The sequence below is a fragment of the Neodiprion virginianus genome, chromosome 2, assembly GCF_021901495.1.
Source record: "Neodiprion virginianus isolate iyNeoVirg1 chromosome 2, iyNeoVirg1.1, whole genome shotgun sequence".
In the NCBI taxonomy this organism is placed as follows: Eukaryota; Metazoa; Arthropoda; class Insecta; order Hymenoptera; family Diprionidae; genus Neodiprion; species Neodiprion virginianus.
The window spans coordinates 18,937,586-19,009,674 of NC_060878.1; the positions used below are offsets into that span (position 1 = coordinate 18,937,586).

A 72,089-nucleotide genomic window follows, 5' to 3' on the forward strand; every position below is an offset into this window, starting at 1 on the left:
TGTATCGTAGCGTGTACAAGCCTCGGCAAATCAAACGAAGTGATCGAGCGCGGAAATTCAGTGTAGGCGATCGAGTTCGAATCAGCAAGTACAAGAATGTATTCGAAAAAGGCTATACATCCAATTGGACGACAGAAATATTCATCGTGAGTGAGGTGAAAAATACCAATCCACCCACCTACAAACTTACCGATTATCAAGATCATCCCATCGAGGGGGGCTTCTACGAGGAAGAGCTCACCAAAGTGAAATATCCCGACGGCTACCTTGTGGAGAAAGTGTTACGCAAATGGGGGAATCTGTTCTATGTGAAGTGGTCGGGTTTTGATAATTCGCACAATAGTCGGATAAATAAAACAGACATGTAACATAATTTGTATGTATTTTCCGAATTACAATAAAAGATTTTGAATATACAAATATTTCCACATTTTATCTCCTTTGTGCGCGCATGTACTACGAAAATAATAATAATAATAATAATGATAATAATAGTGATAATAATAATGATAATATGCAATTTTGCCATACGATTATTACACATTTTATTTTTTGAAAATTTTTTTTTCATTTTCTGAAAACTTTTTTTCGTTTTCTGAAAAGTTTTTTCGTTTCCTGAAATTTTTTTTCATTTTCTGAAAACTTTTCTCGTGGTAAACGAATAAATATGAATAATTGCTTGATATATCAATAATAAATAAATAAACAATTGTTGAGTATATGAATTCGCATTTTGAAACTTCAAATCCATTAAATATCGTATTGATCATGAAACGTTTCCGCCCGATGGTGGATCGTTCGAGGCGTCAAACATCAAATATTTACATCAATTCTATGTTTAAAGTTTATCCTATAGCTATTGGGGGGCTGGGACAAACCCCCAAGGTACGGTGTCGGTCTGTCCAGGTATCAATTGCCGCTTGTCATCCTGCCAACTCAGAGCCAATTTTTTTTGTACGATCGTGCTTACTTCGTGTTTTTTGCTGCGTATTAAACACTGTGGAAGAGTCAACTCTCGGTAAGCCGTCAGACAGCGCTTATAATCATCAAACGTGATGCTATTTATCGATGAATTTCTTACACCCTTGGCACGCTTACTCACTTTTACGCCACTGTCATATTTTTCCCCATCCTCGCCCATCGTAGTAAATGTGTACAGCTTTGCTCGCAGTCCCACAAACTCTGTCATAATTTTACCATTATTTTCATCCTTCATTAGCCCTAGTTGTTTTTTGTTTTTAAGGGGAATACCATACACATTGTCGGGCGGATAGTCAGAGGTGTCAAACATTGTATCTACATCACGTTTGATGATATCGTAGATATTAGGCACATTGAATTGATAAATAAGGCTGTCTGTGTCGGTATACATCAATTTAGCCTGTTTATTCGAAAAGTTGGTTTTAATATAATTATAGTGGAAATCGTAGAGAAAGATTTTTGACAGATCTAGAATTGATGCGCCGACGTAAATAGGTTTGGTGAAGTGAACTTTGACACGATTCATTTCAATGATAACCATATCACTGTCAAATACGGTGCAGCTGTGAAAGTTTGCTCGGGCAATAAGCGTTCTCGCACCACCTTTTCCCTCCCATTTTGTAACCAATTTAACATCTTTATGATTTCGCACATTCTCCATAGTCTTGCCGAACACAGCGTTATTCATGAGTTTGTAAAAGTTTTTCTCAAATTCATTCCTAGATTGCTTACGCATATCTGTATTGAGCGTGATGTAGGGCTCGAGCCATGGAGATTGCGCAAACTTCAAAATTCTATGCACTTTCGTTAATTTCAATCCTAAACTCAAACACTGTTTCAAATTTCTATAGTGCAATATATACTTTGTTTTGGGGTGAAGGGTGGTCGCGAGTTTGGCATTTTTACTACCTGGAGGAGTAAAATGTTCGGGGCAAAGAGGTAAGTCTTTGTGATCCTCGTGGAGTTCTACAGGGTAGTCCAAATCTACCTCCAGAAAGTAGCCGATCGGTGAATCGTCCGGATGGTTCGTTATATCGATGTGCTGATACTCCCACTCGAACGAACCGATTGGTAAATGCACGCTCATAGCTGCGCCGTACAGGTTATTCACGTCAAAATACATGAGATACGATTCCGCTTCGTTTGGATCAAAATCTATTCCCATGAATCTATTATTGGCCCGAGCGTGTCGATTAGAACATTGCGCTACGCCGCCTCGAATGGCTCTTTCAATAAATAATACCATTTCAGGGTTGTCTAAAAGTTGCAAATTTACATTAGTATGCTTGAGCATCGCGTCAAAAGCAAGCCCCGGTGCAGTGTAGTAGTGCAACGGATCTAAATTGTATGTTTTGAAGCAGCTAGCGCGGAAATTTTCGAAAATATCGGCAAGCAAAAGAACATCGGTCTTTAAATATAAATCTGAGTAGCCCCCCAATGACTCTAAATGGAATTCCCTCCAAACAGTTTTCGCGTGCTCGTAATCGGTGTCTGAAATATTTGCATCGCAGAGGTGCGAGTAGAAATGCTTCTTTGCAGGTAATCGCGGTTCATCGAGTTTCCCCCAACAATCGACGTATTCATAGGGAAAAACGCCTTTGCGGGTCATCAAACTGAACTGAGTCGGGTTATTATAAAATTTACGTGTTATGCGTTTATCGGTATCGGTCAAATATTTGGAAAGTTTATCGATACTGCTAGCCATAAATCGAAACGAATCGATGAATCTCAAGTGCATCATTGTTCCATCGACGCGTTTCGTGAAGGATATATATTTTTCCTTATTTATGGGTAGCAGTGTAATTTTACCGGGAAAAGTTGACGCGAGGGATTTTATTAAAAAATGAGAATCGTAACCGGACAAATTGTGGAAAACTATTGGAATTGTGTGCGACTCTCTGAAATTCAAATTACACCGATTATGAGCAGGACCACGATATTTACCCGTGAAGTGACAGTGATCGTAACACTTTTTCTCCTCAGGGGTAAACGGTTTTTCACAAATATAACAATTCTTTGCGCGCATGTGACGATCGCGTTGCACTTGGGTAAGAGACTTCATCGGAATTATGTTTTTGATGCGTGACTCTACTTGAATTGATAAATCTTTAAGCTGTTTCATAAACCAATCTATGCAATCGACACCGCGTTTACCGTGGAACTCTGATAAAGTCTCATCGTACGCGCAATGTACATAGTACGCTACACTGTGCGGGATATGCTTTTGAATTTCACAAGTCTTACGAGTTTCAAATTCATCTACAGGTTCAGGGACTAATATACATTCGAGATCGGCGTATACGACAAACGGAACGGTGCCTTTGTTTTGAAAATTGGAAAATACTAAATCTTTACACTTGGGAAATTCCATGCGTACTTTATTTAGCATAATACAATCTTGTCGATGATTGTCGTAGGCGTGTTTCACGCTAAAGTGGCACAAACAATTGTCACATAAAAACAGTCGACCATCATGATAAGACAATTGTTTGCTCACCAATCGGGAAAGATCTTTAATCCAAGCAAAATGGAATCTCGGTGCAAACTCACCAGTCATATCGCCTTCCGGATTACTCTCAACCATTAGAAGATGAATCGTGCCAATGTTTACGCTATGCAAATTTTTACTCAAATAAATTGGCACGATGACGCTTTTATTTGATTTTGCATGATGCGAAAAAGTTTGAGATTCTATACCATATACATTGATGCGCAAATTATTCAATCTCTCAAGCTTTTTCACATCATGTAGAGTAGCAGGGAAATTGATACCTGTACAGTCCAACTCGGAAATATATCGACGATAGTTGCGAGTCCTATCGGTGTGGGTGTTGACCGGGTGGAGGGCTGCTGTGACGGACCAGAGAAGGCATCTTTCGTCCTCGTTCCTCACGTTAATCACAGCCTTTTTATGTCGAATGTCTTGGGGCAGGTCGACGAATGTTGAAGCTCCCGCGGCGAGAGGCTGGTAGCGATTGATATTTACAGTGAGGTTAAGGATCTCAATCATACTCCAGCCGGAATCGCGTTGCTCGAAATCTTCCACCTTTGACTGCAGATCATCCCGTGCACGTATAAACCAACCATTTATATCGCTTGATGGGAGGAGAATCGCCACGTTGGAGGTGTTGAAACTCTTAACTTCAGTGGAGATCTCTTCGTGCTTGGCATTTTCGAATTTGCACGATAATATGAGGTTAACCTTCACATTTCCCTCCTCGCGCAGTATCAGCTCCAACTTCTCGGTGACGACGCGCTGCACATCGTCCAGAAAGGCGTCCAAATTTTTATGACGGAGATTTGTGACAACCCCCGTTCTGATTCGGCTGGCAAAAGCGCTATCCACGTCGTCCCATTGTACACCCGCAGGAGTACCGATATTTCCACCCGTCACCACTGTGCGCTGCTGCAACTGCTTGATCTTCGTCACCCAAGATTGCAGGAGTGCGATCGTATGTTGGATCCGTATTTTCGCACCAACGGTTGTTCCTCGTTGCATGGAAATATCGCGCAGAACTTGGATATTCGCAATTCCGATATCAGCCCAATGATTGATGACGGCGTCATTCTCTTCTCCGGGTGGTTGCTCTCTCAGCAAATTGTACGTCCTCTCCATCTGCTCCGCAAGTCCCATATACACTTCGACCGCCATGACTTTGACGTTGATATAAGCTGAACTTTGTATAACTCTTTTGACTTGCACGTATCGTGTAAGACTGACGAGTCTGCATAGGATGCGTTGAGCTTATATGTATATAGGCCGATAGATCGCAAGAATTTGGGAACTGTGCGCACTGCGTTCTGCGCATATCGGAGGGTAAAATGACGTCAGAGATGCGGTGCGCACTGCGTTCTGCGCATCTCGGAGGGAAAAATGACGTCAGAGACGACTGGGCCCGCCCTTTATCCGACCCGCCATTCCTAAATTTTTGGGTTTTATGAGTCGTTAAGCAGCGTGGGCCATGTGTTGGGAAAAATCGGTCAACGAAAAGCGAGTGGCGAACAGTGTTTGGTATCAGAAAAATCTTATCTTGCCCGCTCTTCATCACCCTCCCGACTCTGCAGAGAAGATGAAATTCATGTAAAAAATGACGTCAGAGGCGATGGGGTCCGCAGTCCCCCTCCCACCATCCCTAAATTTTTGCGGTTTATCTGCCAGTTTGAAGTCACCCAGTTCCGCAGCTGCATCTTGCCTTAAAGCGTGTTGGAACAGGTTTTCACCCCCTCCCCCTCCCCCTCTCCACGAACCCACCGTCGCCTAATGTAGTTTTTGAGTTTTATGAGTCTTTAAGCAGCGTGGGCCATGTGGTGTGAAAAATCGGTCAACGAAAAGCAGGTAGCGAACAGTGTTTGGTGTAAGAAAAATCTTATCTTGCCTGCTCTTCACCGGATGGTATGTGTACACACAGTTTTGGGGTTTTACGACTCTTGATAGCGAACAAGTCCGAGCCTGCACATCCCCCGCCATTCTCTATGATATGTATGTTCGGTTTCAAATGAGCTACTATAACAAAGAAGCTGAGCCTTTGCTATCGAGGCGTGAATTTATAAACCAAGCTCCCCTTATCGTCATCGATTGCTCCAAGCAGAACGAAACATTGAAAACTGGACCTGTGGACATTCGATTGGAATTTGACTGTAGCACTACGTTCCCACCACTCACTTCTGCCTACTGCATGATCTTGCATGATCGCATTGTTGAATATAATCCGATCAGTGGTACTGTTAAAAAATTGGTATAAGTCAATTTTGGAATAATAATATGTTTAATTAATATGGATATTGAAAATAATATGTATAATTTTACTCATTAAAATTTAGAATAAGATAATTGAGAATAGAATAAGAAAACTAAATGTAATTGATGTTAAATAAAAAAATTGTTAAAAGCATTCAAAACGCCATTTTAAACCTTGCTACAGGGGTCATTTCCTGGAATTTTTTCAATAGATCTAGCGGGTATTTACCCTATCCGATTTATGTGTGGCTTTCCGGCGCCAAACAAGTCTCGACAGGAATTATTTTTTGTGTGTAAGTGTGTGTGTGTGTGTCAAATCCTATGGAAATAGCCACCAAAAATGACCGGGGTGGGGGGGCGTGAGACAGGGTGCGCCGCGGGTCGGGGGGGGGGGGGGGGGGTGTGAGAGAGGGTGCGCCGCGGGTCGGGGGGGGGGAGCTGGGGGGGAGCTGGGGGGGAGCTGGGGGGAACTAGGGGGGAGCTAGGGGGGGTTTTGGTCCAGAACTGTCATATATATACTACTATTCTATAGTAAAATTTGGATCAAAAATCATGAAAAGAGGAGAACTCGTCAGGTGAGAAACAATTTTTGTTCGAATTTCCTCAAATTCAGGTTTCCAATCAATCCTACCCTTTCCATTAGTAAGTTTATACAAAGGACAAACAAGTTTAGAAAACCCTTTTATAAATTGCCGAAAATACGAGGCAAGTCCAATAAATTGTCTAAGTTGAGTAACAGTTTGAGGAGGCGGGAGTGCAGTCAACGCGATAACCTTGCGAGGATTTGGTCGAATTTCTCCTGCCGAAACTTGATAACCAAGAAATTCTATTTTCGTTTTCAAAAATGAACATTTCTTCAGATTGACTGAAAATCCAGCTTTAGTCAAAGCCCCTAAAACAACTTCTAATTTTCGAATACCCTCAATAATTGTTTCTGATGGGATGAGAATATCATCCATATAACAAATAATAGACGTATTCACTAGATCTCCCAAAGCTTTGTTAATTGCTCGCTGAAAAACAGAAGGTGCATTTTTCAAACCCAAATGCATTGCTAAATATTCGTACTGCCCGTCAGGAGTAACAAAAGCAGTCCGTTCAATAGAATCTGGGTGAATAGGAATTTGGTGAAAACCGCTAGCCATATCAAGAGATGTAAAATAATGAGCACCCTATCTATCTGATCAGCAATAAGCGGAAACGGATATTTATCAGCCACCGTATTTTTGTTAAGCTCCCGATAGTCAACACACATTCGATCAGAACCATCTTTTTTTTTAATTAAAATAATGGGACTAGCAAAAGGAGAACAACTGGGTCTGATGACATTCTCCTCTTGTAATTCCTTGATTTTATCTCGCACTATTTGACGTTCAACAGTCGAAAGACGATAAGGTCGTCTTTGCACGGTTCGGTTAGGATCTAGCAAACGAATTTCAAGTTGTCCGGTCGTTACTCTAGATTTAGGTGTTCCTATGACGAAAGTTGAACGAAATTTGTTTAAAACATCAACCAAGAGACGTTTGTCAAGTTCAGAAACGTCTGTTTTTATTTCGTCAAAATTGAATGAATGATAGTCTACTTCACAAACATTAACCCTCGGAATTCTTTTTAGAACTAAACTGTCAACTGTCATTTCTATTGAGTAACCAAGAGATAATATTTCTCTTCCAACAAGAATTTCAGTACTAAGAAAATCATCATGAATCACATGAAATAAAATTTCCAGGCAATGATCATTTATAGTCACTTGTGCCAAGATTTGAATGACACTTTGAATACTGGAAGGACCGATACCGGAAAGAATGACTACAAAGTTCTGACGTTTTCCTGAAAATTTTTTAGCAATGCTTTCTTTAATCAGAGAGCATTCAGCACCGGAATCAAAACAAAATGAAAACTTCTCACCGGAATGTAGTAACTCGCCAAAAGTCGGTTGAATAGAACACGAATTAACACGACGCTCCATTTGACCTTGAGCAAGGGTATTTTGTCCAGATCCAGAAGACTTGTTGCAGCTTGTAGAAACATGTCCAACTTCTCCACATTTGAAGCACGTAACAGAAGATTTCACAGCGGTGGAGGGTATTTTCTTTGAAAGATTTCCAAAGTTGTCCGGGATAGTGCTCAATGAACGACTTCGACACTCCGATATTTTGTGTCCAAATTTTCCACAGTGAAAGCATTTTAATGAAGATACATAAGTTCTCAGTCGTTTGGAATCGAACGATGAGCCCTCTCTGGCTTGAGAAATAGGAAAAGCTCTTTTTCGGTAATCAACTGCCATAAGTTCTTGTTGTAACTTCGTTCGAGAACTTATTTCCGTAGTAAGAGCCAAACGTTTTAAACGTGGATCCAACTGAGCCACATGAGAAAGAACAATCGAAACAGCAATTTCTTCGGAATTCATCAGTTGTAGTCGTGGAATAAGAACACTTAAAACTCGACTTGAATATGCAGCGATATTTTCATCTCCATTTGGCTGTCCAGAATATAACGAAAGTAACGTCGCCGCGGGAGTTTCAATAATTTGATATCGCGCGAGAAAAATGTTTTTAAATTGTTCCCAAGTCATTCCGTTAAAGCTGATTTGAGGAAACCAAGATGCAGCTGATCCTTTCATAGCTTTACTCAACGCATTTACTAACTTGCTCCCTTGAAGTTCCTGTTCTTGCATACACAAGCTAGCTGTCGAGCACCAAGCTTGTGCATTGATATTTTGCTCATCCGGATTGAATAGCGGAAAAGTAACTTCATGATGAGAATCAGCAGTTGGACTTTGCATTTTTCGAATTAACTCCATATTTTTATTTTGATTCTCAAACAAAATTTGCCAACGATCTTCCGAAGTATAAGAATTGCGTTGAGGAGTCTCGGACGGTAATTCTGAAATGAATGGTTCCGCGTCCCTTCGGTATCCCACTTCTGATGTCGGAGAATGGCCAGATAACACTCGCGAACTTTGTGTTTTGCGTGTGGAACGCATGATGAACCACCTTTTTATTCTTTTACAAGATTAAAACGGAACTTAACTTATTGAACAAAGCTTTTTAAAATTCAACGTTTATAACAAGATCCAAAATGCTCAATGTTTATTTTGTTATTGATCTTTGCCGTAGTTTCTCTCGAGACCGAATAGAAGAAAGCGGTGATAATCCTCCTCATTATTCATTTCATTATCCTTGACATATATATATATATTTTGTAACCAATTTTTGGGTGTTGAGGGTAAAACGAAGAAATGAGATAATTGGTTACCCTACGGCGCAGTCACTAACCTGAATCATTAGATATAGAAAGATAAGAAAAGAGAAAGATGTGATTGTTGGGCGCCAGACGCACGTGCATCAAAGAGAATAGGTAATTAGAGAAAAAGATAAAGGTAAAGGTAAAGATAATAGGTAAAGGTAAAGTCAGGTTCTACGACGGTTTTGCACAGCTTGCTCAGCATAGACAAGATAATGGCAGAGGGGCGGGGTCGAATCCAATAGATAAAACAAGAAACAGGCGAAGCAGAAATAGTATCGAATATATTGATTAAGAAGCGATAAATTTCAATAACAAGCAAATAGCTGAAGAGATTGAGATACAATCAAGGTAGATGCGGTCATTAACAATATTTACAGCCAGAGAAAAATTAAGCGAGAGATTTGACAAATAACAGAGCGTTTTCAGAACAAGCGGGAAATATGCGTAGGCTCGCGATACTATGATTCGAGGTAATGATTAGCACGGTTTTATGATAACCAGGTAGAACAGGAAAAGATATACGGTACTTAAATTAAGCATTGATCAAATATATCATAAAATATGAAAAGCGATAATAAGAAACATGCGAGATACAGAAATTGTAATAGTTATCACATTACCAGAATTATCAGCGATATAACAGAGGCAGGGAATTAATCATTAAGAGGTAAATTCAAGGAAACAGGCCGAGTAGAGAATTACTATAAGATATAGAGAATAACAGATAATACGTAGTCTCTAGTTTGCGGTAAGTGCGAGAGAAAGAGAGATAATATTCGGTACGATAAAAGAAAATTTAAGATAAGGCAAATAATATTCAAGGGAATTAATATGCAACATACGACAAACCAAAGAGACTACGGACAGCTACGATCAGCGATATTAGCGAAGAAAATAATGGAAAAGATGTTAGGCGATACGGCGCAATACTCCAATGTCAAGTGAACGACGAGCGGGACCGCGCGGCGATGTAAGATCGCTTACGCGGCACACTTACTAAGATAATTCAATCAAAGGTAATAGGTACAGAAACAGATACGAATTAATCAGAGAAAGTATAGCCAAATAGTACTGCTCAATAATGAAGATAAGAATTGATCGTTTAAGAGAACACGCTGCTACACAGCGATATTAGACATTTAGATATTCTAGAAGCGAAAGATAATAAAATAAAGCGATAGTCACTAACAATGCGTAAGTAATAGTCAACCAGTCGCGAAGTTACTTACAATAAGAAAGAGAAAGGGACAAGATAAGAGATAATAGAGAATAAGGTACGAGCCCAGGTGGCTCAAGCAGACCAACTGCAAGATAGAGATAAAGAGAGAGAGATATATATATTGCAAGTATTTTCGTGGCTTCACAAAATAGAAAAGGAACCTCACTTACGTAAAAGAACATATAGCAGGTACTAGCGAATGCGGTATAATAGCGAGAACTAAATACGGTGATAGCAGTAATGGCACTAAATATGACGATAGCACGTCGTTGCGATTCAGGAACTGAACGTAGAGTGACGAGATGAGCGATGATCCTGATTTTCGTCGAGCTGCTGTCACGTGATTCTTCCTCAAATTTGCGGTATTCTAATTGGACCAGCAGGTCGCGTAGGTCTGGTCTACGGGTAGGCGGCGATAATCCCTCGCCGCTTGTTTTTCTTCTCCCTCGACGACAGGTATCGAGGTATCGGGACGTCGGAAGGTGGTCAGAGATGTTTTCCCTCAGCTGTGCGGTATCGTTGGTGAGAGGGGAGGTCGTACTGCTCATGTATTGCGATATTGAGGTGTGCGGCAATATTACGTCACCGGTCTCCTGGACTTGCGACCGACTGTAACTCACTCCTTGCTTTACTGGTACTCCCCGTTGTAGCTATTTCGTCGGCGCTGCATCCCGGCCCTCGCTCATTGAAGCCCTCATGCCGGAACGATCTGGTGGTGATGGCCCTCAACCCGGATCCCCACACTACATCCACCAGATCCACGTGGTCAGCATATCCTTAGCCTATTCCACGCCGCAGTCCTTCGATAGGAGGGTTTGTGAAGAGAAAACCGTCCTCTATTTGATAGACAACGACTTAGTAGATGTTAGGGTCGGTTCAGCTCTAGGCTGATAAGTATCGTCGACGTGAGGCTTTGTTGTGTTTTTGACGCACAGCCCTGTACGCCGCCTGACGATGCATCCGAGCGGTAGAAGCATTCATTCGTGGTTCGGCTCCTGGCCGATAAGTCTTAAATAGTCGGAGGTACTGTTTGTGCATCACGCACGACCCTGTTCGACAACTAGATAGGCATCCATCGGGAGTGGTATCAGCGGTATTCGTTCGTCTGTAGTCGGTGGTGGTCGATGTTGAGCTGGTACGTGACCCCTGTCAGGCAGTGTCCTGTTATCTCGAAGCGGAGGTCTCGTAGATGGTTCTCGTAGAACGTTACAGAATTAGAAAATAGCATACAATTAGCTTAGTAAAGAGAATTAAACTTAAAGATAATTAGTCGTTCATTTTTGGAGTATTGGCCTCAGACGAGCTTTCGTTATTTTTAGCGATATTTGTACCTAGGGGAGTGCAATAGTTAAACAAAGTGACGGGGTACGAAATACCACGTCACAATATATATATATATACATGAATGTATTGTTGGAGGCAGCATCTGTTAAAAGAAATAAAAATACTTATTAATCACAGTTTACCGATGACATAATTAGCATTATTTCATAGCTTTGTCATACGGTACACCATAACCCTAAAGTTAAATCCCCAAACAGTTTAAAGAAAGGAATATTCCATTAATAGGTAGAAATTTTCTATTATTTTATTCATCATGTGGGTGAGGGTGGGTGAACTTTTCAAATAATAGCGGTTGGATGCTTTGAATAGCTGTTTTGCATTTATCAATAATTACATTTTTTTTTCAGCTGATGCATAATAATGGTGATAGATCAGCATTTAACCTTACACACGCATTTACATTATTCGCACAATAATAGTAATAATCAAACATACTACCTCAAAATTGACTTATACCAATTTTTTCACAGTACCACTAATCGGATTATATTCAACAATGCGGTCATGCAAGATCATGCAGTAGGCAGAAGTGTGTGGGGGGAATGCAATGCTAGAGTCAAATTCCAATCGAATGTCCACAGGTCCAGTTTTCAATGTTTCGTTCTGCTTGGAGCAATCGATGGCGATAAGGCGGGCTCGGTTTATAAATTCACGCTTCGATAGCAAAGGCTCAGCTTCTTTGTTGTAGTAGATCATTTGAAACCGAACATACATATCATAGAGGATGGCGTATAGATTATTGGAAATATCAAGATTCATATTCCCGTAGGGATAGCATTGCGAGTTGAGGAAGAGTTTTACATCTCTGATCCGACAATGATCAAATACGCCAGGATTTTTCAGCGGCTCATTTCTCCTTGCAGTTTGAAATCCTAGAACGACATATCTTGGCTTCTCAAGCTGCGTCTATGTCTTGACTGACCATATATGCCGCGTTGTTAAGGGGAGCATCGGATACACGTACGTTTCCCAAGAACGAAAACTTATGGATATGGCCGGATCCTTGGCGATGTAGTTGAGTAGCTGGATTTTCGGTTTATCCGCCAGTTTGATGCAGGGCAACAACCACTTGATTTCATTTACGGTGATTTTAAAGTTTTCCGTCGCCAAGGCCTGAATCACGGCATTAAAATCAGTGTTGGAACGTGTGAGAATTAACTCATATTTAGCATTGACGATGTCTCGACGATAATCTTCGGCGAAGCCTAACACATAATTTAACGGTAAAACAACATCGAAATTTCCAGCGGCATCGGTTAGTTCGTTATCCTCACTCAACCACCCGGTATTCTCCGGACTATATTGCTGGCCTGAAGTCAAGGATACGTAACCCTTTATAGTGCTGGTGATGCCAACATTTTTATTCCGATCAATCTGTACACCGATCAACTCATAGCAAACTTCCTCAAACAAATGACAAACGGCCATATTGATCAATTTCGTAACCGACACCGCAGTCACGCCATCATCCTTTGTGATTTTTCCATAAATGGGTAGGGAGCTTTCACTGGGCAGCAGACACAAGTCTTGATGTGGGACAACAATATGGATTTCATCTTTGTTCTGGAAGGTGGATGATGCAAACGGCCGATGAGCATGAATCTCAGAGTGCGCTGCTGATTCATCAAATACCACAGGTTTCTGTATTCTTATTACTTTTTCCATGGTAACACACACGCGGGATACAGCGGACACGAATTATTAGTTTCCAAAATTTCCACGTAATCGAAGACCCAGGCTCTGGAGGAACCGAACGTTCAGCGGTGTCAGTCTCGTGGGCGGTGTAAACGTTGTCAGAGGTGTCGGGCGACTGATGATTTGTGCCCATGACGTCTGACTTTTATAACTCTTACCCAATTTTCTTGTCTCGAACACGATCCCCATTATTTCAGTGTTTTCACGTGTAAACGCACAGTAATCGTTTCACCGCGAAAATTAATCAGCTCGTCGTCTTGATCAACTATTCTCAGTTGTAAATGCTGTATCGACAGTACGGCGATTGGTAGGTAAATGATGCTGGCAGGCACTTTGACAATCTTATATACCGATGGAACGGTTGGGAAAAATTCGTGAATCGTGTGAGCTCGACTTATGTTTGCCCCAGCGGTTATGTTACACTCAACGCGTGAAGTAATAACCTTCAGTATAGCCACTGGAACTTAAGATTTATGAGTAACGTCTCGTGCTAGCTCAACCGCTTTGAATCCCAATAATCGGCCGATGGAATCTTTGGGCTTAAAATCTACCACATGATTGCACGTGACTTCACTGTTCAGCTCGTTGTCGTTGGCTATCAGACTGAGGGTGATGTCGGAGGGTAGCTCCTTTCGCAGAAATTTTTCAATACCCTCAATTTCATAGCTTTCCGTGGGTATTGTAATGCTCTCTGTGCTGTTGTCCGCCCGTTTCAGGTAAAATTTATTACACGTCTCATAGATTTTGGATATTAGAATTGAATGTGAGGAACTCGACGAGTCCGAGAACATAGTTTTTTCCCGGTGATAACTCGATTAGGGGGAAATATTGAGCCTCCATCACGGAGGATGTGCCTGATAGTGTTAACGTCAACGATTCCGACATGACTGATGCTTGCTCCTGCGGCACTTGTCTTCTTATAACTGGTTGCTGAGAAATTTGAGACTTAAGTGCCCGCAAGTCACAGTAATATATTCTTGATACCTCTTGTGATTGTATTCAACGCTACCAACACCGAGATACCTCATCAGGTCCTAAGGCGGTTTCAAATCACCAAAACTATCGAAATACACAACATGGTCACCATTTTTCTTGTACGCAACCAAATATGTCCCTGGGCCGTTTTTATCGTCAAGATTAATAATTGCGGATTCTCGCATTTGTTCCCCCGATTTGGGCAGATCATCCCACATGAAAACACCGCGAAAATGCGACATTTTCGTATTTTTAGCCTATTTGAGTAAATCAGTGTTGGTGAGTGCTCGGTGTGGTAGCTTTATCAGTTTTTTGCCGGACGTCAGTACAGGCCCATTCCGCTGCGGTAGGGTCGCAGGTATAATCACTCGCCCAAAGAAATCGCCTCCATTGTTGTATTGTGCCGTTTGGTCTCGTTCAACCGATGTTTGTTGGCACTAGCTTCGTTGACAGCTTTAGCTATACCCGCAGCACCACCCGCAAGAGCTCCAGTAGCGCTCAGACTGGCCAGAATTGGAATGAGAAACGGCAGGAAGCCGCCAATTTTATCAGGCACAGGTATAACGCGGGACATACGAGCATTCTTCCAGCTAAGCCCATTCCGAGTTTAGATTAAGCCTTCATGGTTTTGGTGACTCTCCAGGCTACCGCCTTTTCGCCCACTTTAGCGTCCTTGGCCAAGACGCGATTTCACGCCTTCTCAGCGAGCGCTTTGTCGGCAAGATTTCTCGCTGCAATATCGCGATTCTTTGCGTATGCAATGTCGTGGTCTTTGCACGCAGCATCCAGCGGATTGATCCCCAAATCGCCACGAGCCAACTTCTTGGCCAATTTCGTTCGAGGTCCGCAGTACTGACACCCTGGTACGTGCAATTTAACTGGGAGATGATTGATGATTTTATTTAACGAACCACCACCGCGTTTCTTCCGTGTGCACGTCCTCATAGTCGGGCAACAACTAACGTGACTTCTATTGTATAAAAAGGGGGAATTTATATACCGTCATTTTAGTCCTCATTGTCATGCTCACGAAGCATCATGAGATTTCAAGATCAGCCCGATAAACTACCTATCGCAAATTTCGATAAAATGGTTCGACGCGGAAAGGGGAAGATAGAAAAACGACATGGAAAATTGCTACCAAATACCGTGAGAGCAATTTTTTGCGGGCCATCGAATTGTGGTAAGACTAACACTCTTCTCTCACTTGTCACGCACGGTAATGGATTGCGATTCGAAAATGTCTACGTCTATTCTAAATCTCTCATCCAGCCTAAGTATCAATTTTTGCAAAAGTAACTAGAACCCGTGCCGGGTGTGGGTTATTTCCCGTTTCGTGAGAACGACGAGGTTGTAAAACCGGAAGATGCTCGCCCGAACTCTGTTATGATTTTTGACGATGTGGCCTGTGAAAAGCAAGATAATTTCAAAGCATACTTCAGCATGGGCAGGCATCGCGATATCGATAGCTTTTATCTAAGTCAAACGTATGCGCGCATTCCAAAACACCTAGTGCGTGACAATGCAAACTTATTGGGGCTATTTCGACAGGATGATATAAATCTGAAACACATCTACAACGATCATGTGAACACAGACATGACGTATCAGCAATTTAAAGACGTGTGCTCGGCATGCTGGAATGATGACAAATACAGTTTTTCCGTAATTGACAAGGATAGCGAAATCAATGGGGGACGATATAGGAAAGGGTTTGACTGCTTCATAAGCATAAACTAACATAAACTTGCACAGTTTCGTTGCAACAATCGGTCCGGTAACATGGAGAGTGCCAAGATTCGTGACCATAGCGATACACTGAGTGAAATATCGAAAGCATGCGATGTCACACGTCGGAAGCACAAGATGCTCGAGTTCAACAAGGACACGACCGAACAAGTTGTGAGAGAGGTATTCAAACCCTTAATAACGCAGTTGCAAGAATTGGTGGATACTTCAAAGCTGCAGCAGCAGCATATTAAAGAAGAAATTAAAACGGAACTAGCGGATGGTGGAATGAAACAAGAAGACGAAGAAAAAGATGGCGAGAGTACCGGGGATGATGATGATGGTGATGAGGAGGATGAGGATATGGATGATGGGAATTTCATGGATGCAAATGATAAAACAATGAAGTTTGGTGAAATTTTCACTACAAGTACGCCAGTGAAGAAAACAACGGATTCCATGGCGCGATATTTCAAAATGTTCAGCACAAGCAAAAAGAGGGATTTGGGTACCACATACGGTGTTCGAAAGTTGACAAACGGTATGATGATTGATGATACGCCGATTAATTTCACTGATAATCTAGTCAATGTGGGAGATAAAAGTTATGAGAGAACACCAGGATTACTTGAATTATTGTTCAAAAAATCGCCCGATGCATCGGTTGTAAATGACGCGGACAAGAATAATTACATAAGAATTGTAACAACGACAAATGCGCATTGAAAACGTTACCAAGCCGATGGAAGCCTTCGACATGATTTAAAAAGCGCGAAGTATAGAAATTTCATTGCAAAACACGTCGGCTCGCCGAAAAAATCGGGCAAAGGCTTACCCGACTATAAGATTGCGCGAAAGGATGGCCAAGATGTTGATTACGTCTACTGAGATGATCCAAATGAAATTGTAGATCGTCTCCGGCTGCTTATGGCGTCACAGGCTGCAGGCAATACCAACCATTCCAACGAAATAGTCTCCATTATCGAGGAGTTGCGCGAGGCTGGAATCGTTTATTAGCGGCGGATGAACATTGAATCATCATTTGTTCAGTGACCGTCCAGTGATGAGTATAGCTATACTTGGACGACACTCGGAGCGTGGTGGGGGTAAAAAATTTATTCGAGGGCCTCCGGGTCTTGGATTCAAAACCACCGCCGATAACCACTACGATATAGACAGCAAACGATTGTGTAATGTCGCCGATCCGCAGATGGAAAACGATGTCGTTTCTATGAGAGTACTCAACCAAAGTGTACAGCGAGCGAATGATGGGCTCCAGAACGATATCGAGGGGGTAATTCATGTCATTAAGTTAAAGATTGCAAATAATACCGAAGAAATTTACGAGGTAATAAGACCCATGCTTGAAAGTATCGATAGTTTAAGGAGCGGTTTGAATTTGTTGCGGAAAACCGTTGAAGGCATGGCATGGTCGATAATTAAACTAAATGAAAAAGTCCCAACCATTCCAACGAAATAGTTGCCATCGTTGAAGAGTTGCGCGAGGCTGAAATTGTTTATTAGCGGCGTGTAAACATAGAATCATTATTGGTTCAGTGACCGTCTGGTGATGAGCATAGACATATTCGCGCGACACTCGGAGCGTGGTGGGAGTAAAAAATTTATTCGTGGGCCTCCGGGTGTTGGATTCAAAACCACCAACGACAATCAGTATGATTTGGATAGTAAATGATTATGTAACATAGCTGATACGCAGCACTCCACCGATGCTGTTTCCTTAAAAGTTCTCAATACTGCTTTACAGTCCATGGCTATGGATATTGTGGATACTTTTCAATCAAATTTTGAGAGTTTCGCGCATAATCACAACGAGGAGTTGACACAGCTACGCATAAATAACAAAATCGTAGAAAACACGTTGAGTCGCATCAAACATATTGGGGATCAAGCAACACTGGTGCTGGAACAAGCCCGCGGGGAATTAGTATCGATTGAGGAACCAGAGTGGTTGAGCGCCAATTTGAAAAATTGAAAGGTGAAGAGTGGGGAACAATGAAGGCTGTGATAGCTGCTGAACTTCACAGACAGGTACGACGCAACTATCCGCGCCGATTCGTAGACGTACGCGGACTGGATGAGACCTGGCAAGCTAATCTTGTCGATATGACCGCATACAGCTCGCACAACAAGGGATACAAATACCTACTAACCATCATCGATATATTTTCCCAGTACGCGTGGGCGGTGCCGATAAAGTCCAAGAGTGAGAAAGATGTTACTGCTGCCATGAAATCTGTACTGACCCAGAGCCGTATACCCACACATCTACACGTTGATCGAGGCAAAGAATTTTACAACAGCGAATTCAAAGCCCTCGTGAAGCATCACAATGTCAACATGTATTCGACATTGAGCAACTTAAAGGCGTCGATATGCGAACGTTTTAATCGAACATTGAAGAATAAAATGTGGAAGCGGTTTACTCTCCAAGGATCGTACGAGTGGATTGATATTTTGGATCATTTAATGAAGTCCTACAACAACACCAAACATCGGACGATTCGAATGAAACTGGTGGATGTTAGAACGGAGAATAAAAAACAGCTGTATCGTAGCGTGTACAAGCCTCGGCAAATCAAACGAAGTGATCGAGCGCGAAAATTCAGTGTAGGCAATCGAGTTCGAATCAGCAAGTACAAGAATGTATTTGAAAAAGGCTATACACCCAATTGGACGACTGAAATATTCACCGTGAATGAGGTGAAAAATACCAATCCACCGACGTACAAACTTACCGATTATCACGATCACCCCATCAAGGGGGGCTTCTAGGAGGAGGCGCTCGGTAAATTAAAATACCCCGACGGCTATCTTGTGGAGAAGGTATTACGGAAACGGGAGAATCAGGTCTATGTGAAATGGTTGGGTTTTGATAGTTCGCACAATAGTTGGATAAATAAAACAGACATGTAACATAATTTGTATGTATTTTTCGAATTACAATAAAAGATTTGAATATACAAATATTTATACACTTATCTCCTTTTGCATGCTCATGTGCCATACTCTGTACCATGAAAATAATAATAATAATAATAATAATCTGCAATTTTCTCATACGATTATTACACATTTCATTTTTTGGAAAAATTTTTTTCATTTTCAGAAAACTTTTTTTCGTTCTCAGAAAACTTATTTACATTTTCTGAAAACTTATTTTACGTGTTAATCAAATGGGAACAAAGTTTTTGGAAAACTTTATTTCATTTTTCTGAAAACTTTTATTCGTTTTCCGGAAACTTCTCTCGAGGTACACGAATAAAAATAAATAATTTCTCAATATATTGATAATAAATAAATAAATGAATAAATAAATGTCAAGTATATGAATTCACATTTTCAAATGCAGTGAAAATCGTTTCCGCATGATGGCGGATCACCGGGAGGCGTCAAACGTAAATATTCATAATAATTCTACGTCTACAGTTTCATCCCATAGCTATTGGGGGGCTGGGACAAACCCCCAAGGTAGGGTGTCGGTCTGTCCAGGTATCAATTGCCGCTTGTCATCCTGCCAACTCAGAGCCAATTTTTTTTGTACGATCGTGCTTACTTCATGTTTCTTACTTCGTATCAAACACTGGGGGAGGGTCAACTCTTGGTACGCCATCAGACAGCGCTTATAATTATCAAACGTGATGCTATATATCGAAGAATTTTTTACACCCTTGGCACGCTTACTCACTTTTTCCCCATCCTCGCCCATCGTAGTAAATGTGTACAGCTTTGCTCGCAGTCCTACAAACTCTGTCATAATTTTACCATTATTTTCATTCTTCATTAGCCCTAGTCGTTTCTTGTTTTTAAGCGGAATGCCATACACATTGTCGGGCTGATAGTCAGAGGTATCAAACACTGTATCCACATCACGTTTGATGATATCGTAGATGTTCGATACGTTAAATTGATAAATAAGGTTGTCTGTGTCGGTATACAACAATTTGACCTCGCTGTTCGAAAAGTTGGATTTCACATAATTATAGTGGAAATCGTAAAGAATGATTTTTGACAGATCTAGAATCGCTGCACCGACGTAAATACGTTTAGCGAAGTGAACTTTGGCACGATTCGTTTCAATGATGGCCATATCAGTGCCAAATACGGTGCAGCTGTGAAAGTTTGCCCGGGCAATAAGCGCTCTCGCACCACCTCTTCCCTCGCATTTTGTAACTAATTTTACATCTTTATGATTTCACACATTCTCCATAGTCTTGCCAAATACCGCGTTATTCATGAGTTTGTAAAAGTTTTCCTCAAATTCATTCCTGGACCGCTTACTGTTTCGGCAAGGTATCGAATATTTAAATGTGTGTCTCAAAATCGTCCTCGCACATGTACGCACACTCGCGTGCAATATTTACTTGCCGTCTCTGCGTCAAATCTCGCCTCTTGCCCGTGTCGCGACTCAAAACCCATCAGCTGTATCTTATGTATTGTCTACTATCTCGAAATCATGTATGTATATAATCTATGTGTTCTCTCGCTCTGTAAAATCATCACTCTCTGTAACGTTCTTTTGCGATACGGTTTGTATCGCCTCATCGAAACCAATAAAATTCTCGTTTATCGGTATTCATTATCTCTCTCCATCTCAACATCACTTTCGTTTCATTCACACTCGTTCTCATCATTAATTCGCGGATCCCACGTCGATGATCCATATCTTTTTGCCTTCTCTCTAAACACTTACTCATGTCCGTGTTGAGAGTGATGTAAGGCTCGAGCCATGGAGATTGTACAAACTTCAAAACTCTGTGCACTTTCATTACTTTCAATCCTAAACTCAAACACTGCTCCAAATTTCTATAGTGCAATATATACTTTGTTTCCGGGTGAAAAGTGGTCGCGAGTTTGGCGTTTTTACTACCTGGAGGAGTAAAATGCTCGGGGCAAAGAGGTAAGTCTTTGTGATCCTCGTGGAGTTCTGCAGGATAGTCCAAATCTACCTCGAGAAAGTAACCGATCGGCGAATCGTCCAGATGGTTTGTTTGAAAACTGGACCGGTGGATATTCGATTGGAATTTGACTCTAGCATTGCGTTCTCCCCACACACTTCTGCCTACTGCATGATCTTGCATGATCGCATTGTTGAATATAATCCGATTAGTGGTACTGTGAAAAAATTGGTATAAGTCAATTTTGAGGTAGTATGTTTGATCATTACTATTATTCTGCGAATAATGAAAATGTGTGTGTAAGGTTATATGCTGATCTATCACCATTATTATGTATAAGCTAAAAAAAGAATGTTATTGTTGATAAATAAAAAACATCCATTCAAAGCATCCAACCGCTATTATTTGAAAAGTTCACCCACCCCCACCCACATGATGAATAAAATAATAGAAAATTTGTACCTATTAATGGAATATTCCTTTCTTTAAACTATTTGGGGATTCAACTTCAGGGTTATGGTGTACCGTATGACAAAGCTATGGAATAATGCTGATTATGTCATCGATAAACTGTGATTAATAAGTATTTTTATTTCTTTTAACAGATGCTGCCTCCAACAATACATTCATATATATATATATATATATATATATATATATATATATATATATATTGTAACGTGGCATTTCGGTTAGGCCTGCCCGTTACAAGAGACTTCCCGAACCCTGGGCGGGATCCAGGAATCAGGGTTTCGAAAATCGAGTCGCGAAATAATCCTAGAGAGCGCCAGAACTGGAGTCACGCACCCGGGCTTCGACAGGGACGAAATAGCGCATAACGAACAAGATATTACAGGCTTTTGTTTTTTTTTTACTTTTTTTTCGAGTACACCGGCTACCAGCCCGTGACCAACTCCGACGCCGAGGATATTTCGAGGCAAGGCGAAACCGCGGAGATCTCGCGGGAAGGATACCGAGGCTTCGGAGGGGGAGACAACGCAGATCCCTGCAACGCGGGAATCCAAGGCGGACGCGATTCCCGCTGGCGGCCGGCGCGCCGCAGCCTCCCCGCTCACCCCGCCTACGCCCAACCGTGACAACCGCGAGAGACCAGCTAGCGACGAGGGAGGACCACCCCGCCTAACCATCGCGATCTAGCCTTAAGGTAGTACCGTGATAGCAGCAGTCCTCAACTTCCAGAGAAATATCCCCTGTATAAAACATTATAACTAAAGTAAAAAGTAGTTGAGATACAGTACACCTTTGGGCCTCCTCTTATATGCGCAGAAGTATAAAAATTTTCCCATTGCGTCTTTTGTCTGACTTGGCAACGCTGCATTCTAACTCAGTATCTCTTGCCCCTCAAGCATGTGTTGTAGAGAAATGTATTGTTATGAAATCAATTTGAGGTTAGTCATAATTGGAGACTGAAAATAATACACAATGACTTCGCGATTAAAAAACGGCAGATTTGTCAAAAAAAGGACTGCTGATAAAATTAATAATGCATTAGCAGGTATGTCTAATGCTAAAAAACCAAAAGTTGAAATTGCATTTGACGGAAAGGACGGAGATAAAATTCCTGACGAGAATGGGATAGTTACGTGGAAAGTAATTGCAACAAATCTGAAATGCACAAGCTGCAGAAGTCTTTTGGATTTGGAGAAGCTTTATGAGATCAAAACAGAAGGTCTGCATTCAAAATTTAAAATAAAGTGTGATAAATGTGCAAAGCTTAATAAGGTCAACAGTGGAGTAAAAACCAAGACAGTCTCTGATATTAATTCATCCGTGGTACTTGGTAAGTCATAAATATCATATTTCAATCAATATAATTAATTTGACACCTAATTATTATCAATTTATTAATATCTATTATATTAATACAGTGTTATAGTTTAATTAAAAAATACATATATAAATGTACTTAGTTTGTTATATAATGTATTAATTAATGATATGTTTCAGGAGCTATCCATTCAGGTGTAGGAAACACCAGTTTAAATAAGATTCTAGCTTGTGCAAATTTACCTCAAATTAGAAATCAACTATATAAAAGATATGAGGTTATAGTTGGCAAAGCTATTGAATCAGAAGCAAAGGACAGTTGTAAGCGAGCTGCATCAGAAGAAAAAGAATTGGTCGTTAAAAATGTAAAGAAATTATGCGATACATTGTAAGCATTTATTTCGATTTATTTAAAATATTGAAAGAGCTGATGCTGATAAAATAATGATTATAAATCACATTTTTACTCCAAGGTTTTCTGATAGCAAAATATTATTGCATTGTAATTAATTGAATTGTGACATAATCATGGCTGAAAATTGTAAATATTTTTGTGGAATTTCTATCATATATTTAAAAAATTGTGCATTATTGGATGATTTATAATTATTATGTTATCATCAAATGTATAATATACGGCAAATTAAATCTTAACTTGAAATATGACTTGTGATTTTCTTGTTTTACTATCACAAAAGAGAAATTGAGTATTGCTGTCATAGCTTTAGGTAAATAGTATATAATTGTAAATCGCGCACTTCGAAATTATGTACTTTACAGAAAAATTTTTGTTGTATGTTGTACATTTGATATTGAATTGAATAAATAAATAAAATAAAAATAAAAACATGATTAGAAATTAAATGAAATTTTTTCTTCCAATTTAAGGCCTCCGGAAATCGCCAAAGATATTTTTCCTCAACTTGACATCCTCAACATCTATTCACAGAATAATCATTATTTATATTGATAATGCTTTAGGTGAAATAATAAATATAATAGTATCATTTGATATGGGTTGGACAAAACGTGGTAATGAACGTAGCTATGACAGCTTGAACGGTTGTAGTACAATTATTGGATTTTTATCGGGAAACATTTTGGATTACACGACGAAAAATTGAAAATGCCGGAAATGCGATATGGGTCGTAAAAAAGAAGACCATGACTGTCGATTAAATTTTTACGGTAGTGCTAAAGTGATGGAGCCTGCGGCAGGAGTTGAACTTGTCAATCACAGCAGCATCTTAAAGGAAGCTGGTCTTCAAGTACGAGCCATCATAGGAGACGAAGACAGTTCTATGATTGCTGCTGTACGAGCATACAATCCAACTCAAGAATTTCATAAATTATGTGATAAAAATCACTTGACCAAGAATTTTGGGACAGCATTGTGGAAAATTCAATCAGTTATAAAGAATTGGCTAGACAGGGTGTTTCTCCTCACATTAAAAAATGCTTCTCATATGCTGTGTCTCAAAATAAGGGGAAATCTGAACAGTTGGCTTTAAATTTGAAGCAAATACCTGATCACTTATTCAGTAGACACGAAAATTGCGGTAATTGGTGCAATCTTAATAAAAAGCATACACTCAATCTATCAGATGAAACTTTATACGGTGCATTAGTTAACTTATTTGAAGTATATGCCGCTAACTCACATAAATTCTCTGTAGTGGCTTCAAGCCAAGGCAATGAGAGTTTTAATAATGTTGTAGCTCATAAAGCTCATAAAAATAAATGTTTGAGCACAAGTGCTGCTTGTGATATCAGAGTTGCATCTGCTTTTTGTGTTAAAAATGATGGTGATACGAGTGTTTTGAATATTCAAAAAAAGTTAAATCTTCCTAATGGACTTCAAACAGTTAAATACGTTCGTCAAATGGATGTACACCGAGAGAAGATAACGATATTTAACCAGACAAAGGGTAAAAAAATACGTCGATTAGAATTGAAGAGAAAGAGAGAGCTTTTGAGGAAAAATAATGAAAAAAGTGAGGGTATTACTTATGAAAGTAATTGCGGGATTAATAGATTAAATGATTATGTTCGTGATAGCAAAAAGAGTAACATTATTGATGAACATGAAACAATTGTCGTTTACTTCGACATTGAAACTACTGGATTTGCAGCTGATGCTCATATTCTACAAATAGCTGCTATCTGTGACACAGAAGTTTTTAATGTTTACATTCACACCAAAACTAACATCTTCGCGTCAGCGAGTGCCGTTACTAAACTTCACCATGATCATGGGAAAAATTTATTTCATGATAAGAAGAAGGTACAAACTCTAAAGATTTCTGATGCATTAGAATCTTTCAGGCAATTTTTAAAAAAATTGTCTAAGGGTAGAAAGAAATGTTTGTTAGTAGCGCATAATGCCCGGTTTGATGTTCCTCGCCTTTTACGTGCAATAAGTAATGTAAATGCTTCGACTATTCTAGATTTAATTATAGGTTTTGGGGATACTTTAACAACGTTTCGATCAGTATTAAGTGATAGAAAAGGTCCTGGTAAATTTAAATTAGAGAGTCTTAGTCAAGATTTTTTAAGTAATTCAGATGATGAGCCGCAATCATTTCACGATGCTGCTTATGATGTTTTAATTTTACAGAATTTAGTCGAAATACTCGACGTAAAAAAAAAGTTGTTGGCTTCTTACAAATGTCTTAGAAATGTCAAGTTTACTTGCAAGAATTATCAAATGCAAAGAAAACAAAAGTCAATTTAAAAGTATTATGCGAGTTAAAAGATATTATTTCCTTGAACATGTATAAAAAATTAGCTATAAATGACATTTCAGTTGATTATTTAAAAGAAATTTTTAAGCAAGAAGGTGATGACGGCGTGGTACGATTGTTTACTGCAAAAATTGATAATAAAGTAAGGATAACCAGAAAAAAAGATATTATAGAAAATGTTTTAAAATTTTTAAGAAATGAAAACGTGCCAAACCTAGTGATTAATAAACCAAATAAAAATATTTGTAAGAAAGAAAGAGTTTCTAAAAAAAAGTAAAATATTAGTAGCATTTAATATTTTTCTAAAGTTATAAATAAATGCCTTTGTTAAAGACTTTGTCGAAAACTGTAATTTTAAGTAAATAAATAATTAATATATTTGTAGTGTAGTTATTTATGATTTATCCACTTCATTATTGAAAATATTAACAATTTCAATTTTTTCTGTACCGTAACCTATATCCGCAAAGTTCTGACATTTATTTCAATTCGTTGGGCCTTTATGGCATTTTAAACTTCCCGCGTAGGGCAACGTTGCCAAGTCACTATTTCTCACGGGTCAGGTTATGAGAGAAAGTTTGAAAATCATTAAAAGCAACAAACTTTAAGAATTATTTACAAAAAAATGAATACGGCTTGTTTATGTTTTTTTTGAAAAAAATTACTTGTTATATCCTCAATTAATAATTCTCAGTTTTTAAAAAAAATTCTAAGAAAAGTATGGCTGTTATTAAATAAAATGCTCACTCTAACTACGGTCGGGATAGGGAATACATGTAAATTGTACGACTTTTGATCGCTAATATTGCAAAATTTAGTACCGCAAGGACTATTAAAAAAAATTCCTACGTGTAAAGGACACTTCAAATTATGTGTATTCGAAAATTGAAAAATATTGTAAGAAAAGTGATTTATCACGGTACTACCTTAAGTTCTGCGCCGCGTAGCGACGACGGGTGCGCGGCAAGTTGCGCAATCCCCAAAATCGATGACAGATCGATTGTTGCGCATTCTTAGGGGGATGACGTCACGGAGGATCAGCGTGACGAGATCGGCGTTGCGGCCGATCGGCCATCGAAGATCTCTCGAGTTCTGGCGACTAATCAGAGTAGTAGTGTTGCGATATAGATTCGGGTGGCGAGTGTTTTGCGCAGAAGTTAGTCATTGCGAGAGAGAATGGCCGCCAAGGATCACGAGGGAGTTGGCGAATTCGTGTCCTGGATGTGGAGCGTTAAGCACTGCTAACCTTCTTGCGAGAAAATTTCGAGAGATACTTAATAAAGGCTTGCCGAGGAACGGATAGTCATTGAGGATTGGCGTTAACGACAGTACTCGAGATTCTTTAGCCGATACATCTGCTTGGTGACCGTAGCCTGAGTTTCGCTTAATGAAGTAGCTGTGATGGAGCTGGAACATTTCTAATGAAATGTAACAGTTTATATCCTCTCGTAGGAACATGCCGGGGATCATTTAGATGAGTGCAAAATTTATCATGCAGCGTAGCCCGCCTTATGCGCTTGGCTTTCTTATCGGCAGCAGTGCTCAAATTACGCGATTATGCACTTCATATGCACTGTCGCCGAGCCCGGCGAGAGGCCGTGTGAGCAGTCTCAATGCTGCTTCCAGGCGTAACGCACGTCTAATTTAATATAATATAACGTTAACGCTTCCCCTTACCATTTGTTGTTATCAATTATCATTCAATTCTCTGTTTGAATAAACATATAAATACATATATAATCGTTGCGCAATATTTGCATGACAAATTTGGCGATCCTGCCAGGATCCGGTTTAAACCAACGAACGCGGCGCGCGTATCAAACGGCCGGATCATAGTGACGAACTTTGGAAGTGAGTGCATAAGCCCAATAAATTCACGCGCGAACCTTCGGCTACGCGTTGATAAGTAATTATTACGAATTGTACCTAGCAAGGGATAGAGTGAAAGGCCGCCTTGCGTAGACAATCAAGGACTGCGTGTAGACCGCTTGATAACCAGGGACTGAGTGTAGACCGCCTGATTCTACACTGGACGATTCCCATAGTGAACTTGTGTATTTATTGGAAAGGAAGCAAGTATAAAATTCTGCACTCCTTAGATACAATAAACTTCGCATTTAAACCGTCTAAGTGAAGTGAAGTGAGAATAAGGACACTCAGACTCGAACCGCTCTTATTTTCTTGCCCCCGGTGCCTGTCAGAGACTCCAGGACATCGAAGCCTCGCACCGACGGCTACCACGATCTTCGAGTGTGATGCTTCACACCTCAATTTGGCTACTCCTAGCGTAAGTACAAGCATTTTGTTACTTACTCGAGTCACCATAAACTTATCGAAGGACAAATCGTGATCGAAACTAAGAATTTGATGGTCAAACTTGAATCATTCAAATAAGTAAAGTCAAAGCTTGACTCAAGGTAAATTTAAAAATAAATTCACAATGGACGTGAACGAAAACAATGACCGGAGATCGGCAGTACCTCCCACTATTGTTGAGACTGCAGAAGATGGACAATCCGTCACTTCTGAATCCCGGTTTGAAGAAAGATTTTGGGATTTGACGAACCAAATGACTCAGCTTATGAATGGGCTACAAGAAGCCACCGAACGTAATGATTTAACGGCAATGGGCAGATACCGTCTTGGTCTAGAGCAATTAAACGGAGAGAGGTTAACTGCGCGTCAACTTGCTCACCGCGAAGATTTGCCTATAGAAGAGGTTACCCGTTTTATTCAATTGAGAAATCAAGAACGCCGTGAACACGACTTCATTCGTCGCAATAATGTAGAAATAAATCGAAACTCTGAAACAGTTCCGCGTGCCGAAGACACGCTTGAAAGCGTCACCGACCAAATGTTTCAGGAAATGCAACAACCGAATAACCAATTAACCGAAGAAAACCGTCAAGAGGAAGCTCTTACAAATAGTAATACCAATCGAGAAGCAATCAATAACTATTATCGCTTAACAACTAGCGATGATCCGAATGTTTCTAATATTTTGAGACCGCCCGGAAACCATACCGGAGCGATACCGTGAATTCAACTAGATACCGCGCGTCTCGTTGAATCAGAGGTGGAAGGTCCTACTCAGATAGCTCCCTCAACCGTAACAAACCCACCACGTTACTCGGCATTATACGGGCTCGCTCAAAACCGATTGCTGCCACCGACACCGCGCATCAATGAGGTGGGCTCCCCAGCCAATTCAGACTCAGACCATCTAGGTATAAATGCGATGCCAATACCGATCCTTCACCAAAATCGCTCATTAGAAAACGACCGATTTTTCACCGCGCGAGCCAATGTAAACCATGATATCTTGTCGGATACGGATTCGACACTGCAACGCGTTCTCGAGGAAAGCCGACGTTTATCACGGATGCCGAACGTACGCCTAACACCAAGGCCTAGTCCACAGTGGCCTAATGGTCCGACGGATTACGAAGTTCCACGAGGTACTGGTAGCAATACCCGTAACAACGTCCCGCGTCGTCGTCTAGAACAGCGAGTAGAGGATGAACTTCGAAGAGCCTTGGAAATGTCTGCTACTTTACCACATCGTCGTCCGGACACTGTGACGTTCAATATGTCCCAGTTGCTGAGTGATCCCGAAGCTTTACGCCAACAGCAAGAGATAATGAGGAACATTGAGGAACTCGCGCGAAGAAACCTAACAAGAATTCAACTACCGGCAACTGCGCCACCCCGAGACGTGCTTCCCCCTCGAAATCCAAGAGACCCAGGCCCGTATGCACGAACGGTAGCTTACTTGAATGATGTCAGCCTACGCCCCGATGCTGCCGGAAGATACCCCGGAGAACCAAATCGCCCAGCGGACGAGCCCTACGCGATCCAAGATTTCCTACCCGCGTTTCAAGCCATCAAGATGATTGATTGCAGACTGGAAGGAAAAGCAGGCAAAGACGTACACGCTTGGATCATGCAAGTAAGAGCCGCCGATATGGTAGTTATGCCAACCCAAGGTTTCCCGTTTTTGAGCATGGTAATCAGCTTGAAGACAGGAGGAGCTCTTCAGAAGACCATCAACCAGAGGAGACCTCGTACAATCCCAACTTTACTCGAAGCCATAAGACCAGCCGTCATTGTCGAGAAAAGTGCCACCACATTGGAAATGGAGCTTGGCAGAACAGGCCAAAAGGGCGACACTGTGGACGCCTACAATCTCAAATTCAATCAGATTTACCAAGATCTCGTAGCTGCCTTCTCGAATCAACAACTACGAGCGAACATCGATCCTAATCTTCAAGACCTCGAAAATAGAGTGTGCCAGTACTATCTGTACGGACTCAATCCGAGGATATTCTATCAAGTCAAAAACCGCCAGTACTTCAAGTTACTAGAAGCCCAGAAGGCCGCGAAAGAAGCCGAAGGCGAGGAATTGAATTTCCGAATGCATCAACAACAGCTGATGAACAGTAACGACACAGCCTCGATACCCACGTTTTGAAACAAGTCCCAAATTTATGGGCCAGGCAGCGCATCAGATACGCGAAGATTCCAGGTACAACAAAGAACCTCGACGAACTCGCCAAGGTCAACTACTCGACCACCAGCGTCTGTCCACCACCACGATAAAGCGGAACAAGATGAAGATAAAGAACTCCAGAGATGTGAATGCCACACCTGTAACACACATCGGACCGCCCATGAACAACAAGCAGTATGTCATAATTGCGGAACCAGAGGACACTACAGCCGGAAGTGCTACGCTCCGCGCCGACCACAGAACGACCAACGCCGTAATACTAACGGCAATAAGCGAGACGCAAATTTTCAAAACGCTAGCCTCAAAGACAAACCGCCCAACGACCAAGTCAATTGCACGTCAGAGGAACTCCAGTCAGAGGAAGAGGAAATAGAGGGTCAGGAGGACGAACTAGAGGACGAGTGCCAACAGGAGCCCGTGTATGTTCAGTTTCACAGGGGTTACTACAGTGTGCTGTAATGAAATTTGGAGAAACAAAGCAAGGAGTAGCCCTTATGGTCGATACAGGTGCATCAATAAACCTCATGAAACAGAAGGTTATTTATTCATCGGATAAACAAATTTGTCCAATTATCAATCGCAAAATTTCCTTTAAGACTGGCAAAGCGCTAAATTCCGCGAATGAAATTGCTGTACTAACTCACATGGGGCTAAAGGACGAATTCGTCATTATACCAGACGATTATCTGCCTGACGAAGAAGATGGAATCATGGGAAACCCGTTTATGAGGAGGCAAGATTTCCAGTTGAATGCCTCGACGCTCACCCTGAAGAATAAGATACACCACCTTAGTAGCGAACGAAAAATTCGATTTAAACCAAATTCGGTGAACAAAATTGCCATCGATACCGACGAAAAGAATCTCGATCTCATGTTACGCATGGTCTATAGAGACGGAATGCCTATGGAAAATATCCCGGTGCAGATTGTACACACGAACAATCATGGTACGGCTTATGGAATCATCACCACCGCTGAAGACGAAGATATCGAGCTCGAACTGGAGAACGTCCAAGTCCACCGAGTAAAAAGTATGTCAACCCCAGGTGTATGGCAACAACCACGTGATGAAAGAGAGCAGGCGCTCCAACATACTGTCGACTTGAAACACCTACCGGAGGAGTACCAGAAAGAAATTTAGAATATTCTTCAGGATTTCAGCGATATCTTTGCCTCACAGGAGGAAGACATGGTCAATGGAACTTCAATGACTGAACATCGCATCGTGTTGTCAGATCCTCAACGCATTGTAAATGTGAAAAGTTTCCGTGCTCCACAGCTGCACCAGCAGGTTGTAAAAGAGGGAGTAGAGAAAATGTTGAAACAAGGAATAATAACGGAATCCGAGTCGCCATACAACTCGCCAGTTTGGGTTGTACCCAAAAAACCGGGCCCCGACGGAAAGCCCAAGTATAGAATTGTAATCGATTTCAGGAAGATTAATGAACTTACCGTTCAGGATTCTTATCCGATACCAATAATCGAGGATTTACTCGATCACATGGGAAGGGCCAAGTTCTTCACTACTGTCGCCATGGCCGCAGGTTTCCACCAGATCAACATGGTTGCTGACTCCAAGAAATATACTGCCTTCTCAACCCCCGACGGGCATTTCGAATACCAACGAATGCCTTTCGGATTACAGAACGCTCCTGCGACCTTCCAACGCATGATGAACGATGCGCTGAGAGGATTGAATCAGAAGATCTGTTGCGTCTACATTGATGACGTAATAATTTTTGGTGAAACGGAGGAAGAACACCATCGAAATGTAAGAACCGTATTTCAGCGTTTAAGACAATGTAACCTGAAACTCCAGCCAGAGAAGTGCGCCTTCATGAAAACTGAAGTGAGATACCTCGGATATGTCATTACTGACGAAGGAAGCAAACCAGATCCGGAAAAGACCAGAGCGATACAACAATTACCCGTTCCAGTCAACGTTAAGACGATTCGATCCTTCCTTGGTTTGACGGGGTATTACCGAAAGTTCATACCAAACTATTCAATGTTAGCGAAACCATTAACCAGGTTAACAAGAAAGGACACCCCATGGGATTGGTCAGCAGCCTGCCAAGAAGCCTTCGAAACCCTGAAAGAAAAGTTGGTCACACCACCGATACTTGTGAGATCAGACCCAGCTAAACAATACGTCGTAACCACCGACGCGTCAAACGATGGAATTGGAGCGGTACTATCTCAAAACGGCCACCCCATATATTTCTTTTCTCGAACCCTGAATGATGCGGAAAGGAATTACAGCACGACGGAGAAGGAGATGCTTGCTGTTGTATGGGCCGTCAAGAGACTAGGAGTATATTGGCTCAATAGACCAGAAAAACCCTTCATCATCCGCACCGATCATCGTGCACTAGTATGGCTGAAAAATTGCGTAGACCCCAGTCAACGCCTGCTGCGTTGGAGACTAAGATTGGAGGAATACTCATTCCTGATAGAACATGTTTCGGGAAAAAGTAACGTAGTAGCGGATGAGTTATCTAGAGTCTTTCGCACAAAGGAAGACATCTTCGGAAAACTCACCGAATTGGAAAAGGGACTATACGAAATCACACCTATTGATAGGAATCCCAAGTGGGTTCACCATATTGCCGCACGCCACATTGACATCGAGAGATTGTCACTCACAACAGGCAGAACAAAATCTCACATCAAACTCGTTCCCAACCGAAATCGAAAAGGGGGAGACGGCAAATGGGTGAAGTTTACCCTAGAAGAAAAGGATGCCTCTGACAACACCCTGATTATACCAAAGAATCAGACTGATAGACGTGAGAAACTCAGAAACTACATTCATCCGAAAAGGTACGAAAAGATATACTTCTGGATTGACCCTAAGAAAACCACCAAAGAAGAAACCAATTCGATCATCGAAGATCTCAAAAGGATACGTCAGGACTCAGGTGCAGACACATCATCTTGCTTGACAGGAAAGGATGTGCCTAACAAACAGCAACAGAAAGAAATCATGGCCAGCGCTCACAACGACATCAATGGACACTTTGGCCTAGCAAAAACAATTGACCGAGTAAAAGAAACGGCCGTATGGTCACGTATGGAGAATGATATCAATTCCTTTATCCAGGCATGCCCTACGTGTCAGATGTATAAGAAGGAAAGGATACAAATGAAATCACCCGCTATTCTTTTCGAAACCTTTGCTGAAAAACCTAACGATCAAATTTCAATAGATATCGTCGGATCTCTGGTCGAATCCTGGAATAAACACCGATATATCCTCACGATGCAGGATTCAATAACTAAATTCATTAAATGTGCCCCACTTACGAACAAAACCGCGACAGAAGTTATCAAGGCTCTATCAGAGTACTGGATACGTAATTTCGGGTGCCCCAAAGTAATCTTGACGGACATGGGAAAGGAGTTTTGTAACGAGCTGACCGATTCCTTTCTCGAACACTATAATATCAAACATATCACCACAACCGCATATCACCCGCAGTCAAACGGCTCTATAGAACGAATGCATAGTGTCTTGAAAGACTATATTTGAACTGCCTGCAAAGAGAGAATACACACTTGGGACAAGGTTTTAATAGAAATGGCACGTGCCTATAACACTTCCGTTCATCAATCAACAGGTGAAACGCCTCACAACCTCATGTTCTGTCACGAAGCCAACAATCCTGACGGTTTCCGCGAAAATCGATTGGAAACCGTGATTAGTAAGAAAATGTTGTGGATACGAAAATGGGAGGAACGGTTCGAGAAAGCTCTGGTCTGGCTTACCAAGTCCAGAGAGAAAAACCAAAAACAAGTGGACCAAGGAACACGACGACAAACTCCTTTATATCAAGTGGGAGATAAAGTAATGATCAAGAACCATACGCGACAGAACGCCTTGAAAAGGATTTGGAATGGACCATTCGTCGTCGTCGAGATCAACGAACAAAAAGGAAATATCACTTACAAGAAAACCGCGGATGATTCCACAGCGTCTTATTGGAAGACCCATCTGAATAATACCAAACCGTACTACGAATACGACACCGGACCAAGGGAAAACGATCCAATCCCTAGAATTAAACTAAAACGGGTTCAGGGTAACGATTGGATCTCCACGGAATAGAGTCTTAGTTTCTTTTGTTATAGGTGTAGCAGTCTGTCCCTAGCCTACTTCGATGTCTCAGTTATCAATGGGACTCTACTCCAGGAGGAAGTGGGCAAAGTATACATGTACCAGGAAAGATGGAAGATATTCCAATCCATTGACGCAAGAGGGTTCACCAAACCATTACTCGACATTCACGACAAACTCGGAGGCCTCCAGTCGATACGGGATACCTATCTGGACCATTGGAACCCTGGTCAGCGATCCCTCGCCCAGTCCGCCCTGGACGCTTTATATTTAGAATTTTCCCGTGCCTCGTCACACAAGAATATTTTGGAAGTCATTTTAGACTTGGGTGCGCCTATTCTTCAAATGACGCGCCGCTCCTCTAAATCAAGGGAATCTCAATCCCACAGAACCAAAACAAGTACTCCGAAAGCGCTCGCGTCGAGCGACGTTACTTACGAAGCCTCGCGCGAAGCTGAGGCGGTATTTGGAAAACATGTCCTTCTGACGGGCATGGCAAATGAAATGTATCCCCTAAGGAAATCTTATCTCACGCCAAACATCAGACCGAAAAGAGGAATGTTTAACTTTTCAGGAACAATCCAAAAATCAATCTATGGAACTGCTGACGCGGATGATTTGGAAATAATTAATGGGAATCTAGCCTCACTAAAAAATGTAACGGACACTCTAAATCTTGTTGTAACCAAGTCCTTGCACATAAATCAAGTCCAAATTAATATCTTGAATACAAATCAGCTCAAACTTAAACACTCTTTGGAAACTGTATGGGGACAATTAGAATCATTAAAAATAAAAGGTAACGAAACGCTTGCTCATGAGGAATACATGGAAGCTATAACTCTAAGTTTATTTGAAACTAGCGGACCCGACAGAGTTCGTCCTGTCAAGAAGATTTGTAATGTGGCAGTTTTTTGATCCTACCTATTTTATAGTCTGGGCAAAAAATTCTCCTGAACAGAACCGTCCACCCTGGTGATAGGGCGTTGTGAATAAAAAATAATTAAATAAAATATATATAAGCATTTAAAAGTAAGTAATCGCTTTATTGTTAATCATGTGAATCATAATTATTAACAAAAAACAGTTTTATTTTTATTGTAGTGCTTTGTGATATACGATGTTTTTTGTTTGATTACCTGGCGCATAGACAAACAAATCCGATGGTTTTCCAACACGGGAACAGGCAACATACAATTGACCATGTGAGAAACATGGGTTTTCCAAATTAATACCACAAACACTTAATGATTGCCCCTGGGACTTGTTTATGGTCATAGCAAAAGCAAGCCGCACTGGAAACTGTAGTCGTTTAAACTCAAATGGCATATCAGTCGGAATCATTGGGATGCGCGGTATGAGAACATCTTCTCCTTTATACTTTCCTTTCAGTATAGTTGCTTCTATCACATTGTTTAGTAATTTTTTTATCGCTAACCGTGTGCCGTTGCAAAGACGCGGTTGGTTGATATTTCGCAACATTATAACTACCGATCCAACCTTTAATTGAAGATTGTGAGGTGGCAATCCTGGCAAATCCAGCGAGTTTAAGAATTCCGGTGGATAGTTGACTACATCATCTTGATTAGTAGCCGAATCAACTGATTTATATGTCCTCGACTCGCCTGTAATTTGTTCTTGAATTTTTAAATTTAATTCATTTACATCTATGTTTTTTGCAGCCAATATAGCTCCTTCGCTCAACCAATCATGGTTTCTGTAATTTTGAGAAACATCTGGATACACCTTCTGAATAAGTTCATCTTTTGATCGAGTCAACTGACAAAAACTTTGAGGAAAGTTAATGCAGCTAGTCAACATGTCTCTAGGAAATTTGCCATTACCAATGTCAATGAGTTGTTTAGAGAATATGTTTTCAAATTGGTCATTTTGCAACTCGACACGCATATTCTTACTTAAATGAAGTACTTTGACATGTTTCCACAAATTGGAGGACTTTAGACATGCATTGAGTTCATCAGCTGGCGTTGATCGTGGAATCACTGGCAATGTTTGACGAAAATCTCCTGCTAATAAAATCATTGCACCACTAAATCGGTTATGATTGCTCCGTAGATCTTTTAAGGTTCTGTCTAAAGCCTCCAAAGATTTTTTATGTGCCATCGTGCATTCATCCCAAACAATCAATTTACATTGCTGTAAAATCTTTGCCATTGCAGAGTTCTTCGAAATGTTGCAGGTTGGAGTTTCATTGCTTTGCATATTTAATGGCAATTTTAGTGCTGAATGGGCTGTTCGACCACCTTCAAGCAAAGTTGCTGCGATTCCCGACGAAGCGAGTGCAAGTGCAATTTTATTTTGTGAGCGAATTGTTGCTAATATTAATGAAATCAAAAAAGTTTTTCCTGTACCACCAGGTGCATCTAAGAAGTAAATTCCTCCAGTTTCATCATTTGTTACTTTCATAAGAGTATCAAATACATACTTCTGTTGTTCATTCAACAGTGGAAGATTTATTTGAATTAATTCTTTCGAAGTATTGAGATCATACAGTTTTTCTCGATGCAATTCTTGGTTAAAAGCATCATGCATTGGACGATTGGGCGCGGCCAGGCCTAATTGAATTAATAGTTTGTTTGACATCATCAAGCACATGTCCTCAATTGAAATCAATGCTTCGTTGTAAATTTCTTCACTGATTTGTATATTTGGATTCCCCATTCTATTCCGTATTTGATACAAAATATCATCACACATATAATCTTTGTACTTGATCCACAAATCAATTGGGTTTGATGGGAAGCATGTAGATATGATTATAGAAAACAATGTTCGTATTTGATGAGCGTGTGATGATATTACAGCATCATTGAGAGTTTGATCCCAATGAGCGTCATTCTCTAGCAATTGCAAACGTTGACAGGCTTCTCTGTAAGATCCACACAATGCACCATTAACAGTTCGTAAATGTTGGAATGGTGTTGGGCCACGTACATTGACTAATAGCAGTCGTAAATAAAAACATTCATCATTGCTTGGATGTACTGAATAAATTCGACCAATCGCATCGGTGGAATACACATCTGGGTATCCTGGAAGTGGTTTTCCTTGTTTCCGTCGTATAAATCTCCTTGAGGATTGATTCCAAGTATAATATTTTGGCATTTCAGAATATAGCAATGTTTGTGCAAAATCATCGTTTTGGCATGTCTCAAAAAAACTGGTTAATGTAGTAGATGGTGGCTGAGCAGCTCTTTGTACTGCGTTCTGTGCTGTAAAATACACTCTTTGTCCATTTTCTAAATGCACAGCTAAGTGAACAACAGAAGGGTGTCTCTCATGAATAGGAAAAGAAAATATTCGCCAAACTGCTTCATTACTACTAACATAGCGGCCCATTTGGTATTGGGTAACTTCATCATTGGAATTCTCTGCACCAATTCCAATCACAGCCGTATCACTCCCTTAGGTTACATATTTGCAAATGTATTTAATAGATTTCACTGAATGGCAAGATTCAACGTTGATGTGTGCTTTGAAGGTCTTTGATAAAATGGGTGAATATGGAACAATCCAACGATTATCTATTTCAATATCTTGTTGATTTAATTTGACAATTGTTGATCTTCCATTGTCTGCTGTCGATCGGCGACAATACAGTGGATAACCGTCATTACCAGTAATTGTTTCCGATATTAATGTACGTGGATATCGTTTTGAACATTTACTATCCATCATACACGGTGAATTTTGATTAAGAGTTCCACAGGGACCATGTATCATGTTTTTGATAACTACCTCATGCAATCCAGGATCTACTTGTACATTAGGGATTTCAGCTGATATCACTGCATTAACTTCACTTGGCCTTATCTTTTCAACCAACCAAATCAAAATGTGTGCATGTGGCAATCCTCGTTTTTGCCACTCCACAGAATACATCCAGCAGCGTGTCTCACCAAACACATAATGTTTTACGATTAAATCCATTAAAGATTTCAACTTTTGTCTAAAGACTCTGGCTGTAATATCATGACGATCAATGGGTGATTGCCCAGGAAATAACTCCTGCTTGATTTCTATCCAGTACGGATTACATGTAAATGTGATGAACAAATCTGCTGTACCATAATGACGAACATACGACATGGCATCTTGAGCATATTCGTGCATATGTCGAGGGCTTCCGATGTATGTTGCTGGAAGAATAGTCATCCGACCAACATTCTGTGCATTTCCATCAGTATTAATCGCATCTCGAAGGTGAATATACTCTTCAGATCGAAGTTTGGTCTGATTCAACCTGATGAATGTTAATCTCTCCGTTTCAATTTTAACATACATGTCAACAACATATTTGTGATATAATCGCCGACATTTCAATATGTTATTGTCTTCATTTTCCCGGATCATTAGGCGGTATGAATAATAGTTCATTGAACTGATTTTTTTGTTGGTTTCAGAACCTGTAAATAGATTTTGTTTTAATAACATTGAAATATAAAATTAAAATTCATTAAACAGCGTGTCCCTCCGACTTTGACCCAGCGGGAAAACATGGCCTTAAAAATCCTTCTGAACAACTTTCCCAAAGTAATCATCGTCGAAATAAGCTTTTGAAAATTCATGTGTTCAGACAAAAATTTCAGTCACCTGATCAACTTAGTATGAAAAATATTCTTTTAAAGTTCATATTTCAACTATTGTTATTTTGAGAGAGTTGTTCAGATTGATTTTTAAAGGCCATAGTTTCCCGCTGGGTCAAAGTCGGAGGGACACGCTGTATAGTGACTTAGATGTTATCGCCATAGCTAAACTAATATTTTAATTACCTGTAATGGGATTTATCATTTTTATTGAGAAATCATAGCCATCTTCACCTTGCCAAAATATAATGGGATATTGCAGTGCATCATATGAGCGGTGTGTTTCCTTTATACGTTGTAATTGATCATTCCGACGATGTCAAACAATATCAGGGGATTCCAAGTTTTCTCCAACTACAACGATAGCAACTTCATCAATAGTTGGTGCATTAAAACGTCTTGCATGTTGACCCGCAGGTGTTTTATCAGCTCTGATTACAATTTTGTGATTATCAGATGGCATCAGATCCAGTACAGTTTTAAACAATATAATCAATTGATTGTGTTCATGAAATAAAGTTTGTAATTGTTCTACAATAGACCTCTTCACTAAATTGTTATGTGCACAACGCAGATCAATTTCTTGTGGTGAATTGCCCACAAAATAAATTTGCAGGAATTTGTAGTTGCTATCTGACACTGGTAATAGTGAACCTGCTCTGTGATATATTTGGCCTTGTATCTGTAAATTAAAAAAAAATATTATGTTTGTACCAAACACTATAAAATAAAATAAATAAGCAATGTGGGGTATAAATTTATGGATTGTCAATGATCAAATTTAAATAATATTTGCTCTTAAAAATTATATCTGTCTCCTAATTTGAATCACTAAACAATATTTCATATGCTTAGGTACCTCAATATGTAATATTTTGTTGTAACTAATATCTATCATCAAATAATTATATTGGGTTTCAAAATAATAAAAGTGTCACTAAAACTGAATCACCAGATAATATGATGACTAAGTGATGATTATGATCTTATGATTAAGAAATTGAAGATTAGTGACACATCTTAACTTAGGTGACAGAAAATATTGTTCGCTAAAATAATTATGAATAACTGCTATAATACATACCTTGAAAGTTGGCATAAAATTTTCCCGAACTACATTTGTTGCCCCAAATGAAGTCATTTGAAAGCAATTGTTATATTGTTGGATATTTTTTCAAAAAATGTATGGAATCTGTTCCTATTCCTGAAACCAATGAGTTCAATGGCTCTGGTGGTGGATCCAATGGTATCAATTTCACTTAACCATTTGCGCAGCACAATCCATTGGCTTCGTTTTTGTATTTCAATGCCTTACAATGTGAGCAAACAGAGTTCATAGAACCAATAACAACACATTGGTAGTTACTGTAGTCAATTGACACATCGTAATTGAAAGCAGCTCGATTCAAACTTGCGCGATTATTAGTTGAATGTCGCGCTTGCGCTTCACGCGTTTGTGATATCCGAATTCTTTCACGTTCATTTCGGTCGTCACGTTCTTGTGCAGTATATTTAGATCGGTAATTAGCTTGGTTTGTAGCATTTCGGGTTCTTCTACCTAAATTGCTTCGTCTTATAGGAGGCATATCAAATATAAATTATTGTGTCACATGCAATAATTAGTGATCATAGGTAACTAAACACTCTGCACAAAACACGATATACGAATTTGTTTCGTGTATCAGACAGTATCAGTTGACAAAAGCAAACTCAGTAGAATAAGTAACAGAAAATCCAAGAAAACAACACTTGTACACCGGCAAATCGACATCGACAGTTTTTTTTTTCTATTTTGTGAGTATTCAATTTGGTCGGGTCCGCGATATCACTTTTGTTGAGTTTCCGAACGCGGCATTAAATCCTCCAACGATGTATTCTGTGCTCCAACGCACACACGCACACTGTATTGATATGATTGAATTTCAACTTTGTATAGCGGTAATAAAGTGGAAATTGACTCTTTGACGTTAGAAACACACCTACATTGCTTAAACAACAGTGAGTGCTTGTAATTTGATATGAACTTTATACAATAGCAATAGAGCTCAAATTGACTCAACGTTTTAGTTAGAAAACGTTTGTATGAGAAAAAGAAAAGGGCTGTTTTTACGGTTTTTCCGGCAATTATTCAAATTTTTCTCGCCGTAAAAACCATCCTTGAACTTCAACGAACATTTAAAAAAAAGAATTGGCCAAATTGGTCCAGGCGTTGTTGAGTTATGCGCTTACCAACACATTTTGCGATTCATTTTTATATTATAGATTAAGGAACTGCAACGACTAATCGAGCTGGTAATGACTGCCGTGCAATTAGGAAGGCATGGTATCATCGATAACACCCTTTTTACTCCAAAGGAGCTTATGACAGCTCTTCAAGCTTTCGATGCCCATGACAAAAAGACACTAATACCTATTAAGGAGGAAAATTACGAGAAGTTTATTAAAATAAGTGATTTAACTATAACCACAGATAAAGGCAAACTTATCTATATACTCACAGTGCCTTACTTAGAAAAGGAACCTTGGGTAATAATTCAGAATACCCCGGTACCCGTAAGAATAAATCACACTTATGTAACGCTTAACCCAACATATGCTTTGAAATTAGTACGTAAGAATTTTATAAGAGAAGTCACATTTTCTCAACTGAAACAGATAACCGAGTATTTCATTGGTGATTACCGCGATGTGGGACATCGCAACGATACTATTGAACTTTGTGAGAAAATAACTGATCCTATACCACGAGGATGCACTCTGAGTCGTTTTCTCGTCACAGATATTGCTTACATAAGAACGCAGGGATCGCAAATAATCTTACCTTCGAAGCCAATTGAAGTAACCATAACATGCGCTTCAATGCAGACTTTTATTATTCAAATCACCAAGCCATCCCTGATAACCACGAATCAGAGCTGCGAACTTCAAACTTTAAAAACGCTAGTCAAATTAATCGTAGAACATATGACTTCTCAATTAACAGAAATACATGCAGATACCATTTCCCCGCTAAACAAATTTGTAACAGGCCGGGAAATTGTATTGCATCACGTGATTAACTTGGATACCCTCAAGGATCAAGGACAAGCCAGTTTAGACCTTGAGAGTGTCCTCGCGAATAACGAAGCGACCCTTCGGGTCAACAATACATGGGCTAACTTCAAAGGTATGGGGATCCCATCAATAGCTGCCGTTTCTGGAACGATATCCGTCTTGTCTATTCTACTCTTGCTGTGGAAATTTGATATACCCACCTATATTTCGGCGTTCACCGGATATTGTTGCCAAAGGAATCCCTCCGCTTTGGAAGTAGTAGAACGAAGGAAATTAAAACGCAGGATTGAGACACAGGCTAAACGTAACGAAAGAATCCTACGAGAAATCAGAAGCCGCAGAGACGCGCCTTTGTCTTCGTCGGGGGATGTGATGGAGCTGGAACATTTCTAATGAAATGTTACAGTTTTATATCCTCTCGTAGGAAGATGCCGGGGATCATTTAGATGAGTACAAAATTTATCATGCAGCGTAGCCCGCCTTATGCGCTTGGCTTTCTTATCGGCAGCAGTGCTCAAATTACGCGATTATGCACTTCATATGCACTGTCGCCGAGCCCGGCGAGAGGCCGTGTGAGCAGTCTCAATACTGCTTCCAGGCGTAACGCACGTCTAATTAAATATAATATAACGTTAACGCTTCCTCTTACCATTTGTTGTTATCAATTATCACTCAATTCTCTGTTTGAATAAACATATAAATACACATATAATCGTTGCGCAATATTTGCATGACACATTCATTCAAAGTAGCAGATGCCGTTTTAATTTACGTTTTCCGTGTCTGTATGAAAAATATCATCCTGCAAATTGTAACGTCGAAAGCACAACCTTACACTGACATATTGTGACTCATTGTTTTATTGAATAAAATTATTTACACCTTTATTTATCGATGTTTGACTATATAACATTGGAAATTCGATAACGGTTCATGCAAATACACGTATTTTTTCATTACACTACCTTTAAATTGTAATGTATATGAAAAAGAATATGACCAGTGTTATAGGAGGAAAAAAAAAATAAAAAAAAAAAAAAACACGAGCGGGACTCGATCCAGCAACCACGGATATTGAACGCTCACCGCTCGGCCGCCGCCGCCGCCTTGTTGTCAGTGTCGCTACGCACCGGTACATATTGAATTACGTAAGATTTCCTTTGCGATTTTCTCGAAAACGCCGAAGTTGTACGCCTTGCTACTTGCACCTTATGTTGTTCTAATGGAGTACGAAAACTGTACAAAGTTTGAAGAAAATCCGTGATCCGAACGTCGTGCGTTCCCTTGTAAGCCGTGTGTCTCGGCATATTATTATACTGTTGCTATGCCGGGTCTCAATTTCCAACGCTCTACGATTCAAAAGTTTGGACAAAGAACACTTTAACAATTTTAATTTGTATACAATTTTAACTTAATTTTCCCAAACTAGCCCCACGTTGGGCGCCATTGAGACAGAAGCAAGTCACTCCCTTCCATTTGTTTAATAATTTATCAAGATCATTGACAATTTATACTGAACTATATTTTATTTTCAATTGCTTCTACTCGACGCGGCCTGGGTCAAGTGCTGTCGAGGCTCAGACAATTTTATTATATTATGTTGGGCGCCAGTTAATTATCAAAATTAACGAAAACGAAATAACGGCTAAGCTCAGTTGGCTAACAAATAACAATAATAGTTTTATTTATAGACTCTTTTCGCAGGGGAGTGCATTTGGGGACCCGAGGAAGGGAGAATCCAAATTTCCAAGAACATAGAAGAAAGAATTGGTCAGAATACACAAGTTTATTTGTATTTACAAATTGTTGTTGAAATCCGACTCTCGCAATTACGGTGGAATTGATTCCACAGTCAAATTACAAGAAAATAGTACGCACTAGTTGACACAAGAGTCAAACTGTACGGAATTAACACAATAGTCGAGTCACAAAATATACTGTATTAACAAAAAGGTTGACACAAGAGTCAAACTATGTAATTGTCACGTACAAAGGTCGATACAAAAGTCGAATCACAAAATCGTGTAATAGGCACGGGGTTGACACAAGATTCAAATCAGGCGAACGCTACTCACTGAAGCTGACATAGAAGTGTCTCTGCTCCTGCCGCACGTGGCTTGGATCGATAATTCGCTCGAAAATTTGACGCCTGCGCGCTAGTCTGAATTTCAATGTCTGTACCCTATTCGTCTCGAGTCAATATGGCGTAACGGCGCGTAATATTTAAATGACTTTAAGTGACTTGGAAGCTATTTATTAAGCGCGGATACCTTATAATTAGGGATTTCGACTCTGACGTTGAGTTAGATACGATTATCCTATATTCCTGTTACAACTGTCTTTCTCTTCCCTTTTTTATTTGAAATTTGACATTCTTGATTATTTTTCACCCTCTGCTCCGTGCTCGGAAGCAACAATGTGAATCGTGTTCGCAGTTCTTTTCCGAACATTAATTTTGCAGGAGTTTCTCCTGTAGTGCAATGCTTCGATGCTCTACAATCAAACAAAAAAATATCTATCGCTTTTTGGATTGAAATTCCTCGTCTTATTAATTTTTTGTAACTCTTTTTAAATGTTCGTACTAGGTTCTTAGCCGCCCCGTTAGTTTGCGGGTGCTTTACAGGCGAAAAAATATGCTTTACCCCTAATCTTTTTGTAAATGTTTTGAATTCTGTGCCTGTATATTGCGTGCCATTGTCTGTTACCAAAATTTTTGGTAACCCAAACCTTGCGAATACTTGTCGAAAAATTTTAATTGCATTTTCGCAATTTGTTTTTTTCAGCTCGAATATTTCTGGCCACTTGGTTCGAGCATCGATTAGGACCAAAAAATTGTGACCGTCGATTGGCCCTACTAGGTCAGAATGGATCCTCTCCCAAGTTTCGCTCGGCCATTTCCAAGGATTTAATAAGCTTGCTGGCGGATCGTCTCTCTCTCTTGCACATTCGTTACAGGCTCTCGTAAGGCTCTCTATATTACCATCGATCCCTGGCCACCAAAAAAACGATCTGGCAACTGCTTTCATTTTTACTAAGCCTAGATGGGTTTTATGCAGTTCTGCTAATATTTTATTTATTAATTTCGTGGGAATTACAACTCTATAACCCCACAAGATGCAGTCTTGTTCTATTGCAAGTTCGTTTTTTCGGTGGGCATAAGGTTTCAATTCTTCGGGAATTTTTGTATCTGGCCAGCCGTTTTTTATAAATCTCAACACTTGAGCGAGTGTTTTGTCGTTGCGGGTTTCATTTGCTACCAGTTTCCAGTCTAAACATTTATTCGTTCCCTCTTAAACGTAGTTTAAATATGTACATTCGTTTTTGTCTTTAACTTTTTCAATTTTTAACAGCCGAGAGAGACCATCTGCACAGTTTTCTGCTGATTTAACATATTTAATGTTATATTTAAATGCACTTAAACATTCTGCATATCGTTGCAGTCTTCGCGCTGCCATTATTGGAAAGCCCTTTTTTGGACCAAAAATACGCACGAGAGGCTCGTTATCCGTTTTTAAGGTGAATTCTCTCCCGTAGATATAGTCATAAAACCTTGTGACACCAAAAATAGTTGCCTCCGCTTCCTTGCCTATAATAGCATAATTTTTCTCTGACTTGCTCAGTGCTTTGGCTGCGTAAGCAATTGGGCGTTCACCATCTTTGGTTTGATGGGATAAAACCGCGGAAATGCCGTTGTCCGATGCATCACAAGTTAAGATCAAGGGTTTTTCTGGGTCGTAATTTATAAATAAATTTCTAGCCTTTAGCTCTTTTTTTGCGTTTTCGAAAGCTATTTTACATTCCGGTGTCCATTTGAAATTGTCCGTTTTTAGGCATTCATATAATGGTGCGAATTTTTCTGGACGATTTTGAATAAATTTACTGTAATAATTAATGTTTCCTAAAAAGGATTGTAACTCTTTGAGATTTCTCAGCTCTGGTATTTTTAAAGGAGTTAGTGTGAGGGACGGGTACTCAACTTCACACACACACTCCGTTTTATTATGAAAGTAATAATGAACTTTTATCTAAACGAAAGAACAACTTGGTCTCGTATAACTCTTATTTTACAATGATCACTGCTCGAGTGTGTTAGCGTGGTCGCTAGAGCTGTGGCGTGAAGCGTGTCTCTCTTCGTTCGCGGCCATCAGCGTTCTCTCTCGAACATGGCGGCGCTCACTCATCCGAGCGCGGCATCAGAGGCTGCTTCCTTGGTTTCCGTCGGGACGCACTCGACAGGGGGGCCGGAGGCGTGTTACTTGGCGGGACCGACTGGGGCGCCACATTTTCTCTATTGCCTCAACTCTTTCTGCGATGGTTCTAGCCCCATTTTTGTCAATTTCAAAGCCTAGATAACGAATACAATCGTTTAGCAATTCGCATTTGTCTTTTCTCATTTTTAATCCACATTCTTTTATTTTTGCGAAAACTTCATCAATTAAGCTTACCATTTCAGGCACATTTTTAGCTTTTATATATAATCGCTGATCTTGCATTTCTGCAAATTTCCTCTGGATGGAATCTATTCTTATAACCGGCTTTCTCGCAAATACGACATGGATCGAACTTTCGATTTTGCTTATTTACTTCTATACGTGAGCTGTTATTGTTTGATATTGGTTGAAGTTGACTCAGACTAGACATTAAATTTTATATTGTTTTCAATTCACGTTTATGAAGGTGTGATCGAACAAATTTTGGCAGGGCAATAACGTTAAAATTTATTTGTGAACTGACGCCTAATTCTGGATCTGCATCTATTAATAGGTTTCTCTTTTTTAATGCAAAATCTAAATATGGTCCACTTATCCAACGAAAAGAGTAAGCGTATTCGACCTCTGACCACGATTTTTCCCCGAATGTTTCAAGAAAGGAACTTTCCCAAAAGCTCCAAGGTTTCGTCATACCATAAGTTTTAAAAATTGATGTAAACCAGTCTATGGCTGGTCCTTCTAAAACTAGTTTCAGAACCTCGGGGAATTGATTTTCTTCCACTTTAAATCTTTCACATTCAAGCACAAATAAAGTGAGCCATGATTTTGCGTTCTGATTTCTGTTTGAAAATTTTTCTAATAAAATGCCCTTCGAAATCAATTGGATCGGGGTTTCACGTGCCGGAACTGTTAAACTGGATGAGTTTGGAGTGGGTTGGGGGGTTTCTATTTCCTCCAGGTAATAATCGTTGAACACTACATTACCCTCCTCATCGAAGTATAACCTTTGCAGATGCGCGTCCAGTGAGACGATAGTTTTTCTCTGCTTCCCTCTTTTATCCAGACTTTTGATAATTCCTTTGACCACTGGTAATTTGGCCAGCTCAGCATGGTTCGAAATTGGTTGATCTTTTTGTTCGAAAGAAAAAATTTGTTCCTGTTCCAATACTTGGATGGATTTAACCTTGATGACGGTCGTCTTGGCATCCCAGGCTTCAGCGGCGAACTGGAATTTGACCTTGACCTTCTCCATCTTGTTGTTGATTTTTAAGTTATAAGCGTGACTCTTATAACTTAAAAGGGTTGCGGAAATAATAATAATTCCTGAGTCTCAACGACTTGGGTTGATGTAGAAACGATACTAAAACATTATATTAACACCAATCACAAATAATTACATAAATAATAACAAAAATAATTATAACACTTATAGTCACCTAAATCAACAACAATGTCGGTTTTGACGATCGGGAATGTAGGTTTAGTTAACAGTGATGAAAAAGAATAATTTACAATATATTTTACAGAGCATTCACTATGATGCTAGTGGATGTCTCGAGCGCCTGTCAATCACTCCCCTCTCTCCCGAGGCGATGACTCCGCGATGGTCACTCTTGGTTATCCTTTCCGTAACCCGTTCAGCGTGTTTGTTGTTTTTCATGGATAAGTTTGGGTAAACAGGCCACAAACTTACATATATATATATCGTCGATAAAAACGTACACATTTTTCATTTTTGAAAATATTTGTTCCATTTTTTCCTGGAAAAATCCCGGTGCTGAAGCTATCCCATAAAAAAGTTTGTTTGGTCGAAATAACCCTTTGTGTGTATTAATCGTTAGAAAGTCCTTGCTTTCTTCCTTCAATTCTACTTGTGCAGAAGCTTCCCTTAGATCAATTTTCGAAAAAATGTTACCACCTTGGGCTTAGGCGATCAAGTGCTGCTCGACGCGAGGCAAGGGATGTCTATCAATTATTATTAAAGGGTTAACTGTGACTTTGTAGTCTCCGCAAATGCGAACACTTCCATCGGGCTTCGTTCCGGGAACGATAGGTGTTCCCCATTCGCTTACTTCGACCGGTTTCAATACGTTTTCTTTCACTAATCTTTCAATTTCATGTGCTATTTTCTCTTTTAGCGCGAAGAGCACACTTCTTGGTTTCATATAAATTGGTTTTACATTTTCTTTTAATTCAATTTTCATTTTACCTTAAGTAAAGGTATCCAGACCTCGAGAAAATAAACTTGCATGTTCTTCAAAAATTTGTTCTCTGATTGTTTCTAACTCGTTTTTTTCAATAGAATTCAAAGGTTTTTCCAGAATCTTGTTCTCTACCTTTTGTTGTATGCCAATGGCCAAAGACCTAATTTTGACAACCAATCACGGCCAAGAAGTGGTTCCCCTTTTCCGTTCATAACGTATAGATTCCCAGTCGTTACTATTTTTCCGAATTCAATTTTTATATTTTTCAACATTCCAAGAGGACGTGTTTTTATTCTATCATAATAATTAATTTTTAAGTTCGAAGGTTCAATTTTACATGTATGAAAAATTATCTCGTAATCTTTTTGACTAATAACTGAAATACTAGCACCCCCGTCTATTTCCATTATCAAAATTTTATTATTGACCTTAACATTTAAATATTAAGGATCTATCTTTTCTTTGAATGCATTAAAAGAATTAATTTGAAACCAATTTTTAATATTTGCAATATTTGCAAACCAATTCTCATTTTCGTCATCGGGCGATTCTTCCTGATTATCCTGTAGATTCTTTGAAGGTGCTTGGCGAGTTTTCTTGCATACATTCTGAACGCGTCCTTTTATTCCGCAATTCTGACAATTCTTATTTCTATGCCAACATCTGTCTTTCGCGTGCCCTGGCTTCCCGCAACATCTACAGCCCTTGTTTACTCTATTTCCACCTTAGCTGTTCTTTTGAGGTTCGTTCCGCGAGGTATGTTGATGTTGCCTCGCAGGTTCTTTTGTCCTATTATATCCGAAATTCCTTCGTGAATTACCTCGCTGCCGGTGATCTTTTATTTGTAGTAGATCTTGTGTATTTTCGGAGTTTTCGGTAACGATTTTGACTGTATTTGCTGCTACTTTTGCCTCTTCACAAGCCAACGCGGTTTTCAAAGCCGTTTCCAATGTTAAATCTTCTAACTTGAAAAGCACTTCACGGATTTTAGGGTCATTTATAGCACTCAAAAATTGGTCTTCAATTGAATCTTTTAGGTCCGTAAATTTACAGTCCACTGCCAATTCCTGTAATGAGGCTTCATATTGCGCTATTGTTTCACTTTTTTCTTGCACTCTCCTTCGGAATTGTGCACGTAAAACTGTAACATTCACTTTTGGTTTAATATATTCCGTCACTTTTTTAATTATTTCGGACAAATCCAATTCCTTTGGTTTTTTCGGAGCACATATTTTTCGAATCAATGCGTACGTTTTCGCGTTCACTTTTGTCATGAATATGGCTCTTTGTTTCCGTTCGTCTTTCACATCGTTTGCCAAAAAGTAAAAGTCCATTCGCTCGACAAATTGTTCCCAGTCGTCTTTCTCCAGATCAAAGTCTATTTTGGAGTTAAGTTCCATTTTTTTTTCTTTGTTTTTTAATCACTATAATGTCCGTTTCGAGTTCGTTTCTCTCAGGATCATCTTTTTTTCTGTTTCTGTGCTCGTCGAGGCGGTTCCAGAATTTTCTGCTTTTTTTCTCAAAATATCCAAGCTTAACGAGTCATGAACAAGTTCGTTTCTTTTCTCGAGTTCTTCGATAATTTGCGCTTTACGCAGTGTGTATATCCATGAATGATTTTTAGAGTCTTGACCTGACATTTGAATCACTTATTCACATGTCCTATCTGCCACGTATTTTCCACGCGAACCGATTTACCTCGTCGCCACGGTGGTATTTGTCAGAGAAGGATAGACAGTCTTATATGATAATAACACCCTATATTTATTTCATTTTATACAAAGATGAGTGATGTACACTAGTCGAAGGTCTGATGAGAACTGATCTCATATCCTGGTCATACCTTCACTTAGGGTGAAGTTTACATACATTACACAGTGCTTACGCGTTTTTCCTTTGCATATAAAAATATTATTATTGGCGGCGATCTAAATTGTAACCTCCTCAGCAACAGCTTCGAAGCCACGTCTCTGCGTGACGTAGTCTCCGCTCAATCTCTCTTTATCGTTGATTCTCTGGCTACCTATCACACTTTGACTTCGGATACCTGGCTCGATGTTTTTATTGTGGATGATCCTAATAAAGTACTCCTCTTCGTCAAATCTGACGCGCCTATTATTGCTGGTCACGATGTGATCGAACTAGTCTATAAATTTGATACCATGCCGGTAATTGATCGCAGTATTACACGCCGTAATTATAAGCGCTTTAATGATGCTGCCTTTCTCGAATCGATCTCGCGTAATTTTCAAAATAATAACTGTCTCATTTAACACATAAATTGCACTTCTCCCGAGGATATCGAAAATTTCGCGAGCTCTATTCGGGATGTGGTCAAATCTGCTCTGGAGGTGCATGCACCTTTTCAGTCTTTTCAAGTTCACAGACAGCACGCACCGTGGCTTACGGATTGTTTAAAGTCACGTATCAGTAAACGCAATTCTCTTTACAAGCAGGCCAAACGTTCTGGCAGCTTCCTAGGGCTTCTGTTGTACAGAAACTTCAGGAACGATCTCACTATCGACTCACGTGAAGCCAAAAATAGTGATCATATGCGCAAACTCACAAGCTTAACTGATGTGGCTAAAATATGGAAGCAACTTGCTGATATGGGTCTCACGAAATCCACTCAGTCCTCTCCTCTAAACTTTTTCTCTCCAAATGAACTAAACACCCTCTTTGCAAATGTCTCGAACTCTTCCAGAGCTTGTCTTCGCCATGAATTTATTGTGGCTATTACTGATCGACCCTCTGTCCAGCCGTCCTTCGAATTTTCGATTGTCTCACCAGAGAGCGTATCATCACTCATTTCTACCACCACTTCCCTGTCCTACGCTACCGGTCCCGATGGCTTATCACTCCACTCAATCCATAAGGCCCTCCCGCTCATCTCAGTTCATCTTGCCACGCTATTTAATAATTGCTTGAGACTCAGTCACTTTCCATCGCTCTGGAAGCGTGTCTTCATTAGACCGTTATTAAAGGTTAACCCTCCCCGATCTGTCTAAAATCTGCGAAAGAATCGTCCTCAAACAAATTACCAACTTTTAATGATCGCTTATCGAATCTCCCCAATGTATCGAGCGTCTGGCGCTAACTTGGCCGCCTTGGGCTTATTGTAGCAAAGTGTCCGCTGGCCTCCCCCTTACATCACTTCGGGGCTGACCAACTAAATGTTTTTTATACTTCCATCACAAATGCCCATCCTCCCTGTTCAACCCATGAGTTAGATCAGCTGCTGGAAGACGATTTACCTTTGGTTCAATCTCAGTTTTCGTTTTTACCTGTCCTTGAGTCCGAAGTCGTGCGCCTACTCTCATCCTGTCTTACTAAATCGCTCGGGCAGAGTCCTGACGATATCCAGTTACTACACCTCCGGGACCATCTAAACGTGATCGCACCTCTTCTGGCAAACCTCTTCAATTGCTCCCTTCGTCATAGTTCATTTCCTGAGATCTGGAAATGGGCTTATGTCGTCCCGTTGAACAAATGTGAATCACCTGCCTACGAATCAGATACTCGACCTGTGGCCAATCTAGCCCATCTTTCGAAAGTCTTTGAGAAGCTAGTAGCAGTCAACTTATGCCCTACCTCGAGCAGAATGCCATACTAGATCCGTATCAATCGGGTTTTCGTAAATTCTACAGTACCCAGTCGGCCCTGCTCAAGTTACTGGACGATGCGAGAGAAGCGATTGATAATAGATGCGTTACTATTTTAGTCCTTTTCGATTTCTCGAAGGCGTTCGATAGTATAAATCATCGCTTACTACTGGCTAAGCTCATTCGTTACGGGCTGACTGCTGATGCAGTCAGGTGGTTCCACTCTTACCTTTCAAACCGATCCCAGGCCGTCCAAACTTTCTTCGGCACACATTCTAGTTTCTTAACAAACTATTCGGGAGTTCCTCAGGGCTCGGTACTGGGTCCGATTCTCTTTCTTATCTTCATCAACGATATTGGCCATGTACTGACCCACACGATGCATATTGTATTTGTCGACGATCTCCAGATATATCTGCATACCCCCCCAACCGACATTGCTTCGGCTCTCGGCCGGGTTAGTATCGATGCACGAGCGGTGTCGGATTGGGCGACCGAGAACGGCTTGAAGCTCAATGTTGAGAAAACCAAGGCCATTATCCTTGGTAGCTCATCCTATCTTACCCAACTATGTCACGACAATCTTCCACGAGCCATTATAAATGGACAGTGTATCCCATACGTTAGCTCAGTTCGAAATCTTGGCGTGTTTATTTCTGCCGATCTATCTTGGAACGCTCACGTAGCTCAGATCTCTCGCAGAGTCCACGGGACCCTGCATAAATTAAAACAACATAGAAATATTTTATCACCGGAAGTCAAATCACTGTTCGTGCATGCTCTAGTTCTCCCTCATCTTGATTACTGTAGCCTTGTCTATTGCGACCTTACTGATTATCAAAATCTTAAACTAATGAGGCTCGTAAACTGTGGCATCCGATTTATCTACAACTGTCGCAGGGTTACTCATATTACACCTTACCGTCTTCAGTTAAAATGACTGTCGGTAGCAAATCGTCGCCTGTACTTTTTAGGCACTTTTCTGTATCAGCTTCTATTGACGTCTATACCGACTTTTTTACGAAATTCTTTTTCGAATCAGATCCCGACGTACGTCGCTCTTTGAGGCTTGCAATTACAGATTACCCACCATTATTCCATATCCCCGCTCATCGCACGACTTGCTACCGAAATTCATTTCTCCTGTCGGCTATTTATTTCTGGCACAGTCTACCCCTATCACTCCGGCAATCCTCCTCTCTGGCGGTCTTCAAGGCTAAACTCGTCGATCGGCTTTTTGCATTGGAGTTAGCAGCCGTCAATCTAGCACAATCGCCGAGGCTCTGATTGCTAAGTTCGTTCATTCCCTTTTAGGTTAAGTCTATTCCCTACCCCATTATTGTGAATATAGGTGTTATTTTGTTACATTGCCCTTGATCAATCTCACATATGTACCTCTCTATTTTCTTTTCCACTATTATATCTGATCTATTTAGTATTATAAGTTTGCTGTTGCTCTTCCTGTTTATGTCATGTCTACTTCTAGTTATACTACTAAGATACTGTATTATTCTCTGTGACAAATCCTGTTACGCATTTGTTGAACTTGTCCATTGGCTCTTGCAGGCCACGGCATAACATCAAATAAATTTAAATCTAAATCTCTTTCTCTTTGTGAGTATTGAAGGTTTATTGTCATTATCGATCTGACGGTTTTTCGACTTTCTCTGCCGCATCGTGCCCTCAGGCGTGTTGTTTTTCAGGAAGAGCACGCTCAAAGATTGCTTTCCACTTTGACAATTCCATTAACATCAGTGGGATGTCTACAAAGTGAATAAGCGGAGATTACTCAATGGGTTTTTCCTAACCTCACTTTTGGAGCTCTTCCCTACAAAACGGTCTTCATTACACACACAATCAAGCTGTCATCTCACGGACGGGTGAATATTGATGCTGCGCACACTACACAGTCACCCTACAACCATATCGGGCAGTAATACACAAGACGGTTGTGTTCAAGTTTTCAAGTGCGGCTGCGTATGAAATCACATATACAACAACTATCGATCAGTACTATCGATATATATTATCGATGAACGAAAATACGAAAATACTCGCCATCTAGGGAGTTTTGAAATCACCGACGTATATGGAGTGGGCGGTGAGCTTATGCAGTGCGCACCGTTCCCAAATTCTTGCGATCTATCGGCCTATATATGAGCTCAACGCATCCGATGCGGACTCATCAGTCTTACACGATACGTGCAAGTCAAAAGCCTATAATTTTCATTTCTCTGACATACAATTGTTGCCTATAACCGTTAAAGTCATGACTGTCGAAGCTTATATGTGATTTGCAGAGTAGATGGAGGAGATGTACAATTTGCTGAGAGAGCAACCACCCGGAGAAGATAATGACGCTGTCATCAGTCATTGGACTGATATTGGAATTGCGAATATCCAAGTTCTGCGTAATATTTCTATGCAACGAGGAACAATCGTTGGTGCGAAAATACGGATCCAACATATGATCGCACTCCGGCAATCTCGGGTGATAAAGATCAGGCCGTTGCGCAGTGCCTAGTGGTGACGGATGGAAATATCTCCACTCCTGCGGGTGTACAGTGGGACGACGTGGATAGTGCTTTTGCCAGCCAAATCAGAACGGGGGTTATCACAAATCTCCGTCATAAAAATTTAAATGCCTTTCTGGACGATGTGCAACGCGTCGTCACCGAGAAGTTGGAGCTGGTACTGCGCGAGGAGGGAAATGCGAAGGTTAACCTTATATCATCGTGCAAATCGGAAAATGTAAAGCACGAAGAGATCTCCACCGAAGTTAAGAGTTTCAACACCTCCAACGTGGCGATTCTTCTCCCATCGAGCGATATAAATGGTTGGTTTACACGTGCACGGGGTGATCTGCTATCAAAGGTGGAAGATTTCGAGCTACGTGATTCCGGCTGGAGTATGATTGAGATCCTCAACATCGCTGTAAATATCAATCGCCACCAGCCTCTCGCCGCGGGGGCTTCAACATTCATCGAGCTGCCCCAAGACATTCGACGGAAGAGAGCGGTGGTAAACGTGAGAAACGAGGACGAAAGATGTCTTCTCTGGACCGTCATAGCAGCCCTCCACCCGTTCAAGATCAACACCGATAGGACTCACAACTATCGTCGCTATATTTCCGAGTTGGACTGTACAGGTATCAAATTCCCTGCTACTCTACATGATGTGAAAAATCTTGAGAGATTAAATAATTTGCGCATCAATGTATATGGTATAGAATCTCAAACTCTTTTGCATCATGCAAAATCAAATAAAAGCGTCATCGTGCCAATTTATTTGAGTAAAAATTTCCATATCGTAAACATTGACACGATCCATCTTCTAATAGTAGAGAGTAATCCGAAAGACGATATGACTGGTGAGTTTGCACCGAGATTCCACTTTGCTTGGATTAAAGATCTTTCCCGATTGGTGAGCAAACAATTGTCTGATCATGATGGTCGACTGTTTTTATGTGACAATTGTTTGTGCCACTTTACCATGAAACATGCCTACGACAATCATCGACAAGATTGTATTACGCTAAATAAAGTACGCATGGAGTTTCCCAAGTGTAAAGATTTAGTATTTTCCAATTTTCAAAACGAAGGCACCGTTCCATTTGTCGTATACGCCGATCTCGAATGTATATTAATCCCTGAGCCTGTAGACGAATTTAAAACTCGTAAGACTTGTGAAATTCAAACGCATGTCCCGCACAGTGTGGGGTACTACGGACATTGCGCGTACGATGAGACAGCATCGGAGTTCCACGGTAAACGCGGTGTCGATTGCATAGATGGGTTTATGAAACAGCTTATGGATTTATCAATTCAAGTCGAGTCACGCATCAAAAACATAATTTCGCTGAAGGCTCTTACCCAAGTGCAACGCGATCATCACATACGCGCAAAGAATTGTTATATTTGCGAAAAACCGTTTACCCCTGAGGAGAAAAAGTATTACGATCACTGTCACTTCACGGGTAAATATCGTGGTCCTGCTCATAATAGGTGTAATTTGAATTTCGGAGAATCGCACACAATTCCAATAGTTTTCCACTATTTGTCCGGTTACGATTCTCACTTTTTAATAAAATCCCTCGCGTCAACTTTCCCCGGTAAGATTACACTGCTACCCATAAATGGGGAAAAATATATATCCTTCACGAAACGCGTCGATGAAACAATGATGCACTTGAGATTCATCGATTCGTTCCGATTTATGGCTAGCAGCAGCGATAAACTTTCCACATATTTGACCGATACCGATAAACGCATAACACGTAAATTTTATAATAACCCGACTCAGTTCAGTTTGATGACCCGCGAAGGCGTTTTTCCCTATGACTACGTCGATTGTTTGAGGAAACTCGATGAAGCGCGATTACCTGCAAAGACGCATTTCTACTCTCATCTCACCAATTCAAATATTGGGGACGCCGATTACGAGCACGCGAAAACTGTTTGGAGGGAATTTCATTTAGAGTCATTGGAGGACTATTCAGATTTATATTGACAGACCGATGTTCTTTTGCTTGCCGATATTTTCGAGAATTTCCGCGCTAGCTACTTCAAAACATACGATTTGGATCCGTTGCACTACTACACTGCACCGGGACTTGCTTTTGACGCGATGCTCTAGCATACTAATGTAAATTTGCAACTTTCAGACAACCCTGAAATGTTGTTGTTTATTGAAAGAGCCATTCGAGGCGGCGTAGCACAAAGTTCTAATCGACACGCTTCGGCCAATAATAGATTCATGGAAACGGATTATGATCCAAACAAAGCGGAATCGTATCTCACGTATTTTGACGTAAATAATCTGTACGGTGCAGCTATGGGCGTGCATTTGCCAATCGGTTCGTTCCAGTGGGAGTATCAGAACATCGATATAACGAACCATCCGGACGATTCGCCGATCGGTTACTTTCTGGAGGTAGATTTGGACTATCCTGTGGAACTCCACGAGAATCACAAAGACTCACCTCTTTGCCCCGAACGTTTTGCTCGTCCAGATAGTGAAAATGCCAAACTCGCGACCACCCTTCACCCCAAAACAAAGTATATATTTCACCATAGAAATTTGAAGAAGTGTTTGAGTTTAGGATTGAAATTAACAAAAGTGCACAGAGTTTTGAAGTTTGCACAATCTCCATGGCTCGAGCATTACGTAATTCTCAACACAGACATGCGTAAGCGGTCTAGGAATGTATTTGAGAAAAACTTTTACGAACTCATGAATAACGCTGTGTTCGGCGAGACTGTGGAGAATGTGCGAAATCATAAAGATGTCAAATTGGTCACAAAATGGGAGGGAAGAGGGGGTGCGAGGACGCTTATTGCCCGAGCAAACTTTCACAGCTGCACCGTATTTGACACTGATATGGTTATCATTGAAATGAATCGTGTCAAAGTTCACTTCGCCAAACCTATTTACGTCGGTGCATCAATTCTAGGTCTGTCAAAAATCTTCCTCTACGATTTCCACTATAATTATATTAAAACCACCTTTTCGAATAAACAAGCTGAATTGATGTATACCGACACGGACAGCCTTATTTGTCAATTCAATGTGCCTAATATCTACGACATCATCAAACGTGATGTAGATACAATGTTTCATACCTCTGACTATACGCCCGACAATGTGAATGGTATTCCCCTTAAAAACGAAAAACAACTAGGGCTAATATGAAGGATGAAAATAATGGTAAAATTATGACAGAGTTTGTGGGACTGCGAGCAAAGCTGTACACGTTTACTACGATGGGTGAGGATGGGGAAAAGTTATGACAAAGTTTTTGGGACTGCGAGCAAAGCTGTACACGTTTACCACGATGGGTGAGGATGGGGAAAAATATAACAGTGGCGTAAAAGTCAGTAAGCGCGCCAAGGGTGTAAGAAATTCATCGATAAATAGCATCACGTTTGATGATTATGAGCGCTGTCTGACGGCTTACCAAGAGTCGACTCTTCCACAGTGTTGATTACGCAGCAAAAAACACAAAGTAAGCACTATCGTACAAAAAAAATTGGCTCTGAGTTGGCAGGATGAGAAGCGGCAATTGATACCTGGACAGACCGACACCGCACCTTGGGGGGTTGTCCCAGCCCCCCAATAGCTGTATGATAAAACTGTAGACGTAGAATTGATGTGAATATTTAATGTTTGACGCCTCGGACGACCCACCATCGGGCGGAAACGTTCCACCATCAATACGATATTTAATGGATTTAAAAATGTGAATTCATATACTTAACAATTATTTATTTCTTATTGTTAATATATCGAGCAATTATTCATATATATTCGTTTACCACGAGAAAAGTTTTCAGAAAGTGAAAAAAGTTTTCTGAAAACGAAAAAAAGTTTTCCGAAAATGAAACAAAGTTTTCTGAAAATAATAAAAAGTTTTCCAAAAAATAAAATGTGTAATAATCGTATGGCAAAATTGCATATTATCATTATCATTCTTATTATTACTATTATTATTATTATCATTATTATTATTATTTTTTTTCTTCCGAGGAGTTGCGGAATCCAAGTTACGGATTCGCGCCAGTCATACGGGCTAGCGCGGATGTGGGACTCCAGGGTGGCCTACCCACTAAACCGTCACCTCCTGTGCAACGCTTCCAGCCAGGGACTATGGTGATATTACTTCTAGCTGGGAACTCTGTCGGTGTGTTTTGCCAGTCTGTCCGTCCGTCCGTCCCGTGCAGGCAGTCCGTCAGTTGCGTTACGTCAGGCGGCCGTCCGCGTTCTCACGTCGTAGGATTGTCTCTCAACAAGTTGCCACCTTTCTGTACTATGGAGCATCACCCCGACAATGTTGTCGGGAGTGATGCCCCCCACGACCGTCTCCAGTTTATGTCTTAGTTCTGTCCAGCGGTCACATTCGAAGAACGTGTGTTCCGCGTCGTCTCGTTCGTGTCCGCAGTACGTACAGTTGGGCGTCCGTACTCGGTCCAAGTTGTGTAGGTACCGTCTAAAACAACCGTGGCCCGTCAGAAGCTGGGTGACGTAAAAATTTACATCCCCAAACCACCTCTGGATCCACGGTCTCAGGTCCCTAATAAGTCGTCTCGTCCAGTTTCCCGTCGTTTCTTCCGTCCACCGTTGCTGCCACTTCTATATCGTCGCGTCTCTTTCCGTCGTTGCCGCGTCCCGTCGGGTCACGTCCGCGTCTCTTCCGTAGACCCTCTTGCGCTCGAACGCGAGAAGGTCTATGGGAATCACGTCTGCCACCACCAGAACGGCCTGTGCTGAGACCGTCCGATAGGAACAAGCGATCCTCAACGCGCTTCGTCTCTGTACCGTCGTCATTACGTGACAGTACTTCTCAGTCTTCAGGGAGTCTGCCCAGATCTCCGCACCATAGAGGAGGATCGAGTTCACAGTCGACATCAAAAGTCTCCGTTTCCCCGGTCTCGGTCCGTTTGTGTTTGCCATCAGGCGGCTCAGGGATGCTATTCTTTAAGCCGCCTTCTGAGCCGTTCGTCGTATGTGAGGCCAGAAGGTCATCTCCGTATCCAGGGTCACCCCCAGGTACTTGACTTCCCCTCTGGTCTCGATCTCGTCCATCCCGACCGTCATGCGTAATGTGGTCGGTATTCGTCTCCTGGTGAGGAGCACCAGTTCTGTCTTTTCCGTCGCGAGTTGCAGTCCGTGGTCAGTCATCCACCGTCCGACTCGTCTCTTTGTCTGGTTTAGTGCGTATTGTGCCAGATCTGGAGTTCGCTCGACTATCACTGCCGCCACGTCGTCAGCGTAAGCGACCAGGTGAACGACGAGTGGGAGCTCCAGTCTGAGCAGGCTGTCATACATCCCGTTCCAAAAGTCAGGTCCTAGTATGGAACCTTGGGCAACCCCCGCGGTGATCCGTCGCGTCACTTGGCCTTCGGTCGTTTCGTACGTCAGTCGTCTGTTCCGAAGGTAGTCTTCAACAACTCGGAGCAAGTAAGGCGGGACTCCGAAGTCGCCTCTCAGCGACCCTAGAATATCCACCCACCTGGCCGAGTTGAGCGCGTTCTTAACGTCAAGTGTCACCAGCACCGCGACGGGTCGCACAGCGTGGCAATGTCTGTCTGTCGACCAGAAGAAGTCAACCACCTCTTGGATCGCTCCAATCGTTAATCGACCCCTCCGGAAGCCGAACTGCTGGTCAGAGAGGCCTCCGCCGTCCCGTATTGCGTCCGTAAGTCGTGGTCGCAGAAGCTGTTCGTACAGTTTCCCTGTCGTGTGCAGTAAGCTCAGCGGCCGGTAGGCCGACGGCGTGCTGGGGTCACCCTTACCCTTTGGGATAAGGACCAGCCTCGCCACCTTCCACCGGTCGCTGAATGTCCCTGTCGTAAGGCACGTGTTGTAGAGGTCGAGGAGTATCTCCGGCCTCAGGCTCGCCATCAGCCGAAGAACCTCCGCCGGTGCCCCGTCCGGTCCTGGCGCCTTACCCCTCTTCATTGCTTTGGTCGCTCCGACGAGCTCCTCGGCGGTGAAGACGGGGGGCGCCGCCGTCTCGTCGTCGTTCGTCGCGTCCGTACGCGTCGGGTGCGTCGGGAACAGTCCGTCGACGATCCGTCGTGCGGTTTCAGCGTCCTTGAGTTCTGGCGGGATCCGGGCCCCCAGTCTACCGGTCACAATCTTGTAACCGGCACCCCAGGGGTCGCGGTCCACCTCCTCGCAGTGCTTCTTCCAGCATCGTGTCTTGCTGTCTCTGATGGCGTACGTCAGTCGTTTCCGTTCAGTCTTGTACTCGGCCTGAAGGGTTTCCCTTTCGGGTCTCCCTCCAGCCCTCGTAACCCGTCGTCGTTTTGCCAGGCAACTCTTCCGCAGCTCGTATATCTCGTCCGTCCACCAGTATTGTGGTGGTCTGTTACGTCCGTACCGTCGTTTTGGCATTGTGCTGTCGCACAGCCGCGTCGTCAGTTTGGCCGTCTCGTCCGCTAGTCTTTCCGCCCTTTGCCGGCCAGTCAGCTCTGGGGGGACGTCGGTAGTTGGGGCCGGCGCTGCCGCCAGCTCCGCCGAGAACTCCAGTATGTCGAGTTTGTCTACGTTTCACCGCGGGGGGTGCCGGGTCCTCGTCCGTGTCGTCCCTGTCTCTCCTGCCATTTCGAAGGCGATGTACTGATGATCGCTGGCCGTGTAGCCCTCGAGCACCCGCCACCGCCCTATCCGTGGCAGAGTTCTGTCCGTCGTCATCGTTACGTCCGGGATGGAGTCTCCAAATCCCGGCCGTCTGTACGTTGCTACGTCTCCTGTATTTGTCACCACTGGGTCCAGCCTTGCGGCCATCTCCAGCAGCAGCCGTCCGCGTCTGTTCGTTGCCGTCATGCCCCACTCGACCGCCCTCGCGTTAAGGTCCCCCGCGACCACGAGGTCCCCGGGCAGGTCCCTGAGTCCGTCCTCGAGGAGCGCAACCTTCGCCCGGAACTCCGCTGCAGCGCCGTTTGGGGTCAGGTAGACGCTGACGTGAGTGACAGCGCCCACCCTAGCCCAGACGTAGTCGTCCCCGACGCCACGAGCGGTTATCCGGGCTCGGGCAGCGCCACTCACCCCGATAGCCACTGTCTTGGTCTCGTTCGTAATCCAATCCTGCGTTTGTCGCACCCTGTACGGCTCGCACAGGCCCAGAATGTCGGCGTCGTGTTCGTCTGCTATCTGTGGTAGTAGCATGTCTGCTGTCCTACTGCGGTTCAGGTTGCCCTGAACTATCCTGTCCGTCTTCCGGCCTGCGTCTTGCACTCCCCCAGCGCAACCCGGTACACCGCGAACCTCCCGGAGCCCGCGAGATGCGCCGCATCGCCGTGTCCCGCCTCGGCGCACAGTGGGCAGGCCGGTCTGTTCTTACAGTCCGTGGCGTAATGTCCTGTCTCGCCACATTTCCTGCAGCACTTCGTCCGGTCTGTATTTTTACATTTGCCTCAGTGTGCCCGTATCCCAGGCACTTGTGGCATTTCGTCACCGTCAATCGTGGTCGGACGCGGCAAGCTACCCATCCAATCCCGATCCGTCCCCGGCCGAGCAGCGCTCTGGCTTCCTGCGACTCTAGGTCGCATACGGCCATAAACTGCTCGGCCAGGTTCGGACCGAAGATATGGACCCCAAAGTCCGCGTCTCGTCCCGTCTCTCGTCGCAGTGCCTGTATCACGTCGTGCCTGGTCGTGACACAGTCAAGATTCATGATCTCCAGTTGAACCCCGGAGGTCCCGGTCCTGACGTTGCCTGCGTCGCCGACCGCGTCCTGCAGGACGCGTCGGAAGTCGTCTCGTCCGTTGGCGTCAGTCTTTATCTTCAGGAGACACAGACCATTCTTCGTCTTCCTGAGAGTCGTCACTTTAACGTGACTCTTCGCAGGGTCGACCGTGGTCCGTATCTTCCTGACAATGTCAGAGTACGTCGTGTCGTTCCCGGGTTTGACGAGCACCGCCGTCCCCCAGTGTTTGGGAGCCGCTCTGCGCCCCTCAGCCCCGGCCGTCGTGTCCGTTGTCGCGTTCGTCTCGTCCGTCCGCGTCTTCCGTTTCTTTTTTTCCTTTCTTGTCCTTGTCACTGTCTGCCAGTCAGCGACCGGTTCCACAACCGTTGCCCTCTTCTGAGAGGATTCCGGAGTGGTTCCAGTCGCCTCCGGTTTCCGTTTCGTCCGCGGAGTGTTTTGTGTCCGTTGGTCAGTCTCAACGTCCGTCTCCGTCGTCTCGTTGTCCGTCTTGTGGTCCTTCGGGGCTGCTTTAGCGCGCCTGTTAAGCGCAACGTCGGCAGCCTCGAGGATGGTCTTGATGCCCAGTTTGACGGACATACTCATGTTTTTTTGGATGGCCGCTGCCTCGGCCATCCTTGTCGCCGTACTGTGGATCAGTGACAGTAAGTCCGTCATGTCCATATCGTCCGTGATCCGTGTTTTCGTGCCGATCGTGGATACAGCGGAAGCGCAACTCGCTCCGCTGCCCGTGCTCGACACGCTGTTCGTCCTGTCTCGTCGTTGGTGTCCCAGTATCGTCCTGTCCGCTGTTCCAGTTTTCGTGTCCGCTGTCTTTGTTGCCGTCTTTGTCACCTGGTCCTTGCACAATTTGCAGCCCTCAGAATCCGTGCCGCTGCCATGGGCCACCGGGGCTTTCACCCGATCGGAACCCAGGGTGGATTTCCCCTGTGATGGGGCTACCACCTGAGGTATATCGTTGTTCACCTTGTGCATCTCCATAAAAGTTCCCAAGTGCTACGGGTCTCTCGGGGGCGCGACTCCCCGTACCGCGCCGGAACATAGCACGGCCCCTGAGGTCGCCTCGGGGGCCTTCCGTCGGACTTGTGCCGACTTCCGTCCCCTCCGACTTACTAGAAGACCCCGGGGTCGTCACTTCCCGAGCAGACCAGGTTTTTACGCCTAATCTGCCTCCTGAGGCCGCCTCGGGGGCCATCCGTTGGGCCTGTGCCAACTTCAGTCCCCCTTGACTTACTCGATGTACGCGGGGTCGTCACTTCCCGAACGGGGGATTTAACCCCCCCGCCACCTGCGGTCATTATTATTATTATTATTATTATTATTATTATTATTGTTATTATTCTTAATATTATTACTATTATTATTAATATTTTCATTATTATTAGTATTATTGTCACCGTCACCGTCCCCGTCCCCGTCCCCGTCCCCGTCCCCGTCCCCGTCCCCGTCCCCGTCCCCGTCCCCGTCCCCGTCCCCGTCACCGTCACCGTCACCGTCACCGTTACCGTCACCGTCACCATTATCATCATTACTATTATTATTATGATTATCATTATCTTTTGAAGGCCTTTGATCACGGCAGGCAATGGTGGAGGCGCCCCCTGCTACCAGGGTCATTACTGCCCGCGCAAGGACAGCTCCTGCAAAGACCTTGGATAGGGCGAGGACTGCGGTACAGAGGGGCTGTAGGCGGCCTCGACGTTGATAGTGCCGGACACTGGTAGCAGGAGGCACCTCCAACATCGCCTGCCGTGATCGAAGGCCTTGAAAAGATAATGATAATGATAGTAATAAAAGTGATAATAATAATGATGATGACGACGACGACGGAGACGATGACGACGACAACGACGACGACGACGATAATGATAATGATAATGACAATTATAATTATAATTATAATTAGAATTATAATTATAATAATAATAATAATCACCGCAGATGGCGGGGGAGTTAAATCCCTCGTTCGGGACCTGACGACCCCGCGTACATCGAGTAAGTCAAGGGGGACTGAAGTTGGCACAGGCCCAATGGATGGCCCCCGAGGCGGCCTCAGGAGGCGGATTGGGCGTAAAAACCTGGTCCGCTCGGGAAGTGACGACCCCGGGGTTCTCTAGTAAGTCGGAGGGGACGGAAGTCGGCACAAGTCCGACGGAAGGCCCCCGAGGCGACCTCAGGGGCCGTGCTATGTTCCGGCGCGGTACGGGGAGTCGCGCCCCCGAGAGACCCGTAGCTTGTAGGAACTTTTATGGAAATGCACAAGAATAACAACGATATACCTCAGGTGGTAGCCCCAGCACAGGGAAAATCCACCCTGGGTTCCGATCGGGTGAAAGCCCCGGTGGCCCATGGCAGCGGCACGGATTTTGAGGGCCGCAAATTGTGCAAAGACCAGGTGACAAAGACGGCAACAAAGACAGCGGACACGAAAACTGGAACAGCGGACAGGACGACACTGGGACACCAACCACGAGACAGGACGGACAGCGTGTCGGGCACGGGCAGCGAAGCGAGTTGCGCTTCCGCTGTATACACGATCGGCACGAAGACACGAATCACGGACGATATGGACCCGACGGACCTATTGTTACTGAGCCACAGTACGGTGACAAGGATGGCCGAGTCAGCGGCAATCCGAAAAAACATGAATATGTCCGTTAAATTGGGCATCAAGACCATCCTCGAGGCTGCCGACGTTGCGCTTAACAGGCGCGCTGAAGCAGCCACCAAGGACCACAAGACGGACAACGAGACGACGGAGACGGACGTTGAGACTGAACAACGGACACAAAACACTCCGCGGACGAAACGGAAACCGGAGACGACTGGAACCACTCCGGAATCCTCTCAGAAGAGGGCAACGGTTGCGGAACCGGTCGCTGACTGGCAGACAGTCACAAGGAAAAACAAGGAAAAAAAGAAACGGAAGACGCGGACGGACCAGAGAAACGCGACAACGGACACGACGGCCGGGGCTTAGAGGCGCAGAGCGGCTCCCAAACACTGGGGGACGGCGATGCTCGTCAAACCCGGGAACGACACAACGTACTCCAAAATCGTGAGGAAGATACGGACCACGGTCGACCCTGCGAAGAGTCACTTTAAAGTGACGACCCACGTGAAGACGAAGAATGGTCTGTGTCTTCTGAAGATAAAGACAGACGCCAACGGACGAGACGACTTCCGACGCGTCCTGCGGGACGCAGTCGGCGACGCAGGCAACGTCAGGACCGGGACCTCCAGGGTTCAACTGGAGATCATGGATCTTGACTGTGTCACGACCAGACACGACGTGATACAGGCACTGCGACGAGAGACGGGACGAGACGCGGACTTTGGGGTCCACATCTTCGGCCCGAACCGGGCGGAGCAGTTCATGGCCGTATGCGACCTGGATTCGCAGGAAGCCAGAGCGCTGCTCGGCCGGGGACGGATCGGGATTGGATGGGTGGGGTGCCGCGTCCGACCGCGACTGACGGTGACAAAATGCCACAAGTGCCTGGGATACGGGCACACGAAGGCAAAATGTAAGAATACAGACCGGACGAAGTGCTGCAGGAAATGTGGCGAGACAGGACATTACGCCACGGACTGTAAGAACAGACCGGCCCGCCCACTGTGCGCCGAGGCGGGAAACGGCGATGCGGCGCATCTCGCGGGCTCCGGGAGGTGCGCGGTGTACCGGGTTGCGCTGGAGGAGTGCAAGACGCAGGCCGGAAGACGGACAGGATAGTTCAGGGCAACCTGAACCGCAGTAGGACAGCAGACATGCTACTACCACAGATAGCAGACGAACACGACGCCGACATTCTGGGCCTGTGCGAGCCGTACAGGGTGCGACAAACGCAGGATTGGATTACGAACGAGACCAAGACAGTGGCTATCGGGGTGAGTGGCGCTGCCCGAGCCCGGATAACCGCTCGTGGCGTCGGGGACGACTACGTCTGGGCTAGGGTGGGCGCTGTCACTTACGTCAGCGTCTACCTGACCCCAAACTGCGCTGCAGCGGAGTTGCGGGCGAAGGTTGCACTCCTCAAGGACGGACTCGTGGACCTGCCCGGGGACCTCGTGGTCGCGGGGGACCTCAACGCGAGGGCGGTCGAGTGGGGCATGACGGCAACGAACAGACGCGGACGGCTGCTGCTGGAGATGGCCGCAAGGCTGGACCCAGTGGTGGCAAACACAGAAGACGTACCAACGTACAGACGGCCGGGATTTGAAGACTCCATCCCGGACGTAACGATGAAGACGGACAGAACTCTGCCACTGATAGGGCGGTGGCGGGTGCTCGAGGGCTACACGGCCAGCGACCATCAGTACATCGCCTTTGAAGTGGCAGGAGAGACAAGGACGACGCGGACGAGGACCCAGCACCCCCCGCGGTGGAACGTGGACAAACTCGACATACTGGAGTTCTCGGCGGAGCATGCGGCAGCGCCGGCCCCAATTACCGACGTCCCCTCAGAGCTGACTGGCCGGCAAAGGGCGGAAAGACTAGCAGACGAGACGGCCAAACTGACGACGCGGCTGTGCGACAGCACAATGCCAAAACGACAGTACGGACGTAACAGACCACCACAATACTGGTGGACGGACGAGATAGCCGAGCTGCGGAAGAGTTGCCTGGCAAAACGACGACGGGTTACGAGGGCTGGAGGGAGACCCGAGAGGGAAACCCTTCAGGCCGAGTACAAGACTGAACGGAAACGGCTGACGTACGCCATCAGAGACAGCAAGACGCGATGCTGGAAGAAGCTGTGCGAGGAAGTGGATCGCGACCCCTAGGGTGCCGGTTGCAAGATTGTGACCGGTAGGCTGGGGTCTCGGATCCCGCCTGATCTCAAGGATGCTGAAACCGCACGACGGATCGTCGACGGACTGTTCCCGACGCACCCGACGCGTACGGACGCGACGAACGACGACGAGACGGCGGCGCCCCCCGTCTTCACCGCCGAGGAGCTCGTCGGAGCGACCAAAGCAGTGAAGAGGGGTCAGGCGCCAGGACCGGACGGGGTACCGGCGGCGGTTCTTCGGCTGATGGCGAGCCTGAGGCCAGAGATACTTCTCGACCTTTACAACACGTGCCTCACGACAGGGACATTCAGCGACCGGTGGAAGGTGGCGAGGTTGGTCTTTATCCCAAAGGGTAAGGGTGACCCCAGCACGCCGTCGGCCTACCGGCCGCTGAGCTTACTGGACACGACAGGGAAACTGTACGAACAGCTTCTGCGACCACGACTCACGGACGCGATACAGGACGGCGGGGGCCTCTCTGACCAGCAGTTCGGCTTCCGGAGGGGTCGATCAACGATTGGAGCGATCGAAGAGGTGGTTGACTCCTTCCGGTCGACAGACAGACATTGCCACGCTGTGCGACCCGTCGCGGTGCTGGTGACACTAGACGTTAAGAACTCCCTCAACTCGGCCAGGTGGGTGGATATCCTAGGGTCGCTGAGAGGCGACTTCGGAGTCCCGCCTTACTTGCTCCGAGTTGTTGAAGACTACCTTCGGAACAGACGACTGACGTACGAAACGACCGAAGGCCAAGTGACGCGACGGATCACCGCGGGGGTTGCTCAAGGTTTCATACTAGGACCTGACTTTTGGAACGGGATGTATGACAGCCTGCTCAGACTGGAGCTTCCACTCGGCGTTCACCTGGTCGCTTACGCTGACGACGTGGCGGCAGTGATAGTCGAGCGAACTCCAGATCTGGCACAATACGCACTGAACCAGAGAAAGAGACGAGTCGGACGGTGGATGACTGACCACGGACTGCAACTCGCGACGGAAAAGACAGAACTGGTGCTCCTCACCAGGAGACGAATACCGACCACATTACGCATGACGGTCGGGATGGACGAGATCGAGACCAGAGGGGAAGTCAAGTACCTGGGAGTGACCCTGGATACGAAGATGACCTTCTGGCCTCACATACGACGAACGGCTCAGAAGGCGGCTTAAAGAATAGCATCCCTGAGCCGCCTGATGGCAAACACAAACGGACCGAGACCGGGGAAACGGAGACTTTTGATGTCGACGGTGAACTCGATCCTCCTCTATGGTGCGGAGATCTGGACAGACTCCCTGAAGACTGAGAAGTACTGTCACGTAATGACGACGGTACAGAGACGAAGCGCGTTGAGGATCGCTTGTTCCTATCGGACGGTCTCAGCACAGGCCGTTCTGGTGGTGGCAGACGTGATTCCCATAGACCTTCTCGCGTTCGAGCGCAAGAGGGTCTACGGAAGAGACGCGGACGTGACCCGACGGGACGCGGCAACGACGGAAAGATACGCGACGATATAGAAGTGGCAGCAACGGTGGACGGAAGAAACGACGGGAAACTGGACGAGACGACTCATTAGGGACCTGAGACCGTGGATCCAGAGGTGGTTTGGGGATGTAAATTTTTACGTCACCCAGCTTCTGACGGGCCACGGTTGTTTTAGACGGTACCTACACAACTTGAACCGAGTACGGACGCCCAACTGTACGTACTGCGGACACGAACGAGACGACGCGGAACACACGTTCTTCGAATGTGACCGCTGGACAGAACTAAGACATAGACTGGAGACGGTCGTGGGGGGCATCACTCCCGACAACATTGTCGGGGTGATGCTTCATAGTACAGAAAGGTGGCAACTTGTTAAGAGACAATCCTACGACGTAAGAACGCGGACGGCCGCCTGACGTAACGCAACTGACGGACTGCCCGCACGGGACGGACGGACGGACAGACTGACGAGACACACACCGACAGAGTTCCCAGCTAGAAGTAATATCACCATAGTCCCTGGCTGGGAGCGTTGCACTGGAGGTGGCGGTTTAGTGGGTAGGCCACCCTGGAGTCCCACATCCGCGCTAGCCCGTATGACTGGCGCGAATCCGTAACTTGGATTCCGCAACTCCTCGGAAAAAAAAAAAAAATAATAATAATGATAATAATAATAATAGTAATAATAAGAATGATAATGATAATATGCAATTTTGCCATACGATTATTACACATTTTATTTTTTGGAAAACTTTTTATTATTTTCAGAAAACTTTTTTTCATTTTCGGAAAACTTTTTTTCGTTTTCAGAAAACTTTTTTCACTTTCTGAAAACTTTTCTCGTGGTAAACGAATATATATGAATAATTGCTCGATATATTAACAATAAGAAATAAATAATTGTTAAGTATATGAATTCACATTTTTAAATCCATTAAATATCGTATTGATGGTGGAACGTTTCCGCCCGATGGTGGGTCGTCCGAGGCGTCAAACATCAAATATTTACATCAATTCTACGTCTACAGTTTTATCATATAGCTATTGGGGGGCTGGGACAACCCCCCAAGGTACGGTGTCGGTCTGTCCAGGTATCAATTGCCGCTTGTCATCCTGCCAACTCGGAGCCAATTTTTTTTGTACGATAGTGCTTACTTCGTGTTTTTTGCTGCGTATTAAACACTGTGGAAGAGTCGACTCTTGGTAAGCCGTCAGACAGCGCTTATAATCATCAAACGTGATGCTATTTATCGATGAATTTCTTACACCCTTGGCGCGCTTACTCACTTTTACGCCACTGTTATATTTTTCCCCATCCTCACCCATCGTAGTAAACGTGTACAGCTTTGCTCGCAGTCCCATAAACTCTGTCATAATTTTTCCCCATCCTCACCCATCGTAGTAAACGTGTACAGCTTTGCTCGCAGTCCCACAAACTCTGTCACAATTTTACCATTATTTTCATCCTTCATATTAGCCCTAGTTGTTTTTTGTTTTTAAGGGGAATACCATTCACATTGTCGGGCGTATAGTCAGAGGTATGAAACATTGTATCTACATCACGTTTGATGATGTCGTAGATATTAGGCACATTGAATTGATAAATAAGGTTGTCTGTGTCGGTATACATCAATTTAGCTTGTTTATTCGAAAAGTTGTTTTCAATATAATTGTAGTGGAAATCGTAGAGGAAGATTTTTGACAGATCTAGAATCGATGACATATTAAAGATAGACATATCAAAATAATTAAAAAATGGACGTATGGGCAGTACAAAAATATGACATTTATTTTAGAATTAGACTCAGAAACGTATAAAGAACTAATAAAGGAAAATCGAGTAAGGATGGGCTGGAAGAACTGCAAAGCATTTGAATATGTGACGATAATGCAATGTTTCAATTGCTGGGGGTATTGCCATATAGGCAAAAATTGTAAGAAACGCGCTGTGGCAAGTGTGCAGGAGCACATAAAGCAAAAGAATGTAAAAATAACGAAAGTAAATGTGCGAGTTGTGCAGGGCACTTATAAAAATTGACCTAAAACAAGAAGACATAAAACACAGCGTATACGATAAACTATGCCCAACGTACAAATATTTTTCAGAGATAGAAAAGATGAGAAAGGGAGTGAGGATAAAGTAAAGGAAGTGGGAGGGTCGCTAGTGTATTTAAATGCTCGAAGCCTCATTAAAAACCTAGACAAAATCAAATACCTAGTTGTCAAAAAAATGAAACCATCATCAATGGCACTTACAGAAACGCAACTGACACAAGAAATTGACGATGAAGACGTAACAGTACAAGGTTACAGCTTAATAAGATGCGATGGAGAAGATGGACGGACAGGTGGAGTAGCTATTTATATAAAAAAAGTAATACAATTTACAGTCATAATAAATAGAAAGATAGAAGGAAACTGTTGGTATTTGGCGGTAAAAATAGGAAAAAATCGATTCAATACATACTCAGGGGTGATAGCTCTAGTATATCACTCTCATAGTGCAAGTGATAGAGATTTTATTGATTCGATTGATGAAATAAGTGAAGAATTATACGGGTATGAGGATTGCTTGTTCACTGGAGACTTTAATATAAATTTTAACAATAACTCATACTGTAAGAAAAGACTGACTAGATTATTTTCAGAAAAAGGCATGAAACAGTATGTCAAAAGTGCAACGAGAGTAGAGGAGGACTCGCAAACCATCATATACCTAGTCTTTAGTAATAATGAAGTAGATATTGAAATAAAGGATACGCCGAAAATTATGGACCACGAAATCTTGGACGTAAAAATAAATTTAACAACGGAAAACAATATCAAATCAAATGCGATGAAAAAAGATGTGAGAAACATTGACGACATAAGGTTTATAAAAAGGCTCGAAGAGAGTAAAACGTATTCAAGAAAATTGGAAGCTAGCCAAACAAATTACCAAGACTACACAAATGAAACAATAAATAAAATAATAGAGGCAGTGGACAAAGAGATGCCGTACAAAGGAATAAAAGTAAACAGCGATAAGAACGACAAAAAATGGATAAACGAGACAATAAAAATAGCATTAAGGGAGCGAGACGCATATTATAAAGTAGCTAAAAACAGAAACACCGAATATGACAGGAAAGGATATCGAAAAAGTAGAAATAGGGCGGTAGAACTTTTGAGAAAGGAAAAAAAGTAATATTATGAGAGAAAAATCGATAGTAATAAAAATAACAGTTCCGAGATGTGGAAGACACTGAAAAAAATCATAAAAGGTAAACAGCAAGAAATCGATTACACGAGGGGCATTTATTTTAATACCACACTAATAAAGGGCGTAAAGGAAATAGCAAACTGTTTCAATGGATATTATATAAACAGTATCGAGGAGATTGTAGGTAGTATAGATACAGTTGTAGAAAATAGTGATGAAGAAATGATACACGTAAGCACGACGTTTACAAAATTTAAAGAGCTTAGCGAAGAAGAGTTGGGTATCAAAATAAGAAATATGCCAAAGATAACTGGGACACAAGAGGGGATATCGAGCAAAATACTAACTTTAGCATTTAAAGCAATCAGTCGAGAACTGACACTGATTACACGGCTCTACAAAAAAATTTTTGTTCTTCGTCCTAAAGTTTATTTTATGATTTTCTGGTTAATTATGAACAAAAACGAAAAGAAAATACCTTTTTTTGGTACAAAGTTTGCTTTTGTAATAGTTATAGTAAAAATACTCATTTTTGATTATTTTTTAAAAATTAATTATTTTAAATACATCAAAAAATACCGCGCGATCAGAGTTGGGTTTTAACGTTCAGACAGTGCTTCTAGATGGCACTCGAGTGATAAACAACGATCAGGTATTTTGTAGAAGTCCAGAATAACTGAAAATGTTCTCATTAAAAGTACATATGCCGCATGCTCA

The 72,089-nt window shown here is 42.7% G+C and overlaps 3 protein-coding genes across 3 annotated transcripts; 1 reads left to right on the forward strand and 2 right to left on the reverse strand.

Moving 5' to 3' along the window:
• The first annotated feature begins 22,011 nt into the window (after window positions 1-22,011).
• LOC124297062 (uncharacterized) lies at window positions 22,012-23,160 on the forward strand. The gene is made up of 2 exons (XM_046747659.1): window positions 22,012-22,646; window positions 22,814-23,160. Exons 1-2 carry the CDS (start codon window positions 22,289-22,291, stop codon window positions 23,023-23,025), a joined length of 570 nt encoding a protein of 189 aa, XP_046603615.1. The 5' UTR covers window positions 22,012-22,288; the 3' UTR covers window positions 23,026-23,160.
• An 11,940-nt stretch (window positions 23,161-35,100) lies between these two features.
• LOC124297715 (ATP-dependent DNA helicase pif1-like) lies at window positions 35,101-36,687 on the reverse strand. Its single transcript, XM_046749023.1, has one exon. It carries the CDS (start codon window positions 36,685-36,687, stop codon window positions 35,101-35,103), a length of 1,587 nt encoding a protein of 528 aa, XP_046604979.1.
• Window positions 36,688-60,734: 24,047 nt separating this feature from the next.
• LOC124297716 (uncharacterized) lies at window positions 60,735-61,352 on the reverse strand. The gene has a single exon (XM_046749024.1). The coding sequence runs from the start codon at window positions 61,350-61,352 to the stop codon at window positions 60,735-60,737; it is 618 nt and encodes a 205-aa protein (XP_046604980.1).
• Window positions 61,353-72,089: the final 10,737 nt, after the last annotated feature.

What these genes read in the sequence shown, in the direction of transcription:
- LOC124297062 (XM_046747659.1), top strand. Translation starts at nt 22,289, where the DNA reads ATGACTTCGCGATTAAAAAACGGCAGATTTGTCAAAAAAAGGACTGCT. An exon ending in TAATTCATCCGTGGTACTTG is followed by an intron (nt 22,647 to 22,813) that starts GTAAGTCATAAA and finishes GATATGTTTCAG; the next exon opens with GAGCTATCCATTCAGGTGTA.
- LOC124297715 (XM_046749023.1), bottom strand. Translation starts at nt 36,687, where the DNA reads ATGGGGAATCCAAATATACAAATCAGTGAAGAAATTTACAACGAAGCA.
- LOC124297716 (XM_046749024.1), bottom strand. Translation starts at nt 61,352, where the DNA reads ATGCTACTACCACAGATAGCAGACGAACACGACGCCGACATTCTGGGC.